We start from the raw sequence: 72,089 nt of genomic DNA on the forward strand, positions 1-72,089 counted from the left end.
CTATAAGTAGCCAAAGGATATCCCATATCTTCTCTACTGACTGCTAATGTAAATATCATAGAGTACTGACTTGCTGTCTTACACCATTTGGCCTTACTCCTCCAACTGATTACAAAAAAGAGTAGGGGGAAGCTGTGAACACCAGGATACATGAAGGAGACTGCACCACTGAATCTCACAGGTATTCTACCACAGAAGCTCACACCATAATCACAGGGAACAATAACAGATCAATTTAAGAAGCAGAGGCTAATAAGAAGAGTCTCACAAACAATGGGAAGACAAAGAAACAATCCCCAAATGAAGGGAAAGGAGGAAGCCTCAGAAAACAAGCTAAATGAAATAGATGCAACTCAACTATCAGATATTGAGTTCAAAACAATGATTATCAGGTAGCTCAATGAACTCACAATGAGATACCAGAAACTACAGGGAAGCTACAATGATCTCACTGAAAACTATATAAACAAGAAAAAGAAAATAGAAACTATCAACAAGGGCCAAGAGGAAATGAAGAATGCAATTTCTGAACTGAAGAACATAGTAGAAGAAATGAAAAGCAGGACTGATGAAGCAGAAGACTGGATTAGTGAATTGGAGGACAAAGTAGAAAAGAAAACCCAGAAAGAGCAAGAAAAGAAAAAGAGGTTCAGAAAGAATGAAGAGTGATTAAGAGAAATGCAAGACAATATAAAACGTAATGATATCCATATAACAAGGATACCAGAAGGAGAAGAAGAAGAGCAAGAGATAGAAAACCTATTGAGAAAAAGTAATCATGGAAAACATCCCTAATTTGATGAGAGAAAAAGTCACACAAATCCAGGAAACACAGAGAGTCCCAATCAAGAGGAACCCAAAGAGGCCCACCTCAAGACACATCATAATTAAAATGGCAAAATTTCAAGACAAAGAGAGAAACTTAAAGGCAGCAAAGGAAAAACAGGAAATAACATACAAGGGAGCCCCAATACGGCTAACAGCTGACTTCTAAATGGATACACTGCAAGCCAGAAGTGAATGGCAAGAAATATTCCAAGTAATGAGAACCAGAGGTCTGCAACCAAGGCTACTTTACCCAGCAAGGCTGTAATCAACATAGAAGGCCAAATAAGAAGCTTCCCAGATAAAAGAAGTCTAAAAGAATACGCCTCCACCAAACCGGCTCTGCACGAGCTTCTAAAGGGACTGCTTTAAGGAAGGGAAGGAGAGACAGAGAGAGAGGAACACACGTACATAAAAGGCAGTGAATAAATACCTATCAATAATAGTATTAAACATAAATGGATTAAATGCTCCAATCAAAAGACATAGAATAGCTGAATGGATAAGAAAACATGACCCACATATATGCCACGTACAAGAAACCCAACTCAGGATAAAAGACCTGCACAGACTGAAAGTGAAGGGCTGGAAACACATTTTCCAAGCAAATGGACAGGAAAAAAAAAAGCCAGGGTAGCAAACTCATATCTGACAAAACAGACTTCCAAAAAAGGTCCATAAAGAGAGACCCAGAGGGTCACTTCATAATACTCAAGGGAAGAATCCACCAAGAACACATAAATATTGTAAATATATTTGCAGCCAACATAGGAGCACCCAAATACATAAAGAAATTCTTAGAGGACTTCAAGAAAGATATTGACAGCAACACAATTATAGTGGGGGATTTTAACACCCCACTGTCAAAAATGGACAGATCTTCCAAACACAATATCAACAAAGATATTGTGGCACTGAACAATGCCCTAGATGAAATGGACTTAACTGATATATACAGAGCCCTCCATCCCAAAGAAGCTAAATACACCTTCTTTTCAAATGTACACGGAACATTTTGAGAGATAGACCACATGATAGGACACAAAACAAGCCTCAACAATGTCAAGAAAATTGAAATCATACCAAGCATTTTCTTGGATCACAAGGGACTGAAGGTAGAAACCAACCACAAGGAAAAAAAACAAAACACTCAAAATTATGAAGATTAAATAGCACACTATTAAATAATGAATGGGTCAAGAATGAAATTAGGGAAGAAATCAAAAGATTTCTGGAAACAAATGAAAACGAACTCACAATAACCCAAAACTTATGGGACACAGCCAAGGCAGTCCTGAGAGGGAAGTTCATAGCAATACAGGACCACCTAAAAAAGTTAGAAACATTTCAAACAAACAACCTAACCCTATGTCTCCAAGAACTAGAGGAACAATAACAAAGACAGCCCAGAGCAAGCAGAAGGAAAGAAATAACCAAGATCAGAGCAGAATTAAATGGCATAGAGACTAAAAGCACAATTCTAAGGATCAATGAATCCAAGAGCTGGTTCTTTGAAAAGATAAACAAAATCGACAAGCCTTTAAGCAGACTCATCAAGAAAAAAAGAGAGAAAACCCAAATAAACACAATCAGAAATGAAAGAGGAGAGATTACAATGGATACATACCACACAAATACAAAGGATCACAAGAAATGACTAGGGAAACTATATGCCAAGAAATTTGAAAACCTAGGTGAAATGGACAAATTTCTAGAAAAATATAATCTTCCAAAACTCAATGGAAAAGAAGAAGAAAGCCTGAACAAACCAATAACAGCAAAAGAGATTAAAGCAGTAATCATAAAACTCCCAACACACAAAAGCCCTGGACCAGATGGTTACACAGGAGAATTTCACAAAGCATTTAAGGAAGAGCTAACCCCCATCCTTCACAGACTATTCCAAAAAATCCAAAAAGATGGAAGACTCCCAAACTCTTTTTATAAGGCCGACATCATCCTAATTCCAAAACCAGATAAAGACACAAAAAAGAAAGAAAACTTCAGGCCAATATCACTGATGAACACTGCTGCTAAAATCCTTAACAAAATACTGGCAAACTGCATCCAACAATACATTAAAAAGATCATACACCATGACCAAGTGGGATTCATTCCAGGGATGCAAGGAATACTGATATGGTACCATATTCGCAAATCAGTAAATGTAATACTTCACATAAACAAAAGCAAAGACAAAAACCACATGATCACATCAATAGATGCAGAGAAAGCATTTGATAAGGTACAGCACCCATTTATGATAAAAACACTCAGCAAAATGGGAATAGAGGGAGCATTCCTCAACATAATAAAGGCCATATATGAGAGACCTACAGCCAACATCATACTCAATGGGCAAAAATGAAAATCTTTTCCACTAAGATCAGGAACAAGACAAGGCTGTCCACTTTCACCACTTCTATTCAATATAGTACTGGAAGTTTTAGCCACAGCAATCAGACAAGAAAAAGAAATAAAAGGCATCCAAATCAGAAAGGAGGAAATAAAACTGTCATTGTTTGCAGATGACATGATAGTGTACATAAAAATTCCTATAGACTCCACCAAAAATCTGCTTGACCTAAGAAATGAATTTGGCAAAACAGCAGGATACAAAGTCAATATCCAGAAATCAAAGGCATTTCTGTACACCAACAATGAAACAGCAAAGCAGAAATCAAGAAACAAATCCCATTTGAAATAGCAAAAAGAAAAATAAAATATCTAGGAATAAACCTAACCAAAGAGGTAAAAAACGTGTATTCAGAAAACTACATAACACTGAGGGAAGAAATCCAGGAAGACACAAATGGAAACATATACCATGTTCATGGATTTAAAGAATTAATATAATCAAAATGGCCATACTAACAAAAGCAAGTTACACATTCAATGCAATACCTATTAAAATACTAATGGAATATTTCACAGACATAGAACAAACACCTCAAAAATTTATATGGAACCATAAATGACCATGAATAGCTGCTGCAATTTTGAGAAAGAAGAGGAAAGTAGGACGGATCACAATACCTGACACTAAACTATACTATAAGGCCACTGTAATCAAAACAGCCTGGTACTGGCATAAAAACAGGCACATGGACCAATGGGCCAGAACGGAGAGCCCAGAAATAAATCCGAGTCTCTATGGTCAATTAATATTCAACAGGAGTGCAGCAACATAAAAATAGCCTCTTCAGCAAATGGTTTTGGGGGAGTAAAAATAGCCTCTTCAGCAAATGGTTTTGGGGGAACTGGACAGCTACATGCAAAAAAAATGAAACTCGAGCACCAACTTACACCTTATGCAAAAATAAATTCAAGGTGGATAAAAGACTTAAATATAAACCGTGACACCATTAAAGTCCTAGAGGAGAACGTAGGTAGGAAAATCTCAGATATTTCACGCAGAAACTTTTTTACTGACATGTCCCCTAGAGCAAGGGACATAAAGGAAAGAATAAACAAATGGGACCTCATCAAAATAAAAAACTTCTGCACAGCTAAAGAAAACTATTAAAATAAAAAGAGAACCAACTGTATGGGAAAACATATTTGCCAATGATACCTCAGACAAGGGTTTAATCTCAAAAAAATATAAAGAACTTACACGACTACACTCTAAGAAGACAAGTAACCCAATTAAAAAATGGGCAAAGGACTTGAACAGACACTTCTCCAAGGAGGACATACAGAAGATCCAAAGACACATGAAATGATGTTCAATATTGCTTGCTATCAGAGAGATGCAAATTAAAACCACAATGAGATACCACTTCACACCAGTCAGAATGGCCATCATAAACAAAACAACAAACAAGTGTTGGAGAGGTTGTGGAGAAAGGGGGTCCCTAGTGCACTGTTGGTGAGACTGCAGACTGGTACAACCACTATGGAAAGCAGTATGGAACTTCCTCAGAAAACTAAAAATGGATCTGCATTTTGACCCAGCAATTCTACTTCTGGGACTATATCCTGAGAACACTAAAACACCAATACAAAAGAACCTTTGCACCCCAATGTTCATAGCAGCACAATTTACAATAGGTAGGTGCTAGAAGCAACCTTGATGCCCATCAGTAAATGAATGGATCAAAAAACTATGGTACATTTACACAATGGAATTCTACACAGCAGAAAGATAATAGGAGCTCCTACCCTTTGCAACAGCTTGGATGGAGCTGGAAAGCATTATGCTAAGCTAAATATGTCAGGCGGTGAAAGACAAATACCATATGATCTCTCCTTTAACAGGAACCTAAACAACAAAACAAAGAAACAAGCAAAATATAACCAAAGACACTGAAATAGAGGACAGGCCAACAGTGACCAGAGGGGAGAGAAGATGGACTTTCAGGGGAGAATGGAAAGGGTTTACAGGAACAAATTTAAAGTACACATGAACAAAAACTAGAGGGAGGGTGGTAATGGGAGGGAAGTGGGGAGGGTTGGGTGGGTGGGCTGGATTGAGAGTAAAAGGGAGAAAACTGTACTTCAACAATGATTAGAATAAAAAAAAAGAAAAAAAAGAAAGCATAAACAGATAGGAAGTTGAAAGTTCAATCTATGGTTCTCCCCAGAATGCAGAGTACTTGAGAGGCCTCTCTCAACAAAGAGCCCCTAGACTCTAGTTTTGAATTTAGGCTCAGTTAACCACAGGAAGTTCTAGTTCAATAGATAAATTTTTTCTTGGGGTTTATACATGAATAATAGTCTTTTCTCATTTGCCTCATGTTTTCCTAAATTATCCATAAATCATGAAGTTTCTGTTTCAGTGATAACCAAGGGCCCTAACTGTGGTATTGCCATAAGATGCATGTGCCCTGACTCCCCTTCAGTGTGGCTGAGAATAATAAAATAATAGCACTATGCCATGGAAAGGTGATCTCCATAATGACCTGCCCAGTTCCCTGTCACTACAATCCTTCAGTACAGCCACTGCCAGATGAAGACACTTCATTCCCATGGGGTGACTCTTCTAGTGCATACTCTTGGACTATCCAGTTTCTGGTCATGGGGACTTCTAGAACTAGAAACCAGCAACTCAGCAGTTCAGCATCCAGTCAGCAAGCCACTGTCTCCTCTGAATCTTGTATTTTGGTAGCTATACTTGAGCCCTTGCCTTGTTGACATGTAACCAAGTTCTGCTTTACATTCCACTTTAGTGGTTTTAAACTGCAGGCAGTTTTTGTTCCCCAGGAAGATGTTTAGCAATGTCTAGACATGCTTTTGGCCATCACACTTGGGTAAGAGATTCCACTGACCAGGGAGTAGAAGCCAAGAAAGCTGCTAAACATCCTACAGAGAACATGACAGCCCTTCTCCCAACAAAAAGTTATCTGAGACAAAATGTCAAAAGTACAGTGGTTAATATGCTTTGAATTAATTCCAGTAATTGAGTTCCTATACTATGTCATTCTCAGTACCTCTATTCATGTTGCCAGACCTCTGTAATACCAACCATGTGCCTCATAGACTTCTGCATGTATTCACATTCTCTAGATACGGTGTTCCATCTAGGTATTGAGAAATCTCTGTCTTATCTACTACTAGTACATCTGGGCTGCTTCTGATGTCAGCTGCCCATCATTCCACTTGATCACCTTGAGGCCATATCACATGCTTGTTAACAACCCAAGGTCTAGATCCAAACTGCTTGGATTTAAGTCCTGGGTCCTCCACTTGGTAGTTGTGTAACCTTAGACAAGTTACTTTACCTTTCTGAGCCTCAGTTTTCTTATGTATAAAATACAAATAGTGGCATTCCTACATCGTAAGTGAAATAAAACATACCAAGTGTTTAGGAAACACATTTTACACAGGTTTCAGCACATTTTTAAATATAGAAGGTCCTCAAAAAATGTCCTTTTGTTCAATGTTGTTCTGTTATAATGTTAATGAGAAATGTGGCTAGTGGTTATCGTGATGCACAGAGTTTTCAAACTTAATATTCCACCAAAAGTAAAATTCCAATAAACTCTCCTGAGGAAAGTTTATCCTAATCCCCCTCCTTCCAGACATTAAAAGGTATTGTCCTAGTGAGCTCTTGTACTGACAGGGCTGTGTTGCAACAATCAGGTGGATTACAACAGAATAAAAGCCTTAGGCTGCATGACTAATTCTGTCTAGTTCTGCCTCTCTGTTTCAGTCAGCTCGCTGCAAAACAAGCCTCATATTCTACAGCAGTGGTTTCCATCTGGGGCAATTTTGCCCTTGGGGGACAACTAGCAATTTCTGGAGATATTTTTGGTTGTGAAAACTGGGGGAATAGGAAAGCTGATATTGGCAATTTAGTGGATAGATACAGGAGTCCTACAATATACAAGACTCCCTCACAACAAAGAATTATGTGGCCCTGAATGTTTTCTTTTGTTTTTGTTTTTATATATTTTTAAATTGTTGTTCAAGTTGTCTGCCTTTTCCCCCCACCACTTCCCCCAACCCCAACCATCCCCACCTCCCCCACTGATTCCACCCCTCCTTGGTTTTGTCTATGTGTCCTTTATACTTGTTCCTGAAAACCTTTCCTCCTTCACCCCCATTATCCCCTCCCACCTCCCTTCTGGTTACTGTCAGTTGGTTTTTAATTTCAATGTCTCTGATTATAGTTTGCTTGTTTGTTTGGTTGGTTGATTAGGTTCCACTTAAAAGGGGGATCATATGGTATTTTATCTTTTACCGCCTGACTTATTTCACTTAGCATATTGCTCTCCAGTTCCATCTATGCTGTTGCAAAGCATAGGAGCTCTTTCTTTCTTTCTGCTGTGTGGTACTCCATCATGTAAATGTACCATAGTTTTTTGATCCACTCATTTGTTGGTGGACACTTAGGTTGCTCCCAGCACTTGGCTATTGTAAATTGTGCTGCTATGAACATTGGGGTGCATAGGTTCTTTTGGATTGGTGTTTCAGGGTTTTTAGGATATAATCTCAGCAGTGGAATTACCAGTCTGACCCTGAGTGTTGAGAAACTCTGCCCTGGAGGGAATCCTTAAACAATCTTAGACAGGGAAGCATATATTCTGCTCTTAAAAACCTCCAAAGATAAGGGGTCTTCTAACCTTCCTGAAAAATTCAGTATAATGTTTACACTACTCCAAGTTTACTCCCTTCAGATTACCTAGAAGGAAACTGTTTCTTTCCATATTAGGGGCAGAGTTTTAAAAAACAATTGTTAGATGTGGAAAAATTAAAAGAAGAGAAATCTTTAAGATGATGAAGGCTATAGAGAAGGCTATAGAGAGGAGGCTATAGAGAATTGGGTCTAATTCACCAATTGCTAAGATATCAGAAGGAAGAGAGTCTTTGAGCTTGCCAAAGTTTTATGATGAATGACAAATTATGATTTCCTCAGTGTGCAATAAAATGGCTGACTTTATTAACCCCCAAAGGTGATACCATGTAAAATGATAAATGGTATCATTTGTATTCTCAAAGGGATTGGATTTAGATATTAAAGCTGTAAACATCATTTACAGCTTCTAAAACTGTAAGGGATTATTTAGAGGAGCAAGAAATATTAGGTCCATATTTCTTTGACATTGATAGCATGGCAAGAATTCCTACTCTCCCTGGGCACCTCCTCCTTTCCCTCACAGACAGAAGTCTGGGTTGCAAGGCCCGTGGGCCTCAGTCATTGGACTAGATCGTACTTCTCCTAAATTTCTCCATGTTGCAATTTAGGTACATTTTCACATGTGTTTTCTTCAATGGAAAAGTTGAAAGCTATTATGTTCACTCCAGAATACCAAACTGGGTATTTCAGATCATAAACCCATTTTTACCTAACTCTGAGCATGGGGACTCTCTAAACTATCCTATCTAACAGCCCCCAACTTTTCACTATACTTTGTTCCCCAAATGCTTCTCTGTAACAGCAGTCAGCAGGGCCAGATATGCACAATTCAACTCTTCAGATGTTTTACCAATACCTGGAGATTTGGAAAATGGAAGATAGTTGATGATCTCATAATATTTCATTTGCTGAAAAGGTAAAAGATAACCTTGTAAAAAGAAATTAACTCCCTCTCCAACCCCAGCGAATGTGGCCACATTTAAAGTAGTTATTAAGTTGTATTCTACCTTTGAATAATAGTGCCAGCTGTCAGACTTGCCTAAAATGTGAATAACTGACACAAGCAGGAATGTGGGGCTCAATAATTGCGTGAAAAATGTGACACAATCTCCTTTTCCAAGCCTTTTCCTCCAGTCATGTAACCTTTAATCCAATGTCTGCAAATGTACTGCACAACTTTAAAACAAAACATCATTTGGCATGTGTATAAAGCATAGAATGAAAATCATGACCAGCAAAGGGTGTACTCTTGACAATTTCACATGAATTTTGCTTCTAGATTTCTGGTCTGGTTTGCTTTATATGTTTTAAAAAGGTTTCTTACCTACCACAAAGCAGCTTAAAGGTTATTTTCTTCATTCAGGTTTATCCTACACTGCTTTTGAGAGTAATAGTGAGAATTACCCATTAAACTTTTCTTTTACACTCTGAGAATTAACTGAGCTTAATTTTTATTGCTGAAGCTCTTCTAGGTGAACACTGGAACTTCAATAATACCTACCAATTTTTCATGTATGGCAATAAACATACATTTCAATTGTATGGCTATGAACGACTTCAAACAAAATAGGGGGTCTTGGCTCCTCTTTTTGCATGAAAGACCCTCTTTTTTTACACTCTGATTTTTGTTTTGCTGGCAACTGTGCTTCTATCAAGATCAATGTCCACCACAAAAATTAGAAAGTTATAAATGGTTATATGTATCGAATCCTACCATATAATTGATATCAATCTGGTTATCCTGGCCCTCACATGGTCCCATACCCTGGTTGATCACCAAGGTTTCTGCATCTGAATTCTGAGCCTTGTCCACAAAACTTTATATGCTATATTAACTCACATCAGTCACATGATAAGCAGTGATATGGAGAACTAAATCATCTTGGCAGCATCCTCTTCGCAGTAAAGCAATATACAAAAGAAATTTAATTTAAAAAAGTACATGGTGACTGATAAAAATGAACCAACAATGGCTTCCATAAAGAGATATTTGTATCAAGCACCACAATAGGGCTACCTGCAAAGCAAACTACACTCACATTGGCAGGTCAGTGCTCTACTCCTCTGTGCAGCACTAGACATAATGACCAGAACTTCACTTTTGACATTTTTTCCACATCCACAATAACCCACACCTTCTGATTTACTGATTTTTTTTTTACTTATTGCATCATTTTTACAATTTTCTAAGAAATACCATATCTTCACTGCCTAGAGGATGGCTTCACAGAGGGTTGGCTCCCTGAAGACCATGCACAGTGTATCCCTGTCCTGCCTTGGCTTCCCCTACCTCTTCCTTTGTTTCTAATATCCATCCTAAAGCTCACCCTGGGGAGTTCATGGCCCTTATCATTCGTTGTAACCCATATTTTGCAAAGGAAGACTTATAGAATGGTTCATTTAACCCTTTGTGACCATCTATATTTGAGAAAAATGCCTTTCTGGGCTTCCTTGACTAGAACCATGAAGTTATAAACTCTCACAACCTATGGTGTTAGCCATGTATTATTTTCACACAGACTTAACTCCTGTCTCTTGAAAAATTAAAAGCCCCTACCTGATAAGAAATCAAGATTGGTCCTGTGGGCTTCCAAATCTTGAGTAACGCTATGTCATGTTTATCTGGGTTTCAGGTAGAATATTAGCTGATGAGTTTAATTATTACTCAACGATACCTGAAATATATAACTATGATATGTATGCACATTCAATGTTATGATTGTATATTTGTTTATTAATATAATTAATCAAATTGTTGGTCTTATACTAGTTGGGAGTGAAGCAGCATACAGGTTAACAGTACAGTCTTTGGAGCCAAACTGCCTGGGTTCAAGTTCTGGCCACTCTACATCCTAGATATGTGACCTTGGAAAAGACACTTAGCATCTCTATGAATGAGTTCACTCAGGTGTAAGGTGGGGATAATTATTATGTTTATATTGTAGAACCAAGGTGAGAATTAAATGAGATACCCTAGTATGGTGCCTGGCATATGGAAAGTTCATAACTAGTAGCCATTGGTGTTATTTTTATCTTTGTTACAAAGGGTAATGTTGACAGTTGTTATATACATTATTGATTTTTACATATTAATATTGAATCTTTAAAAAACACCAGTTGTGTTTTGTGACATTATCCTCAGATAAGTTTTGTCCATTTTAGTCTTCCAATCTTTGAAATCAGCTCAGGTGATCCACCAAATCTTAATTCAGATGGTTCTGTTTTTACCAGAGTCTGGGAAACATTATTTATCATCTGATGGCAATGGCTGTTCCAAAGTAAGCTTCTGTTATCACCACTACTAGCTAACTGATCTATAGGTAAGGCAGAGTGGCAGCTAGTAATGTGCTGTGATTAGATGCAGGTGTTCTTCATTTCTCAGTACCACAGAAAAATGAAATTTTCTTATTAACAGTTCCTTAAACTGATAAAAAGATTGAGTATTCATTTTATCTGGAAGGTTAAGGTGGGAAGGAGGAGGCCCAGGATGTGGAAAAAAATGGTATTTCAATTTCACTAAATCCAGGAACAAAATGGGAGATTTATTTCAAACATGATAATGCTAGGCCAGTTGTGTGAGGAAGTACCAATTAGACAGGTTAGCCTATGATCAGATGGCATTGCTTGAATGAATGAGGTAGCTCCTGATAAGAGTCTGCCCATTAGTTACAAATGGGAGGTTTAATTTCAGAAGCCTGTGATAAACTCCAGCAAGGATGCCTGCCTAAGGCTGTTAACAATAGGGTTCAGAAAAATTCCAATTAGCATATTATGTCCATTGATGAAGTTAATGTAAATGAATGTATCATTTGGGCCTTTGAGAACAATAACCTAGTAAAAGCTCCAGTCAGTCCTGAGAGTGGGCAAAGTGGAACATTATCTATTCCTCTGTTGTGTCCTCTGGCAATGGAATTTATCCAAAAATATGAAGAACTGACTTGAGCTCTCTCTGTTCACTGTACTGAAAATGTTTTATATGATGAGCTCTGAGCCCAGTGACTCTGTCCTGTGCTCATTAATACAGAATGATCTTAGAATATAATGGTAGCTTTTTAATAGGAAGGCATAGGGCTGATGCAGGAGCAAACTCATTAAGGTCTGAATGCAAAACCCCAGGGTGACACAGGCAATGCATTTTTTAGTGGTCATGGCCCAGCCCATATCATTGCAAAATTGAAAGTTCAATCAAGTAGGTTCGTGCACCAGAATTCCTTATAAGTATAGTTGTAGATAATATGACCCAAATTTAATTTCTTGGTGTGTTGATTTGCTTCCCTTTCTCCACCACCTACCACACTTTTTTTCCTTTTAAAAAAACATGATATTAAATGGGAAGCCCAAGGTCACTCAGTATAATTTTGGAGTTCAAAGAGAAAGGAAAACTTGATAAGAAAAGAATAAAATTGAATTTTCCACCTGACCTCATTCTAAACCCAAATGATTGTTAAAGGATCATTTTTAAAAGGTTAAGTCATGATCTTCATGGAAATTCAATTGAACCATGTCAAAAATTTTGTTTCACATCAGAAGCAGAAATCAAGAAAAAAATCCCATTTGATATAGCAACAAGAAAAATAAAATACCTCAGAATAAACCTAGCCAAGGAGGTAAAAGACCTATACTCAGAAAACTACACAACAATGAAGAAAGAAATCAAAGAAGACACAAATAAATAGAAACATATATTGTGTTCATGGATCAGAGGAATTAACATCATCAAAGTGTCCATACTACCCAAAGCAATTACAAATTCAATGCAATGCCTATTAAAGTACCAATGGCATATTTCACAGACATAGAACAAACACTTCAAAAACTTATATGAAACCATCAGTGACCCGAATAGCTGCTGCAATTTTGAGGAAGAAGAGCAAAGCAGGATGGATCACAATACCTGATACCAAACTGTATTACAAGGCCACTGTAATCAAAACAGACTGATACTGGCATAAAAACTGGCACATGGAGCAGTGGAACAGAACAGAGAGCCCAGAAATAAACCCAAGTATCTATGGTCAGTTAATATTTGACAAAGGAGACAGCAACATAAAATGGAGTAAAAACAGCCTCTTCAACAAATGGTGTTGGGATATCTGGACAGCTACTTGCAAAAAAAATGAAACTTGAGCACCAACTTACACCATACACAAAAATAAATTCAAGGTGCATAAAAGATTTAAATATAAGTCATGACACCATTAAAGTCCTAGAGGAGAACATAGGCAGGAAAATCTCAGATATTTCACGCAGCAATATTTTCACTGACATGTCCCCTAGAGCAAGGGACATAAAGAAAAAAATAAACAAATGGGATTTCATCAAATTAAAAAGCTTCTGCACAGCTAAAGAAAACAGTATTAAAATAAAAAGAGAACCAACTGTATGGGAAAACATATTTGCCCATACCTCAGACAAGGGTTTAATCTCAAAAATGTATAAAGAACTCACATGACTGACTCTAGGAAGACAAGCAACCCAATTAAAAAATGAGCAAAAGACTTGAACAGACACTTCTCCAAGGAGGACATACAGAAAATCCAAAGACACATGAAGCGATGCTCAATATCGCTAGCTATCAGAGAGGTGCAAATTAAAGCCACAATGAGATACCACTTTACACCAGTCAGAATGGCCATCATAAACAAAGCAACAAACAACAAGTGTTGGAGAGGTTGTGGAGAAAAGGGGACCCTAGTGCACTGCTGGTGGGATTTCAGACTGGTACAACCACTATGGAAAACAGTATGGAATTTTCTCAGAAAACTGAAAATGGATCTGCTTTTGCCCCAGCAATTCCACTGCTAGGATTATATCCTGAGAACCCTGAAACACCAATCCAAAAGAAACTATGCACCCCAGTGTTCATAGCAGCACAATTTACAATAACCAAGTGCTGGAAGCAACCTAGGTGCCCATCAGTAAATGAATGGATCAAAAAACTATGGTATATTTACACAATGAAATACTATGCAGCAGAAAGAAAGAAGGAGCTCCTACCCTCTGCTACAGCATGGATAGAACTGGAAAGCATTATGCTAAGTGAAATAAGCCAGGTGGTGAGTGACAAATACCATACAATCTCACCTTTAACAGGAACCTAAACAACAAAAGAAACAAACAAAATATAACCAAAGACACTGAAATAGAGAACAGGCTGACAGTGACCAGAGGGGATAGGGGAGGGACTTTCAGGGGAAAAGGGGAAGGGTTTGCAAGAACAAGTATAAAGGATACATGGACAATAACAAGGGGGTGGAAATGGGAGGGAGGTGGGGAGGACTGGGGGCTGGGCTGGGATGGGAGTAAAAGGCATAAAACTGTACTTGAACAACAATTAAAATTAAAACAAATAAAATAAATTTTTGTTTCATTAGTGAGGGAATCAGGAGGCCAGAGGTTTGCAACTTATGACCTAAAAGTCAAATCCAGCCTGTCTCCTCTTTTGTAAATAAAATGTTATGGAGTACAGCCATACCCATTCCTTTACATATTGCCTATGGCTGTTTTTCCGCTACAATGGCCGAGTTATGTTTTCCACAGAGCATAACACATTTACTATCATAACTTTTACCAAAAAAAAAAAAGTTTGCTGGACCAATATAGGCCATCAGGCATACTGAAAAAAATTTACAAATAGATATAAAGAAATTTACAAATAGAAGACAATGGTTGAATTCTGCCATACAAGAAATATGTGCATTATAATTTACAGTTATAAAATAACTCAAAGATAATCAAAGGCACAGATAATCCAGAAACTGTACTAAGTCTGGGATATTAAGCCCATTGCATAAACAGAAATTCAGACTAGGGATCTAAGGAGAAATCTTCCTTTACAAACTACGACTGAGCGAGGCAAGAAGCTGGGATTCAGAAACTAACAGAACAAGGATAGTACCATAATGAAATTCCCACTGATTGGAATTTGAAATGGAGGAGGCTGAGGTGGACCACTTGAGTACTTCCTGCTTTGATCTTTGATTCCTCTGGAAACTGGGACAGTGCTGCGTCCTTGGGGAAGATCAACAGGCCCAAATATGGGGAAGCTGGGGCAGGTAGAGGCTGATCTCATACATACTTTGGGTTTCAACCATTGTAGGCTGAAGACTCTCACCTACATTTTCAGCCCTGAACTTTCCTTCAAAAGTCATGCAAGATTTATACAATGTCTTGCTGCTGTCCAATAGGTACATCAAACTCAACGTGTTCAAAATTGAACTTTAAAAAACCTTATCTCAATTGGTGGCATCACAATCAATCAGATATGCAATCCAGAAAGCTGACTTCATTGATTTACTTCACCTTCCAGTATTACCTAACACATTCAATGAATGTCTTAAATCTGTTTTTTTTTAATTTTGAATTTTTTTTGTTTTAATTGTTATTCAAGTACAGGTTTCTGCCTTTTACTCCCATCCCAGCCCATGCCCCCACCAGCCCTCACCACCTCCCTCCTGTTTCCACCCCCCCTAGTTTTTGTCCATGTGTTCTTTATACTTGTTCCTGTAAACCCTTCCCCTTTTCCCCTGAAATTCCCTCCCCTCTCCCTTCTGGTCACTGTCAGCCTGTTCTCTATTTCGGTTTCTTTGGTTATATTTTGATTCTTTGTTTGTTTGTTTTCCTGTCTATCTCTAGAATCACTGTTTAATTTAAGATCTCACCATCTCTTCACCTAGATAAGTGATATATTTTAACTAGCCCTATCTTTCTGAAACTCATCTGATGGTGTGCTGGAGCTGGCTTACACAAGCTGGTGAGAAGTGACTGTGTGCATCTCTTCCCAACTCTGTGTTCCATGTTGTCATATTGGTAACTTGAAATTGGCCATAGTGGCAATATTTATACCAAACAAATTGGCTAACACTATAAATCAAGATTTCTGTGGAAAGTTGCTTATTAAACATTAGCAACACAATTACCACTGCCAATTCACCACACTTTAGCCAAACTGATCTTGTAAAATACTTGTTGAACTATAATCCTGTCCTGATTAAAACTCTTCAGCGGCTCCTTATGGACAAAAGAGACCATTAAGTTCCTTAACATGGCAAACAAAGCCTTTTATTATCTAGCTCCTGCCTAAATGTCCAGCTTCCTCTCCTACCCCTTATTAGTTCCACAACTTACCTACTTCTGCTTTCTCTTGAAAAATTGCAACACTAGGCCCTTGTTTGTCCTTATAATAAGAAGCTGAAGAGCAGATGCCTCACTTGAGAAGGTATGTGCTCTACAGTTCACCACTTCCTACCATTTATTAGTATGAATTGTACCTGTGCACTGAAACCTAGTCTTAATTTCTGTTATCTATTAACTATTGGTCCTTGATGTCAACCATATCATAATGTCCTGATTATTATCAGAATCATCTGATCCTCACTGTGGAATCTCTGTTTACCATGGCTGTCATCATAGTCCATGGTACCTGCATAGTCTAGAAAGGGAATAGCAGCAGGACAGAGAGAGGCAGAAGAATAGAGTAAAAGAAGAGTAGAAATCTATAGTCTTTGGGTCAGAATCTCCATTTTGAAGCAATAGAATAGTGAAAATGACAGGCAGGAAGTGTCTCCAGCTTTATGACTTCAAGATATTCCCTAATGAACCTGTCTATTAACACTCTTTAAAGTCTTGGAGTGTCTACCTTCTCCACTAGACATGGGAAGGAAAGGCCCAAGGAAACTAGCTCACATTGACTTGAATTGTAGGAGCCATTTTTATAAACAAGAGTCAATGTCTTAATTTGAGATTTGGAAACTTCATTCTTTTTTGCTGAGTGCCTGCTGTGTGTCCAGTTGTGTGCTAGATGCTGTGGGGGAAACAACAGCAGACTAAGACAGCTTTGTCTTCAAAGAGCTCACAACCTTATTGGAGAGGCAAAAAAAGGTACATATGAAATAATAAGATAACTATATATGTAAGTTTGAGCAAAGTGAAGTCTTGGCTGTAACCTAGTGCCACAACATCTGGGTGATCAGTATGAAGTGGTGAAATCAAGTTAAGACAGGGAGCTATTGAAGAAGCCAGGACTTATAATAACCCTTTGTTGGCAGAGAAATGGGGTGGACAATTCCACACAGGAATCCCACAAGGATATACACACAGAGCAATGAATGAGTTAGGTGTGGCAATCTGTGAATGATAAGACTGATTGAAGGAAAAAAGGCAGTCTGGGTAGAAAGACATGGCTGATCATCACAGACCAGCTTTTTGCTTTTTTTAAAGATGTCATTTCTGGTGTTGCACACCCAGAAAGCTAAATGGAGGGTGAAAGGCTCTTTGTCCAATATTAAGTCAAAGACAACAGAATCAGATGGTTCCAAAGAAACTACTTAAAGCTGTGTAATTTTGGTATGTTTTTAAACTCTGTGTGCCTCAGCTTCTTCATTTGAGGGGAATATTTACTTCACAAAGTTATTGTGCAAATTAAGTGAGTAAATACGTATAAAGCACTTGAGCAGTGCTTGGCATACAATAAGCACTTCACAAAAAGCTATTATGGTAAGGAGGAGAATTGGCAAAGGCATGGTTACTCCAGTTTCCAAATTACTGACATTTGATGGACCCTGTGCTCCCCCTTTCTCCAAGCCTTAATCCTGCCCTCTTAGGCTTTTTGTTTTGTTTTACCTAGGTCCCCACTCTGATGATGGACACCCAGTTCTCTGAGTTCACACCAGACATCACTCCCATTATGCTGGCTGCCCACACCAACAACTATGAAATCATCAAATTACTTGTCCAAAAACGAGTCACTATTCCACGGCCTCACCAGATCCGCTGCAACTGTGTGGAGTGTGTGTCCAGTTCAGAGGTAGACAGCCTGCATCACTCTCGCTCCCGGCTGAACATCTATAAAGCTCTGGCAAGCCCCTCACTCATTGCCTTATCAAGCGAGGACCCCATCCTAACTGCTTTCCGCCTGGGCTGGGAGCTCAAGGAGCTCAGCAAGGTAGAAAATGAGTTTAAGGCTGAGTATGAGGAGCTCTCCCAACAGTGCAAACTCTTTGCCAAAGACCTGCTGGACCAAGCTCAGAGCTCCCGGGAACTGGAAATCATCCTCAACCATCGAGATGACCATAGTGAAGAACTTGACCCTCAGAAGTACCATGACTTGGCCAAGCTCAAGGTAGCAATCAAATATCACCAGAAAGAGGTAAGCTGAGTCCTTCTTTCCTGTCAGGGAAGCTTAAGCCCTCCAGTATAGAGCAGCAGAGCAGAGTCAACATTTTTCTAGCACTTAGCCCTTTAAGAAACAAATGGTTAGATAGGCCTCAAAAACATACCCACTTATCCAAGGCACATACAGTCTCTGCATATTTTCTGGTGGCCAGATAAGTAAGGAAAAATACTGACCACCTAGCTCTTTGATGGGAAAGCACTCATTAATTCAACAAATGCTTATTTAGCATTGTTCTAGGTGTTTGGAATGCAGAAACTAGACACCTTGTCCTCATGGAGCTTACAAGTTCATGGTAGACATTAAGTAAATAATAACACTAGTGAATATATAATTACAAAATATCCTTAAGTGTTCTGAAAGAGAACTTCTATTAGAACACATAACAAAGACCCTGCCCTATGTACTGGGACATGGTGGGTAGTGATTATGGATGGTTCACTGTCTGGATGGTCGTACTTGTTGATAGAACTAAGTCCTCAGAAGCTCCTCAGCAAGAAGGCTGAGGCATACGTTTAAAAGATAGAGTCATACTCAGGGTGTAGTGTTATAGAAGGTTAGAGTAATATCTGCTATGGTATGACCTCCGAACTGTTAGGATTTACCTCTTTGAGGGAACTCAGTTCAAGCAGAATGCAGAATGAGAGGCTTGTTTTCCACTTTGGCTACATTTACACTCTAGCCAGTGTAGTCCTATGCCATTGACTCAAACAATTTTAGGGAGACTCCTAGCAAGCCCAGAAGCTTAATTTAAGTCTTTAAATAGGCAGATGGTACAGTAGAAAGAGAATGAACTTTAGACCCAAGGCAACTGAAGGTGGAATTCCAACTCACCAGCTATATGACCTGAAGAAAGGCACTCAAATTTTCAGGACATTACTTTTTTATTTTTTTAATTATAAAATGGAGATGATAATAGTTCCTCCACTTCATAGGTTTATTACAGAAAATAACTGAGAATGTGCTAGTGTGGCACAGGAAGTACTTTAATGTCCATTCTGATGTCTCTTCCAATGCTACCAGGAGACAGATTTAAACAGGTTGAACCAAGAGTTGCTTGCCATCTGAAGGGCAACTGGCAGTGCCACTCTTCATGGGTCCACCAAGCCCTGAGACAAATTGCATTGTGTGTTTACCTAGTCCATTTATCTAAAACAAGAAAAAATTATATGCCTTTGAAATTTGGCAAAAATGAGTACCAGGGAAAACCTTAGAGGAGGTGCAACATGACAAAAGGAACATGAAATTTGAAAGGACTGTACTGGGACAGATAGTAAATGGATAGGCCCACCAAAGTCTCCTTATCCTGTTGTGGGGTTTTTTGCCACTAATTGCTTTGTTATTTCACTAAGTCTGAAGATATTTAAGCTCAATTTTCTCTTCTGAAAATGGGGATAATAACACTTACCCTCCTGAATAAATATAAAGTTTACATAAGATAAAACATATTTCTGCAAAGTACAATATTCGGCATACATTAGGCATTCAATAAATATTAGCTGCTATTATTATTTATTTCATTTTCATTATTACACATGGTACCCATGGTAATAGATATAGTAATTACCCATCCCCTCCCTTACACCTCTCTCCCTCCCCCATCACCCTATTCTTGATATATAGTATAGGTTGTTTTAAGTAGTCTGCTGTAAGGGCTAATGGACTTTTCTTCACTTTGATATATATGTACATTTCCATTAATTATGTATATTATACTTTCAGTGTATTTTTAACTTTACATATTTTATAATTCTGTGAGGAAGAAAAAACAGGTATTTTTAGAACATGAATTGTTTCCAGGTGACAAAATGGTTAATGGGAATACAACTGTAAAAAAACAGATATTGAGAATATAACTCAAGTTCACATTCCTTACCTCACTAAATAGTAGATAAACTTCATAATTTTAGGTCCCCATCCCCCTGAATATTGACAGGGCATTTATTTTCAAACAATTTCACTACAATATTTCATTAATTTTGTATTAATAGATAATTTCCCAGCTACTTTATCACTTGACCCTTTCTGCTCATATAAGCTTCATTTGCCAATTTTAGTTACTTCTTCATTTGAAAAACATTGTGATGACTTCCTTACTCACATGGGGATTGGCTTGGCTTATGACCATGGGTTCACCCTTGGATTCTTCTACATTCACTGCCCTCCAACCTTCATTTTTTTAGTCCTTTACTTTCCTAAAGCCTTGTTTTCTATGTCCCTTATTTCATAAATTACTGTTATTACAGATTATTTCTATGCTACTATATGTTCATAAAATTTATTTCTCAGCTACCATTATACCAACTTAAATGTGACAAGGAGTTACAGCATATTGTTTTTTGCTCACTTAATTATGTACTAGAGATTCCAGAATTGTTTTCAGGGTCCATTTGCTATGCACATTCAAGTGGGAAAGGTCATTTGTTTTATTGTAGTAAAATATAATAATATGGAATTCATCATTTTAACCATTTTGAAGTTCACAGTTCAATGGCATTAAGTACATTCATGTTGTTGGGCAACCATCACCACTAGGAGTCATTTTTTGAAGATGCATAAGTATTGGTGTGTCTACTTTTCTTCAAACTGTGAGCCCATACAATCACAGTTTCATAGTTTACAGACATTACTTTTAATCCATAATACTGGCAAAGTAGCACCTTTTAACTACTCAAAATTATTGATATTCAGCAGTAATACAAAAGTAATCCAAAAGCACTGTATTTATGCAAAAATCAATAATTTTAGGCCTGGTGGTATTCACTCATCATCGTGAATCAAATCAGTGAGAACTCTGGAATTTAATACACCAAACTGGTTTAGTCAGAGCACATCAAACTCCAATTCTAGGCTTGCAGCAATTAGAGGAAATATACTGAGTAACTCTCAACTCCAATGTCAATAATTTCATGAAAAAGAATACACTCTCACATAAACTCAAAAATGGTCCAAAGTTTAACCCAAAGGCCAGAGACATCAGATTTCAATATTTATATATTTAGCTCCAAATTTTCCAAGATAAATTACCTTAACAATGGCTATAGATAAATTTTAGTTTAGTTTCTCTTCAAACCAGGCCATAATGATTAGCAGGGCAAGCTTGAAAATTCAGATGTATTCTAAGGTTTGCTAGAATTATGTAGCACTCCAAAGACACTGCTTTCAGAATGTAAAACTTGATTTATACTCATCAATATCTGTAAATCTCTTGTGAACTGTGAACTGTGACTTTGTTTCCACTAAAGAACTCCATAATGATTGTCAATCTCTGAAATAGTTATTTTTAAAATCCGTGGTTCCAATGAGTCTCAAATGAGTATACAATTAACTCTTAAACAACGTAGAGGTTAGGAGCATCGACCCCACACACATTGAAAATCCATCTATAACTTTTCATTCCCCCAAAACTTAACTACTAATAAACTAATACTGACCAGAAGCCTTTCTGATAACATAAATTTCTATTAACATATATTTTGTATGTTATATGTATTGTATACTGCATTATTATAATAAAGTAAGTTAGAGAAAAGAAACTTCTACAGTGATCCCTCACCTACCATGGGAGTTATGTTCCAGAGATCCCCATGACAGGTGAAAATCTGCAAAGTAGCGGCATTATATTTATTTTATTATTTATATACATTTTAAGGCTTTACAAACCCTTCCCACACTCCTATAAACTTTTCCCACCCTCTTATTAACCTTTCCACACTCTTATAAACACTTTCATATGCTCTTAAACACTTGCTACACTCTTAAACCTACGTAATTTTAACAACATATAAAATTCTATATGGGTACTCACCAGTGAAGTATAGTACAACTTGAATGATGAAGATCATGAATTATGTAGCTTTGCAGTACTGTGGCGATGAAGGTGATGACGACGAGATGAATATACTGCACAGCCAAGAAGACCGTTACAGCTCTTCTGAAGGCACTACTTCATCAGGCGCTTCATCAGGTGGTGCAGTAACTTCGCCCTGGGCCATAACTTCTATTTCCGCTAAAGGCATAGGCATAACTGATCTCTTCATCCGAGTGATGAACATAGTAATGGGGAGTTGCTGGCACTGCTTTTTATCTGCAGAGGCAGCTTCTCCATGGAGAGAAACGCTCTTGAGTCCAAAGCGTATCTAAAATTTGTCAAACCAGCCCTTGCTTGAACTGAATGGGGTTGGTCTGGTGGGAGAAGCACTCGATGGTCCTGCTTCTGCATCGTTGTCCTCATCTTCATCCTCATCACCATCGTGAACATCTGTGCTTTCCACAAAACTAACATAAAGTTCCTTGGCCTTTGTCCGGATGGTGTTGGTATCCAGCAAGATATTTTTCTTCTTACAGTCATTTATCCACAGAGCCAATGCAGACTCCATCCTCACAATGGCCTTATTGCAGGAAGTGACCACCCTCTTTGTGGTCTTGTTAAAAGTCATTGTTGCCATACACCTAATATTCTTCTCATCTTTCTTTATGTAGTGAACAGTAGACTCGTTGATCCTGTAATGGCGGCCTACAGCCACGTAGCTTTTGCCTTCCTTTAACATGTTCAGAAGTTCCACCTTTTCTTTGATGGTAAGCATATTTCTCTGGCACTTGGGTTCACTGCCAGAAGCCTTAGAAGGCACAGAACATTTGGGTGGCACTGTAGGGCTTGAAATAAATTCAAACTTTTACGAAAATTTCACAAAAACACAACACCGCAGAACAACACTACACGCAGTGATCAGACACCGATGTGAAGTAGACAAGGAGAGATGCTGAACATGTGGGCACAGTGTGGGAGAGCAAACATACCGATTCTACGGTCACTGAGCCAATCAGCACCCAGGATACAGAACACAATGCTGTGGTTGGTCGCCTTCCATTCCATCAGCCAATAGTGTGCTGTGTACAGTCTCATGTTGGCAAACTCGCACAAGCAGTAGTGGCGTACTGCATTTCCATTGTGTACAGTATGTATTCATCCACTGATGAAATACATAACGTATTTTATTTTGATTTAATATTCTTTTAATATGTTTGAATTAACATTTTTATATTTTATGTTGTTTTAAAATTTTTAGGCAAAAATAATTAAAATAATAAATATTATATAAATACCTATATACTGCAAAATCCCATGATATAGCGAAAATGACACCATACAGAATTAGATATATATATTTTTAAAAAACTCATGATGCAGTGAAGCTGCAGTAAGTGAACCGTGATATAGTGAGGGATGACTGTATTTAAAAATCATAAAGAGGAAAAAATAGGTTTTCAGTTTTGTTGAAAAAAATCCAGGCCCTGGCCAGGTAGCTCAGTTGCTTAAGAGCAGTGTCCCAATACACCAAGATTGCAGTTCGATCCCCAGTCAGGGCACATACAAGAAGCAATAATGAAGGCACAAATTAGTGGAACAACAGATCAACATTTCTCTCTCTACAATCAATCAACAAAATTAAATTAAATTAAAAAAAACCTTTCATCAAAAAAAAAGAAAAAAATCCACAGATAACTGGACTTGGAAAGTTCAAACCTGTTATTCAAGAGTCAACTATAGTCTCTAATTGCTCTCTATTCAATCCACATGTCTAATTTAAGACTGAATACTCTCACCTTGAACAAATCAGCATCATCCTTTTTGGGGGTTTGTTTGTAATTTCAAGTTTAGTGTGTTTGGATAAGAAACACAATCTTGTGAGCTACTGGGGTTCTAATAATTTAAGTGCTTGCCAGCACCTCATTCTCAAAAGTCCTTCATCTGAGGAAGCAGACTAAGTCTGTTTAATAAATACCCACAATCTAGTCTTTTAGAAAGTGAAGCATTCAAACAATGCTTAAGGCCACAAGCATAAAAAGAGTTGCAATCTCGATAATTCATTTTATCATATTACGCAATACACTTGAGCACCAATTTTCACAGTACAAACTCTCCTTATACAGATGTGATATAACTAGGCAAACAAACCTTTTCATTGGATGCAAATAAATACATGAAAACTAACTTTATCCTTCTATTATATATAGGGCAAATGAATTCAGCTCTTCTGTTAGATAGAATTCCTCAGTTTTCTTGGAGGAATATAGTTTAAGTGTGCTTACTCATAGAAGAAAAATAGTTCACACCTTAAGTGAGTTACATCCCAGGTCTGATGGAACACATTTAGTTTGAGAGTTGCATGTGTGGAGTACAAAAACAAGTTGGAGACATCTCTTTAACAGCAAGCTTTTCCAAATGGCATTCAGGTCCTAAGGAAGACTGGAAAAGAATTATCTTCTAGGACCAGAATTATTGAAAGGAGGAACAATTCTAAATAAGAATGGGACAATTTAACTAAAAGAGAAAAATTGTTTTCACACCTGATTCCATGCCTAATTCCAATTGGTCCATGAGGTTCTATCTTGAAGGACAGGCTGGTTACTTTCTTAGTGTCTATACTCAAAACAGGAAAGAGCAGATGTACCATTCCTCAACTCTCTTGTGTCATTCCTGCTGACTCCTTGTTTAATCTTCTTTTAAAGCATTCTGTAATTTCAACCAGGAAGAAATATCCAATACAAAAAGATACTTTTTCAACAAGTGGAGGTATTGTAAGAGAGGAGCACCAGAGACTCCTGCACTAGGGAAAAGTACCCAAAGATTAGCCCGCCCACATCTAAAAGTGTCAAAACAAACAGCATGCCTCTTTGTCACTTAAACCTTGAGCTGAAAAGCTGTATTCCACAAAAACAAGCAAACAAGAAAATCCATACAATATTTTCTCTGTAAAATGAGCAGCAACACAACCTATTTTCCAAAACTGGAAGTTAGGGAATTGCCAACATTAAAAATTTAGAAAATACAGTTTCAAGAAAGGCCAGTACTTAAGAATAAAACTATTAAAATGATCAATATTGCTAGAATTTGTTTTAATTTAGAAGAAGCATGTGTGTTTATGCATTTTCAACAACAGAGTTTGTTAATGACATCTTTGGTTAAACAAATCTGGAGTACTAAAGTTGTATTTTCTAAATGTGGCTCCCTAGTCCACTTTACATAAATACTTGTGTTAATCTAAAAAGTACCTCTTGAGATCCTTTGAGCATTTCACTAGGGTCTTTAAGATGAAATTGTGACAAGGGGTAGAGTTCAGTGGTTTTCCTTACCTTGCTGAAATACATTTCCATTCTTCAAGGGTATAAGTGGAGATCACCTTCGAAGACTCTTTATTACACTGAAGAGATCTGACATGTGACACCAATATATAGCTGTATCTGTCAATACAAATAACTCCCAAATAACTTCAAAAGCTATGAGTTATTCTTAAGATTTTTGTTTGTTTGGTTGGTTGGTTGGTGAACTAAGCATATTATATTCAGAAGTAAACAAGTTTTAAATGTGGACTAAAGGGATAAGGTCCTTGAAAAAGAATTAAGTATACCCAAGAGGAAAAGAGTAAATACATCTGGTCTGTTAAGATAAGGTTTTCAATACAACAACACAATAGTTAGCTTTGATATAAAAAATAATTGTAAAAATCTAATTGGATAATAGCGAGTTAATGTTTGGAGTTACATAACCCTCAGGAACAAAATCTTAACCTTAAATGAAACATAATTCATTATTTCCTGAAAGGCTTTTTATTGTTGTTTTTCCTCATTGCTATTCCTACTAGAACTCACATGGACTCCAAAAAAGAATTTAATTTGGTTAGAAAAATAACAAGCTCAGAAGAATGAAACAAAAACTGAGTCTAAACTATAACTTTGACATAGAGTAAAATAAGAAAGTGATAATCTCTAATAAAACTATTGGATAATCTTTACATATCACAGAGACTTGCAGGTATCATCATATAGACATTTTTCAGATATTTCTAAAAAGCCATTATTTCACATATTCTGTCCCATTGGTATGATATATCATGCCAAGGCCATTGAAAAGTGTATCATTTTTTTTGCTCCTTATTACCATTGAAAGTAGACAGAAAAATTACTTTAACTCTTGTTTTACAAATAAGAAAAGACTATATTTCAGAGATTTGTCCAGGATTATGTGTCAAAGCCAGAAGTAGAACTTTAGACTCCTGGTTCAGTATTCTCTGAGTATATTCCACTTCCTGTTGCTTGTTCAGTAGCCTCTAAACTTACCACCAAGTAATTAAAATGACCACAAGTTCTTTGATTTTCAAATGGAAGTTTATTAGATAAAATCTGTTAAAACATATAACAATAAAATTGTATGATTAAGCTAATAAGGATTATATTCGATTATATTCTATTAACTAGCAGTAATCATCACACATAAGAATGCAGCTGTGTAATCACACACATGAGGAAGATTTATGCTTCCTAATTCTTTGCCATCTACCAGCTTATCTCCCTTGGTTTCACACCTTTAAGTTTGTCTCAGAATGATGAGCCTATCTCAAGAAGATCCAGAATTGAAGGAAACTTGCCTTGGGTTAGTGAACACACAGTACAATATACAGATGATATATTATAGAATTGTACACCTGAAACCTATGTGATTTTATTAATAAATGTCACCCCAATAAGTTCAATAAAAATTTCAATAAAATTCCAGGAAAGAGCTAATTTGGATCTCTTTGGCTGACCATTAGATAAAAGATCAGCCACTCTGTTCATTCTCCTGGAGAAGATTGGCAGGATTCTAATCAAAGGCATCCAATCAGTAGACTGCCAAGTTAGTTAATATATCTCCATCTAATCATGCTTCTAAATGCATGATTTGTATCAATTGCCACCCAGTTATTTCTATCAGAATCAACAACTTAGGGTTGGCTAATTTGCATATTATAAAAACAAGGCTAGATTCATAAACCTGCTTAGGAACTAACTCCATGGCTTTCCACCATGAACAGCTGCATAACTATTGGCAACTTATTACATTTCTTCTCTCTCCTTAAAATATGTTCCCACTAGCTCTACTTCTGAAGTATTTTGTTATTTCTTACACCTATTTCTTATTACTATTGATTCTGTTTCTAACTGTTCCAAAGAACAAGTACAAATATCATTCCTTGGAGTAAGGTTACATTTTAACAGTTGTTAAAAACATAAGCACATAATCAAAGCAAACATTGCAATATATTTCATCTATTCTTGAGGTGTCATTATAGTACAATCTTTCCAGGTGGCCCACCTAGCCAAGCAGCTAGACAGCTCCACATATTACAAGGCTGTAGCATTTTCCTGCTTTGATACTGGACCACATTGACCATTTGTTGTTTTATGGGCTAGTTCAAGTTTTATCTTGTTTCAAGGTCTGGAATAATTGCACAGATTCCTCTTGGTTTATTTGATGACTTGCTTGAGTTAGCTTGGTTGCTTGTGTTCCCTCATTAATACTAACAATTTTAACAAGCTCACACTAATCTGTTATAGAATTGTATAAAGTCCATATTCCAGAATTCTAGTAGGCTTAATAGATACATTTCAGTATCTATATTTGAGAAGCACCAGATTTGTCCATTTACAGTTAAATTGCTCATCAAATATAATTTGTAGCAGACTTATATGGGCTGTCATTGTATATGTTTCCTGACCTTGTCCAAGTATTTATGCTTTGAGTTTTATTTTGACACAAATTAATAGGACAATTTCCCAAAGTCCAAAATCCCACTGCAGAGTTTACATCTTCCCTTGCTGTTTCCAAACCTTTAATTACAACATAGAGGGTATTATGCTAAATGAAATAAGTCAGACAAAGACAAATGCCACATGATTTTACTTATATATGGAATCTTTAAAAAATGAGTAAAGAAAACAAAACAAAGACAGACTCATAGAAACAGAGAACAAACTGATGGTTGCCAGAGGAGATAGCAGAGGCATGGAAAAAAAAAGGTGAAGGGGATTTAAGAGTTACAGACTTCCAGTTAACAAGTAAATAATCCATGGAAATGTGGTAGTATACAACATAGGAATCTAGTCAATGATATAATAACTTAGCATGGTGACAGATGGTTACTAGACTTAGTGTGGTGATTATATCATAGGATATGTAATATATATAAACTTTAGTATATAAATATTGAATCAGTATGCTCTACACTTGAAATTAATATACTATTGTATGCCAATATCTGTATGCAGACCTCAATATTAGATGCAGCATCTGTCATGTTGTTTAGCTCTAATGTTATCTGAATTAAATGTTTTTTAATCCCTTTGACTACAGTATGCTTTAGCACTCTATATGAATTTGTATAGTCAGGTTTCTACCAGTATGGATTGACTTCTACATGTCATTTCACAATTTTCATATAGCACTTTGTCTAATGGTACACTTTAATGTGCACCTAGTCATTGCCCATGTCATGGGATACAAAGGCCATTCTCTAGAAAGGATGACCATAGTGCCTATAGGCTTGTCTGAAGGGTAGGTATTATTCCATATGGAAGTAAGGATATTGTAATGGCATGGAATTAGTATTATCAGTGAATTTCCCACATATTTATTTGGCCCCTCTCTGTTTTGACATAGGAGGTCCTCTAACTATTGCTTTTTCCCCTTCTGGTATCTGTAGAATTATTGTGGCTAAATACCAGTCCAGACTTTGTTTAAATTCATGTTGTTTCCATCTCTCAATAGTTAAAATTTCTATGTGAAGGCTGCAACAGGTTCACTATCACAAGTCTACAAGCTATTGTTTATAAGTTTAACTATACCCAAGAAGGTACACTTTATCGACTACTACTTGTGGATCACAATATCTAAGTCTATACCCTAAGTATTTTACTTTCCTTTAGTGAATAATCCTTGCAGGGTTTTATCTAGCCCTTCTAGTACTAGTACTTCTCTCTTGTTATTTGATGTAATTTGCCACTTCCATTTAGGGAACAATATTGCAGAGTGGATACAATCTGCATCAACATTTAAGGAAATAGTCCTGCATTGCAACCTCTTGGCCTCAGCTTTTTCAAAGTCTTCTCACTTGCACAAGTTATCTGAAAACCTTTCTGCAGTTTTATTATCTGGTAGATGTTGCTTTTTCAGAATCATTTCTACTAGTCTGCTATAGAATCCACTGGTTGACACACTTTACTAAAGGCCTAGTATGGAGGCTTTTTAAAGTAAGAAGTTATATCTTCTTAAGTGAAAGTATTCCATAGTTTTTTGATTCACTCATTTAGTGATGGGCACTTAGTTTGTTTCCAGCACTTGGCTATTGTAAATTGTGCTGCTATGAACATTGGGGTGCATAGGTTCTTTTGGATTGGTGTTTCAGGACTTTTAGGCTAATGAACATAGTCAACAAAAGAAAAGAGCAATCAAAATATAACCAGAGTCATTGAAATTAAGAACAATCTAACAATAGCCACAGGGGAATGGGGAGGGGACATTGGAGAGAAAGGTTTTCAGGAACTACTATAAAGGACACAGGACAAAACCAAGGGGGAGGGTGGAAGCAAGGGAGGGAGATGAGTTTGGAGGGGGTGGGAGGGAGGGGTGGGGTGAAAATACAGACAACTGTAATTGAACAATAATAAAATAATTTAAATAATAAAAAATAAAGAAAAAGTGTTCCAATTTGTCCTGTTAATTTGAATATATTCACTATGATGCCATCCTGGGGATTATTCCTCTTTCAACTTCCATTCATTGTAGAATAATGAAATTGGGTGTCAAGCTGTGATAGAGTTCATCAGGTCTTCACTCCATTGTTAGGTGAGGAGTTGATTTTATTTGTTACTGTTTGTGCATATTATCAGAAATCCTAGCAGGAGAACAGATACAGGTAAAGAAAGAGCTATATGGCTAAAGTCAGAGCTTCTTAAATAAGTACAATGAAGAAACAAAATCAGCCTCTGCTGGAATTAACCAAATATTATTTGTTCTATATGGTATTATTCAGGAAAATGTGCAGAACTAGGAGAAACTTCATATTGCTAATATTCAGAAAAATTTAAAAAAATATTTTAAAAAAGAAAAAATATTTGAAAGAGAAATACAGTAAATTCTTACATGCTGGCAGGGTCTCATCCACTTCTTAAGTCATCATTTATACTGGAGAGTACATCTCCATAGAAGTTTTCTACATCTAACATAGCTTGATCTATATCAAACATTAGCTCTTCTTCTCTTGGTGTAAGTATTAATTCTAACTCTGGGAGATTAGCAAGGTCTGGTAGTGAAGCAAGGTCTGGTAGTGCAGCTTCCTCAGAAGGAGCTGAGTCTGCTTCTATCTGTTCTGCTCCATCACTTTGCTCTACACAAGGAACTTGTTCTTGTGACATTACTTGTAGAATCTCTTCAGCTATTATTATTAACTGGGCTAAACAGTCAACAAGTCCACCAACTAGCACAGGGATTGGTGCAGGCTCCATGCCTCAGTGCTCTCCTCAGAAGATAAAATAATCCTAAAAACTGTAGAAAATCAGCTCTTGGCTACAATGAATCCTGTGGGACTGGCAATGGTTCTGCGTTTGTTGGGTCCAGGAATTACACTGTTGATATGATTATGATGATCAAGCACTGAATGAGGCCAGTGGTCCTATAACAATTTTTTATATAGTTGGTGAACTTCCCACAAAATTACTTGTGGTACTCTTGTTGGTACTGGTAGTGAAGTGCTATTATAATGACCGTATGGCAGATTGTCACAGCCAAGAGAAAACAGCAAAGCAGGCCTAATAATAAAAAAGAGAAATATAAAGATTAGTATCCTTGAGCCTTTATCCATCTTACAGGTTCTGGATATAGGGTAAGGTTGAAAGGGTATCCCTAGCTATTGCTCCTCTTTTTTGATGACCTTATAACAATATACTAGTCATATTCTCCTTTAAACCTTTCCTGATCTTTATCTCTTCTTAGGGGATTTGAGAACAAATGAACATAGATAGTTTGTCTATCTTTCTTCAACATCTCTATTGAGGAAGATACATTCACTCAGAGTCTTTCATTTAACTCTGTCTTTATTAGCATGTTTGCCTCACTGCCATTTATATCTGGTGCTGCTGAATTCTTTCTGTGATTTTAATAATCCATTCATCAAAGTTTCCAAATGCCTTTTCAACCTAGGAGATGTATAGGAAATGAAACTCCCACGTTTTCTGTCTTCTGCAAATTTTGGACAACTTCTGTTAGAATAAGTTCCTTGGTCATTTCCTATTATGGCCAATATTCCATATCTAGCATATAGTTCCTCTAACTTTGTCTAAAAGCCATAGTTATACTATTCTCATCTGCATAGTCTAGAGTGCTTTGCATACCTTCTTTCTGAGTGTTTATGCTTCTGAAAGTCATATTCTTGGCTTAAAAATCTAGGAATTGGCCCAATATTATCTACCTGTCACATCTGTCTGGTTTACCACCTCCATTTCCCTTAAAAATGAGTCTTGTATAAAAAATAAATGTCATAGAGATATAATATCTGTAGAAATAGCATAGGAAAAGTAGTGAATATTATAATAAATTTGTATGGTGACAGATGGTTATCACACTTATTATGGTGATCACATGATAAAGAATATAGATTTCAAATCACTGTGTTGTATACCTGAAGCCAATATAACATTGCATGTCAAATATTCTTTAGTAAAAAAAAGTTTGTTGGAGATTCAAGTTTTTAGTAATTTGACATATCTCATATTGCTTACTTGCTTGCTTGTTTAATTCATAATTTGTTTTCTTCATTCTTTCTCCTCTGCTTACCTAGGACATTTAGCCCACATGTCCTGAGGTTTCATGTGCCAATTCTGAAACCTTAAATTGAACTGACAAGAGGACTGAGTCAGGACTTGGGGTACCCAAGACTACAGAGTCTACATTAGTTTTGTGATATCTAATTGTCTCTTCTTAAATAGATTATTCTGTCCTTCCATTCTGATGAGCTGGTATGTATCCCACATGAACTGCTAAATAAATTCCTTTCATTGTTTCACTTTCATATCTCCCTTTACAGAGCTGCTCTTCCTGCTATAGTACAGTCAATAATTTTGCATTACAGCATATATCTTTAGTTCATAGTTGATCAGTGTAGCTATATACTTTTGACTAACTGTTTTCTTGGGCAAGTATATACATCAAATTTCTAGCAACCATCCTGTAAATTAGGCCATTTTTTTTTTCTATCCAGCCTCAGTTAAGCTTCTTCTAATGAAGAGTATTAGGAAGCAGCCATCCATCTCACTCCTTCAGGATAATGCCCAATCTGTTATTGTCCTGTCCCAGCAGTTGGGACCAGAGTGATGTTCAGCTAGTTGCAGTCCTTAGACCTGTACTAGATGGAGTACAGCAAGTCATCACCAGATGGTTTGTGATTTTTTCACATGGAACTTGCTGGTCTCCACAGTGCCTGGTTAGACCCACTGAGTTATAAACCACCTGCATTTAGCATAAGTCCTGTCAGAACCACACTTTTTTAGTCCAAAATACTGATAGTAGAAATGGGATTAGCCCTATAATCATGATCAAAACCATGATGATCAGAAGGTATGATTTTGGTTATAGGCAACTTTCTATCTGAGTATAAGAGTGGGTACTAGAGGCATAGTAGTTTGTCTTCTTCAAAGATCTCTGATTTTTGATTAAATGAAAAAAAAACAGTCTAATAGAAGAAAATAATGAAAAGAAATCATGCAAGGAATTCAGCATTAATGTAGAATTGAAACAGCTCATCGGAAGGGAAACACAGAAGAAAAGTATGTGTTAAATTTTACTAGAGAGCACCATCACATTTTTCAAAGGAAACAATAACATACTATGGTGCCCATAGGCCAAGAGCATGAGAGGATGATAGGAACACACTCACACAAAACCCATTTCACTTCTGGCTTCCTTTTCACCCAGTTTTTTCTCAGCTTTTCCATCTCCCTCTAGGACAGTTTCATCCCTCCTCTTGGTTGATATACTGGTATTTCTGAACCTGTTTTTCATTCTATTTCACTTCCTCTCTGTCTCTACCTTCCATTATCCCTTCCCATCATCTTTTCTTCCATCTCTTTCTAAACTAGGAAAAATTAAGAAATAAATTATATTCCATTTATCAAACTGATATTTTATTTATAGACTCACATTATACAATTCAAACATAAAAAGCAGTAGAACATTTTATATTTTATTATCTAATAAAAGCAAATATAGTTGCTTATTACTTATGCAACCCTTGATTTACTTTGTCTATCACTTGGTCACCTTTGATGGAAAAAATTTCCTGACCTAGCCTTAACCCAGATGACCATTGTGTTAGCTAATCCATAATTCCTATCTTCAAAGCATCTTGGACCCTAGGAGCTCAGGGAAGTAGGGAGGGAAGGGAAGATGTTGAGAACCTGCTAAATACTGCAGTACCAAGAAAGAGTAACAGTATAGCAACAGTGTATTCCATTTATGATAATTTCCAAAGCAACCAATCCCTGACACTGTAGTTTACCTAAAGAGGTATTTTGTATAGTTTGTGCCTAGTACCAAGTCACCTTAAAGATATCACCTTTTTAAAAAAAATAATTTATTTTTAGAGAGAGGGAAAGGGAGGGAGAAAAACATCAATGTGTGGTTGCTTCTAGTGTGCCCCCAACTGAGGGTGGGGGGGTGGCTAGCCTGCAACCCAGGCATGTGCCCTGACTGGGAATTGAACCAACGACCCTTGGGTTCACAAGCCTGCACTCAATGCACTGATCTACACCTGCCAGAGTTTAAAGGCCTTTTTTATTGGTTGTTCTCTCTGCCTGAGATCCCTTTCCCCCAGTGGGGGAAAAAAGGCTATTTCTCATTCTGGTCTCAGCTTAAATATAATTTCTTCAGATTTTTTACCCTCTAACCTGAAAAAGCTCCCTAATCATCCTTTTCTCATTATACATACAATGCATTTTTGTATTATAGCAGCTATAATTATCTCATATTTTCTTGTTTATTTGTTTGTTTTTCTGTCTCCCACCCCACCACCATACACATATAGACTAAAATGTAAGTGCCATGAGATTAGGAAGCTTGTCTGTTTTGCTCTTTGATGTATCCTCAAAAGCACAGGAGAGAGGCTGCCACATAGTAGGTAATCAGTAAGTGCTACTTAATAAAGGTGGGAAGAATGAACAAATTTTAGCTCTATTATTCAGTAAATATTATCACTTCAACCATACATGGGAATAGCAGGAGGTACAAAGATAAACCAACTTATCAAAACACATGGTAAACAAAATGAGCAGGCCATCCACAGATTGAAATAAAATATTCACAAAACATAGATCTGACAAAGAAGTTGTACCCAGTATGTATAAAGAGCTCCTGCAACTCAAAAACAAACAAACAAACAAACAAACAAACAAACCAGTGTTTAAAATGGCCAAATGATTGAACAAATATTTCAAAAAGGGAGAAAAATAAATGCAGACATACCTTGTTTTATTGTGTTTCACTGTATTATGCTTCACAAATAGTATTTTTACAGATTGAAAGTTTGTGGGAACCCTGGATTGAGTAAGTATATTGATGCCATTTTCCCAACAGCATTTTTTCACTTTGTATATCTATGTTGTAGTCCAAATTTTTTCATTATTATTAAATTTTATGGTGACCTGTGATCAGCGATATTTGAGAAATCATTTGTGAAAGGAAGAGTAAAATCAAGTTGGCTGTGGCAAACTTTTAACTGGTGAGGCAAACATCACTGTTGTCTTATTTTAAGAAATTGCCACAGCCACCCCAACCTTCAGAAACCACCGTCTTGATCAGTGAGCAGCCAACAACATCAATATAAGACCCTCCATAAGGAAAAACAAATACAGCTTGCTGTAAGCTCAGATAATGGTTAGCATTTTTAGCAATAAAGTATTTTTAATTAAGGTGTGTACACTGTCGTTTAGACATAATGGTATTGCACACTTAATAGGCCATAGTATAGTGTAACATAACTTTTGTGTGCACTGAAAAAAAAAATAATGTGTGAATTGCTTTATTGTGATATTTGCTTGATCATGGTGGTCTGGAACTGAACCTGTAATATCTCCAAGGTGTGCCTGTAACTAATAAGCACATGAAAATATATACAACACCATTAATATCATGGAAATGCAAATTAACATCACAATAAGCTACCACAACATACTCAGTAGACTGTCTAAAATTAAAGACTGATAACATCATGTTGACAAAAGTTGTTGAGCAACCAGAATTCTCATATATCGCTGGTGCTGAAGTGTAAAATGGTACAACATCTGGCAGTTTTTTGTAAAACTAAGCAAGAACTGATGTAGTCCCAGCAATTCTATTCCAAGATACTTTTATTACCCAAGAAATGAAAGTTTACAAGGAGGGTCATAGCAGCCATATGCATAATAAATAACTCCCACTCCCCAAAAGTGGAAAGAACCCAGGTGTCAATCAAAAGGAGAATAGATAAATAAAATGGTATATTCATACAATGTGATACTAATATGCAACAAAAAAGAAAGCCATTACTGATAGGGACAACAACATGGACAATATAAAAAACATTATACTTAATGAAAAAAACAGATACAAAAGAATACATACTATACAATTCCATTCATATGCAATTCTATTGGGTTGGCCAAAAAGTCTGTTTAATTTATTCCATAAAATAAAGACACATTTTTTCATTTTCACCAATAACTTTATTGATTTGAACATTTTCAGTATGTTGGCTATCTCCCACTATTGGCTTCTAGTGGGTAGAGGCCAGGGGTGCTGCTAAACACCTTCCAATGCATAAGACAGCCCCACAGCAAAGAATCATTTGGCCAAAGTGTCAACAGTACAAGAAACTTCACAAAAAACTTTGGACATGTTTGATCAGTCACAGCACCTTCTCCATACACTGCAAAAATCTTTTCTTTTGCACTTCATTTGCATTTTTACCTTTCTTGAAATAATAAAACATAATCTACCAAAAATGTTGCATACTTTCTTCCATCTCCAATATTAGAACCGCTGCACAAAAATTCACCAACTTTGAGAAGTTTTTTTCAATGCACACTGATATGATATCTGTCACAATGCAATGTAACAAAATTGTTTTGAATGAAGTTAAAGACAACTAAACATTACTAGAGCCATCATACAAAAAAGTAAACAGACATTTTGGCCAACCCAATAGAAAATGCAAAATGACCTGTGGTAGAAAAAAATCAGAATAGTGGTTATATCCAGGGGAATGGGAACTGACTGGGAAGAGGTGTAAGAGAACTTTTATGGGGTGATGGTGATGGATCATGTCTTAGAGTTTTGGGTTACATAAGAGTATGCATTTCTCAAAACTCATAGAGTGGTACTCTTAAGATTTGTGTATCTCACTATATGTACATTTTACTCCTCCTCAAAGTAACCAAGCATAATCCCTAGCCTCAAGAACTATATGTCAGCCCTGACTGGTGTAGTTCAGTGGACTGAGCGCCAGCCTGTGAACCCAAAGGTCACCAGTTAAATGCCCAGTCAGGGCACATGCCTGAGTTGCGGGCCAGGTCCCTGATTGGGAGTGTGTGAGAGGCAACTGGTCAATGTATCTCTACATATCGATGTTTCTATCCCTACCTCCCTGTTTCTAAAAAAAAAAAAAAAAAGAAAAAAGCACTATATATCAGATTAGAGGACATGCTCATAAATAATTATTATAATAAATGTTCATGTTTATGGAAGACTTACTATGTTTTAAGTACTGTGCAACCCACTTTTCTTATATTTGTACATTTAATCTTCATAATAATACTATGAAATTACAGATGGAAAGCTTGAGGATCAGAGAAAATAAGTAGCTTGCGTATAGTCACATGGTAAGTTAGGTTTCAGAACTGGAAATCAGTCCAGGTCTGACTCCTAAAGCCTTTTTGCCAGAGGCAGATATTCAAGTTCCTACAAGAGCAGAATGTTCCTTATTTGCATCAAAGATGACATGTCATTCTAGGAAGAATAGAACTGAGACTGTTAATCTAATTTGCCAGCCTTGGAAACTGGCTGAATTCCAAGTTCACAGGACAGTGAGTCCTAAGGCAGAGGAATAGACAGAGCCTGATCAACCCCCTCAGGGATCCACATAATTTGTTACAGGAGTGTGTGTCCATTTTAACTGCCCTTCCACTGACATACCGAATTGGCACAAACACTCATAAACTACTCACCTGTGATAGACCCAAGATGGATGAGAGGGTCAAGGTGCTCTCCGGTAAATGTTTTTCGGGCTTTGCTTTCAAATGAAATAAATGTATGTACGTCACAACTGAAAAACAACAACAAGAAAGGATAAACAGCAAATTTGATAAGTTTAAAGATATCCATGATCATTGGAAACAATGACAAACTGAACTAAAATTTCAGAGAAATAAGAGCCCTTCCTAAGTGAGCTGGTGATCATGAGGCAATTGCTGATTTGAGTTGAAGATGAGATCTGGCCCCAAGGCAGAGCAACCCTACTAAGGAAAAGGAGAAACAGGCATAAAGTTTAAGACTAGTATAATATATTGAAAATTTCAGAAGCCTGAAATACAAGAATAGTTTTCTTACCTGAAGATAGCTGGGTTCTAGGCTGGCATCTAACAGTGAGAGGCTCAGTGAAATGTACTACAGTCTCGTGGTATTTAAGAGATAACTTCTCAGTAGTGGGAGGGGAACTACCGTAAATACACTGTCACTCCTGCCTCAAAATGTTACCTGGGTTTTGAAGGTGGGAGGACCTGAGATGGCTAATAAGTTAATAAGCTCAAAATCACCCTTAAAGGGCACTTTGGACAAAGTGATTCTAAAACTCATAAAGATATATAAAGGACTTAGTATAGCCAAAACATCTTGAAGAAGAAGAAAACTGGAGGACATTAACTATCATATATCAAGGCTAGCTATACAACTACAGTAATTATGACAACATGGCATTGGCACAAGGACAAGCAGACAAATCAATGGAACCATGACATTTCACAACAGACACCAAAGTAGTAGTAGCAGTAGTAGTAGTAGTAAGTTGAAATGGGTCATAAACCTAAATGTGAAAGATAAAGAATTAAATCTTCTAGAATAAACCATAGGCAAATATCTTCATTATTTTTTGAAAGGGAAAAATTTCTTATTTGATACAAAAAGCATTAGCTATGAAAGAAGATTAGAAAATTGGATTTCATTAAAATTGAGAACTTCCATTTATCAAAAGAGGCTGAAAGTCTCACAGACTGGCAAAAAGTATTCACAATACATACATCCAACATAGGATGTGTATCCAGTATATCAATATATTTTTAAATTCCTCAAATCAACAGGAACAAAACAGACTATTCAATTTTTTTAAAGTAGAAAAAAATTAAATGGCACTTCACAGAAGAGAACATCTAAGAGTCCTACCAGCATATGAATAGGTTTTCACTATTATTACTTATGAGTAAAATGCAAGTTAACACTACAATGACACACGTCAAAGCCCACCAGAATAGCTAAAATTGAAAAAACTAACAATACAAAGCAATGAGCAGATCATGGAACAACTGGAACACTTAGATATGGTTGGTGAAAATGTTAACTAGTACAACTACTTTGGAAAACTGGTTCACAGTATCTACTCAAACTAAACATACCATTAATGTATGACCCTGCAATTCTACTCCTAAGTATATAACCAAAATAAGAGTACAAATGTTCACAAAAGTACATGTACAAGAATGTTAAAAGAAATCAAATACATACAGAAAATCCAAAGACACATGAAGCGATGTTCAATATCGCTAGCCATCAGAGAGATGCAGATTAAAACCACAATGAGATACCACTTCACACCAGTCAGAATGGCCATCATAAACAAAGCAACAAACAACAAGTGTTGGAGAGGATGTGGAGAAACGGGGTCCCTAGTGCACTGTTGGTGGGACTGCAGACTGGTACAACCATTATGGAAAGCAGTTTGGAACTTCCTCAGAAAACTAAAAATGGATCTGCCTTTTGACCCAGCAATTCCATTGCTGGGACTCTATCCTAAGAACACTAAAACACCAATACAAAAGAACCTTTGCACCCCGATGTTCATAGCAGCACAATTTACAATAGCTAGGTGCTGGAAGCAACCTAGATGCCCATCAGTAAATGAATGGATCAAAAAACTATGGTACATTTACACAATGGAATTCTATGCAGCAGAAAGAAAGAAGGAGCTCATACCCTTTGCAACAGCATGGATGGAGCTGGAAAGCATTATGCTAAGTGAAACAAGCCAGGCAGTGAAAGACAAATACCACATGATATCACCTTTAACAGGAATCTAAACAACAAAACAAAACAAAACAAAAAACTAGCAAAATATAACCAAAGACACTGAAATAGGGGATAGTCTGACAGTGGCCAGAGGGGAGAGAAGAGGGAATTTCAGGGGGGAATGGGTATGGATTACAGGAACAAATTTGGAGGACACATGGACAAAAACTAGGGGTGGGGGGTAATGGGGAGAATGGGGGAGGGTTGGGTGAAGGGGCTGGAACGGGAGTAGGGGGGAGAAAACTGTACTTGAACAATGATTGAAATTAAAAAAAAAGAAATCAAATACAACAGTGTGTATTATATAATTTGACTTGTATGAGTAAGATTTAAGAATAGGAAAAATCAATCTGTAGAACAGAAGCAAAAGCTGTGGTTACCACTATGTGGGGGTTGCTAGAAACGTTCTGTGTCTTGATTGATTACATATATTTCAAAAAGCATTCAACTGTACTCATAATTTGAACACTTCACCATACATGGTATACCTCAAAAAATTATTTTATTTTTAATTTTGTGTCTCCTTTCTATAAAACCACCATGGACAATGCAACTGTAATAAAAAGTCTTTCCAGGGCTGGGCAAGCTACTCATCACAGGCAATGAAAATGGAATGAAGTCTGAAGGTACAGAGAAATGTCCCTTTGGCCCCTGTGGCTCAATGCTTCTTGGTAGTGCTAAGTAAAGCAAGAGGCCCTTATAGCTAGATAGAGTTTTAAATTGAGGCAAGATGAGATAAACTCACACCTTATAAGTAGTTCAGAAAAATAACTGGGACAGAGGCCACACTCTCCATCTGGTAACTAAAATTTTTAACCCCATAGATTTTTATTAATCTCATTCTTATGACATTTTTTAGCACAATTAATAAAAAACCACCATTTTTCTTTTACCTGACTAAGGGTTCAGCCTTGTGAAGCTTATACTCCCTTTGCTGCAATTGTAATGCACCATCTGTTTCTTTTCTTAACTGCCAATTGCACATTATGGCCAAAAGCTGTAGATACATTTCTTGCACTTGCGAAGGCTTACTTCCATATTGGTTACAAAAGATACGTGTCCTAGAAGGAGTTATACAGGGCCGCGGCTTCTGCTTCTTCTTCTTTCTTCTTTCTTCTTTCTTCTTTCTTCTTTCTTCTTCTTTCTTCCTTCTTCTTTCCCTCCCCCTCCTCCTCCTCCTCTCTTCTTCTGAACCTTAAACAACAGAAATATATTCCCTCAAAGTTCTGGAAGCCATAAGTCCAAAGTCAAGGTACTGGCAAATTTGACTCCTTCTGGAGGAAGCTCTGAGGAAGAATCCATTCCATGCTTCTTTCCAGCTTCTGATGGCTGCCAGCAATCCTTGGCATTCTTTGGTTTCTAGACGCATTGCTTCAATCTCTTTCTGAGTCTTCATATCATTTTGCCTTGTGTGTATTTCTTCTCTTTTTAATTTCTTTAAAATTTTTTGTTTCAAATACAGTTTACATTCAACACCATTTTGTATTAGTTTCAGGTGTACAACACAGTGATTAGACAATCATATACTTTACAAAGTGATCCCCCTGATATTGCCAGTACCTCTATAGCACCATACCTAGTTATTACAATATTATTCATTATATTCCCTATGCTGTACTTTACATCCACATGACTATTTTTGTAACTACCAATCTGTACTTCTCAATCCTTCACCTTTTTCAACCAGCCCCAATGTCCCTCCCCTCTGGCAACTGTCAGTCTGCTGTATGTATATATGAGCCCATTCCTGTTTTCTTTGTTGATTTATATTATTCTTTATATTCCATATAAGTGAAGTGGTACTTGTCTTTCTCCAACCGACTCATTCCACTTAGCATAATACCATCTAGGTCTATCCATGCTGTTGCAAATGGTAAGATTTTGTTCTTTTTATGGTCAAGTAATGATTCTATTGTATATATGTACCACTTATTTTTTATTGAATTTATTGAGATGACATTGGTTAATTAAATTATACAGGTTTCAGGTATACAATTCAATAAAACATCATCTGTATATTGTATTGTCTGTTCAGCACCCCAAGTCAAGTCCCCTCCTATCACCTTTTATTCTCCCCTTTACTTTCGTCTACCACTTCCTAATTCATTTCACTCTGGTAGTCATCATACTGTTGTCTGCCTGTGAAGGTTTTTTTTGTTGTTGTTCTTAATTGCTTGACCTTTAGCATCCAGCTCTCCAATAGCCCTCCCCTTTAACAGCTACCAGTTTGTTTTCTGTATCTATGAGTCTGTTTTCATTTTTTGGTGTATTTTGTTCATTAATTCCACAAGTAAGTGAGATCATGTAGTATTTGTGTTTCTCTCACTAGCTTATTTCACTTAGCATAATAGTTTCTAGGTCCATCCATGCTGTCACAAAAGGTAAAATTTCCCTCTTTCTTTACAGCTGCATAATATTCCACTCTGTGAAGGTACCACTGCTTTTTCAAAATCCACTCATCTACTAATGGGAACTTGGGCTGCTTCCAAATCTTAGCTATTGTAAGCAATGCTACAATGAACATAGGAGTGCCTATATTCTGTTGAATAAGTGTTTGGGGTTTCTTTGGATATATTCCCAGAAGTAGAATCACTGGGTCGTAAGGCAGTTCCATTTTTAATTTTTTTTTAGGAAACTCCATATTGTTTACCCCACTGAATGCACCAATCTGCATTCCTATCCATTGTGCATGAGATTTTCCTTTTCTCCACATCCTCGCCAGTTCTTGTTGTTTGTTGATTTATTGTTAGTTGATTTCTTGATGATAGCCTCACTGATAGGTGTGAGGTGATCTCACTGTGGTTTTAAATTCCATTTCTTTGATGATTAGTGACACTGAGTATCTTTTAATATGTCTATTGGCCATTGTATATCCTCTTTGGAAAAGTATCTGTTCAGGTCCTTTGCCCATTTTTGAGTTGGATTGTTTGTTTTCTTGGTGTTGTGTTGTCTAAGTTCTTTATAAATTTTGGATATTAACCCCTTCTCAGATGTATTGGTAAATATGTTCTCCCATTCAGTGGGTTGTCTTTTCATTTTGTTGATGGTTTTCTTTGCTGGGCTAAAATCTCTTAGTCTGATGTATCCCATTTGTTTATTTTTTTTTTCATTTGTTTCCTTTGCTGAAGGAGACATATTAGAAAAAAAAAATATTGCTAAGAGAAACATCTGAAACATCAAATCACCCAGGTGACTCACTCCCCTACAGCCTAGATCTGGAGCCCTGTGATTTCTGGCTTTTCCCCAAACTAAAGTCACCTTTGAGGAGGAAGGGAGATGGTGGAGTGAATGGAAATCACACTGACCTCCCCCCAGGACCAATCTGGAATTACAACTCAATGCTGGGGAAACCACCCAGAACAATCAACTGAGCAATAGCCAGACAGAAGCATGTAAATTTAGACATACAGAAACAGCTTCGGCACAACCGGGTCTGGTAAGGAGTGTGGTAGAGAATCGAGAGGGCTGGCTGGGCACCCACAGGTGGCAGAGCTGGCAGGATAATTAAGCAGCTGGTTGGATCCCCCGAAGAAGACTGGGGTCTAAACCTTAAGCTAGGATTCCCAGCCCAGAACACCAGAGCCCCCCCCCCACAAAAAAAAAGAAAAAAAAAACAGATAACAACCGGTGGAAAAAGCAGCAGGGTTGCTCTCTGCCACAGATGGACAATTGGAGACACAAGGACCATTTGAAGAGCAACACACAAATTTTCATTTTCAGTCACTTACCCGGGGCTCAGGCAAAGGCAGGGGCAGAGTGGGCTGGAGATGCTTGAGGAGAAACTGGGGACGGAAACCTTGGAGAGGGCTCTGAGAAAGTATCTGCTGGGATCCTGGTGCTGAGTCATCCCCCAGACGGCAGCAGCCTTTGTGCTCAGGCAGATTATCCCCTCTGAGCCATAGTAGTCTGAGAGGAAGCAATAGCCCTGACCCCAGGAGGGTCTCTGCCCTGGCCTTTTTGTGCTTAAGCCTGACTGGTGAACCCTAGTGACCAAATTAACAACCAAAGGAGAGCCAGAGACAATAGATCACTGGCAAAGGAGAGGCAGAGTGGACTAGAGAAACTTGAGGAGAGACTGGGGACTGAGGCTTTGGGGAAAGAACTGAGAAAGTAGCTGCCAGGAACTCATGCTGAGCCAACCCCCAAATGTAGTAATCATCCTGCTCAGGCAGACTACTCCCTTCCAAGCAGTAGCTAACTGAAAGGAAACAATGGTCCCCACCACAGGAGGGATTCAGCCCTACCTTATGGTGCTTAAACCTGACTGCTGAGTGCAGAGGCACCATATTAACAGTTGAGGGAGACAGACAGTGATAGCAGATCACTGGATGTAATGAACAGGCTGCATAAGGTCAGACAGGGTCAACATCTGACATCACCAGAGGCAGATCAAGAAAGAAAAAAAAAACAGTGGTAAATACAAGAGGTTACCAATACGAAAGCCACTGTGGTCTCCTTCATGATTTTCAATATTTTCCTTACTACATAGCTTTATAACATTCATTTCTTGTCCAGCAAATTTGTATATAATAATGCACTAGATTTTATACTATAGTGTATTTCAGTTCACATATTTTGCCCCTCCCTTCTCTTTGCCCATCTTACCTCCCTTATCTTTGCCTCTCCCTTCTCCTTGCCCCTCCCTTCTCTTTGCCCATCTTTCCGTGCAATATTCTCATTGAAAATTTGGTTTTCTCTCTAGGTACAACTTGTTTCCATTCCATACTCTTACTATTTCTCCCCTGTCCAGACACTCAAAACAAATTCTCTTGTCAAGGGTCTTTCACATTCTTTTGCCCAGCTATTCAAATACCTGTGTTCTCTCTACACCTGTAACAAACATTGCTAGTTGGTTGTGAGTAGGGTAGCTGTTGTTGCATTGTTTTTTCAAGATTATCTCTAGAGCTTCACTAATTCTGTATCTCAAATAACAAATTTTCCTGAACCCCTCTCCTAGTATTTTTATTTTTTGACTCAAATTTAATTATGCTGCCTTAGCCTGTTTTTTCTTTTTCTTTTTTGTCTTCTATTTCTGTTTTGTCCTGCCCTTTTATTTTTCTTTATTCTCCTTTTTTCTTTTCCTTTACATCCCAAATTTTAATTTTTTCTCTCATAGTCTAGTTTTTGTTCCTAACTCTTAGTATTCCCTCTCCTTCTATCATTACAAAACCATGTCCCATTATCTCTAACCATCTCTTAGACTTTTCTTTCTTTTTTCCCTCTTATTTCCATACCACCTATATTAATTTTAGCTCCTTTGTTATTAATAGTACTGTGGTGGATCTTTCTCTCCAATTTGCCTCCTGTAATTTTTACTAATTATTTAATACTTTTCCTTCATTTTTCTTTCTCACTTTATTTTCTTTTATCCCATTTTAATTTTTACTTAAACCTAATATTATATGCTTCCCTTCTCATATCCCACATGCTTCCCTTCTCTATCCCACACTCTTCATTCCCTTTCTTTATGCATGAAGTAAACTTTACCTTCTCTCCTTCCATTGCTCCAACTCCCAACTCTTATTAATGCACCTCCCTCTACCCTCTTAAAATCATTTCTCTTTCACTAGGTCATCTCATATCCAGCCTCTTTTCTTATAATAATTTTAATCTAATTACACCCTGATTAATACTTGTTCATATCCCATTAATAGTTGGACTGTGGGAGGAGTTATATTTGCTGGTGTGGGTTTGTTTCTTGGGCTCTGTGGTTTTGTTCAGGTAGCACCTGCACAAAAACACACAAGACATGGTGGGCGAAGTGACCCTCAATCAAGCAGGGAAGGACCTATGAAAGACTGACCCAACAACAATCAAAATGCAATTATATCCAGAAAACCAGCATAAAAGGAATAAAGGGCATCCCAAGAACATCAAGTTAAGGTGGTCAAGAAGACTGCACCACTGTATCTCACAAGCTTTCTAACATAGAAGTTCACACCAGAAAGTCGGGTAATCAAAACAGATCAATTTAAGAAACAAAGCAAACAAGAAGAGTCCCACAAACAATGGGAAGACAAGGAAACAACCCCCAATCTAAGGTGAAGGAGAAATCCTCAGAAAGAATGATAAATGAAATAGATGCAACTCAACCATCAGATATTTGTTCAAAATAATGGTTATAAGGAAGCTCAATGAACTCCATGCAAACTACCAAAAACTATAGGGAAATTAGGAGGAACTTAACTGCAAACTATATCACCATAAAAAAGGACATAGAAACAATCAGTGACAGCCAAGAATGAAATGAAGAATACAATTTCTGAATTAAAGAACATACGAGAAAGAATCAAAAGCAGGCTTGATGAAGCAGAGTACTGAATCAGTAAGCTGGAGGGCAAAGTAGAAAAAACGCCCAAAAATAGCAATAAAAAGAAAAAGAGACGGAAAAAGAGGGGAGGGGGGTTAGGGGAACTCCAGGACGACATGAAAGAGAATAATATCCATATAATAGGGATACCAGAAACACAAGAAGAGCAAGGGATAGAAAACCTGTTTGAAAAAGTAATGATGGAAAACTTCCCTAATTTGATGAGAGAAGAAGTCACATAAGTCCAGGAAGCAGAGAGATCCCAATCAAGAGGAACCCAAAGAGGCCCACTGTAAGACACATCATAATTAAAATGGCAAAATTCCAAGACAAAGAGAGAATCTTAAAGGCAGTAAGGAAGAAACAGGAAGTAAGTTACAAGTGAACCCTGATAAGGCTAGCAGCTGACTTCTCAACAGAAACATTACAAGCCAGAAGGGATTGTCAAGAAATGCACAAAAGAAGACTAAAAGAATACACCTCCACCAACCAACACTGCAAGATATGCTAAAGGGGCTGCTTTAAGAAGAAGAAGAAAAACAGCAAGAGAGAAAGGGAAAAAAGATACAAAGGGCAGAAAATGAAAATGAGTAAGTACCTACGAATAATAACCTTAAATGTTAATGGATTAAATGCTTCAATCAAAAGACATAGGGTAGCTGAATTGGTAAGAAAACATGACCCACATATATGCAACACACAAGAGGCCTACCTCAGAACAAAAGACCTACACAGAATGAAAGTGAAGGGCTGAAAAAAATATTCAATTCAAATGGATGGGGGAAAAAAGCCAGGGTAGCAATAGTCACATCTGACAAAATTGACTTTAAAACAAAGGCCATAAAAGAGACCCCGAAGGACACTTCATAATACTCCAGAGAAGAAACCATCAAGAATACATAAACATTATAAACATATATGCACCCACATAGGAGCACTAAATGCATAAGGAAAATTATGGAAAACTTCAAGAAAGATGTACACAATGACACATTTATCCTAGGGGATTTTAACATCCAACCATCAAAAATAGATTTTCAAAAGAAATATATAAACAAGAATATTGTGGCACTGAACAATGGCCCAGATCAAATGGATTTAACTGATATATATAAAAACTTTCATTCAGCACGGGCTGGGAACCAAAGTGTCGCAGGTTCGATTCCCAGTCAGGGCACATACCTGGGTTGCAGGCCACGGCCCCCAGCAACCATGCATTGATATTTCTCTCTCTCTCTCTCTTTCTCCCCCCTTCCCTCTCTAAAAAATAAATAAATAAAATCTTTAAAAAAAAAAAACTTTCATCCAAAAGAAGCAAAGTACACAGTCTTTTCAAGTGCAAATGGAACATTTTCAAAGATAGACCACATGATAGGACACAGGACAAGCTTCAGTAAATTCCAGAAAATTGAAATAATACAAAGTGTCTTCTCAGACCACAAGGGCCCAAAACTAGAAATCAACCCCAAGGAAAAAACTAAAAAATACTCGAACTCATGAAGATTGAATAGCATGCTATTAAACAATGAATGGGTTAAGAATGAGATCAAGGAAGAAATCAAAATGTTTCTGGAAACAAATGAAAATGAACTCACAATAGTCCAAAACTTGTGGGACACAGTGAAGGCAGTCCTGAGAGGGAATTTCACGGTGATACAGGCCTACCAAAAAAAGATGGAAAAATTTCAAATGAACAACCTACCCCTACATCTACAAGCACTAGAGGAACAACAAAAAAGACAGCCCAGAGCAGGTAGAAGAAAGGAAATAACCAAGATCAGAGCAGAATTAACACAGAGACTAAAGAAACAATTCCAAGGATCAATAAATCCAGGAGCTGGCTCTTTGAAAAAATAAAATCAACAAACCTTTAAGCAGACTCATCAAGAAAAAAGAGAGAGGACTTACACAAACACAATCAGAAATGAAAGGGGAGAAATGACAACTGACACCACAGAAAAGCAAAGGTTGTAAAAAATGACTGTGAACTGTATGCCTAGAAATTTGAAAACCTAGGTGAAATGGACACATTTCTAGAAAAACATAATCTTCCAAAACTGACTGAAGAAGCAGAAAGTCTGAACAGACCAATAATAGCTGAAGAAATCGAAGCAGTAATCAAAGCCATGGACTGGACAGTTTCACAGGAGAATTTTACAAAACATTTAAAGAAGAGCTAACCCCAATCCTTCCCAAACTTCTCCAAAAAAATCCAAGAAGAAGGAAGACTCTCAAACTTTTTTGTGAAGCCAGCATCATCCTAATCTTAAAACCAGATAAAGACACAACAAACAAAGTAAACTTCAGGCCAATATTGCAGATGAATTTAGACATTAAAATCATCAACAAAATATTGGTCAAGTGCATCCAACAATACCTTAAAAAGATTGTACATCGTGATCAAGTGGGATTCAGGGACAAGGATGCAAGGATGGTACAATGTTCACAAATCAATAAATGTAATACATCACATAAGCAAAAGGAAAGACTAAAATTAAATGATCATATCAATAGATGCAGAAAAAGCATTTGATAAGGTACAGCACCCATTTATGATAAAAACACTCAGCAAAGTAGGAATAGAGGGAGCATTCCTCAACATAATAAAGCCCTTATATAAGAGACCTACAGCCAACATCATACTCAATGGGCAAAAACTAAAATCTTTCCCACTAAGATCAGGAACAAGACAAGAATGTCCACTTTCACCACTTCTATTCAACATAGTATTGGAAGTCCTAGCCACAGTTATCAGACAAGAAGAAATAAAAGGCATCCAAATTGGAAAGGAGGAGGTAAAACTGTCATTGTTTGCAGGTGACATGATAGTGTACATAGAAAACCCTACAAACTCCACCAAAAAGCTACTAGAGCTAATAAGTGAATTTGCAAAATGGAGGAATACAAAGTCAATATTCAGACATCAAAGGCATTTTTGTACACCCACATGAAATATCAGTTACAGATATCAGGAAAAAATCCCATTTGCTATAGGAACAAGAAAAATAAAATTCCTCATAATAAATCTAACCAAGGAGGTAAAAGACCTGTACTCAGAAAACTACACAACACTGAAGAAAGAAACTAAGAAAAACACAAATAAATGGAAGCATGTACCATGTTCATGGATTTGGAAGAATTAACATCATCAAAATGTCCACACTACCCAAAGCAATTTATAGATTCAACACAATCCTTATAAAAATACCAATGACATATTTCACAGATATAGAACAAACACTTCAACTATTTATATGGAACCATAAACTACCCTGAATAGCTGCAGCAATTTTGAAAAAGAACAAAGTAGGGAGGATAACCATACCTCACATCAAACTATATTACACGGCCACAGTCATCTGGCATAAGAACAGACACATGGATCAATGGAACAGAATAGAGAGCCCAAAGATAAACCCAAGTCTCTATGGTCAATTAATATGTGACAAAGGGTACAGAAGCATAAAACGGAGTAAAAATAGCCTCTTCAACAAATGGTGTTGGGACATCTGGACAGCTACATGAAAAGAAGTGAAACTCGACTACCAACTTACATCATACACAAAATTACACTCAAGATGGATAAAAGACTTCAATATAACTTGTGAGGCCATAAAAGTCCTAGAGGAGAAGATAGGCAGGAAACTCTCAGATATTCCATGCAGCAAAATTTCCCTGATATGACCCCTACAGCATGGGACATAAAGGAAAGAATAAACAAATGGGACCTCATCAAAATAAAGAGCTTCTGCATTGCTAAAGAAAATATAGCAAAATGAAAAGGGAACCAACTGTATGGGAATACATATTTGCCCATGATACCTTGGGCAGGGGTTTCATCTCCAAAATATGTAAAGAACTCACATGACTCCACACCAGGAAGGCAAACAATCCAATTAAAAAATGGGCAAAGGAACTGAACAGAGACTTCTCCAAGGAGGACCTACAGAGGGCCCAGAGACATATGAAAGGGTGGTCAGCATCACTAGCCATAAGAGAGACGTGAACTAAAACCACAATGAGATACCAGTTCACAGAGGTCAGATTGGCCATCATAAGCAAGTCGGCAAACAATATGTGCTGGCAGGGTTGTGGAGAAAAGGTTACTCTAGTGCACTGTTGTTGGGAATGCAAACTGGTGCAATCTGTGTGAAAACAGTATAGAATTTCCCCAAGAAACTATAAAGGTAATTGCATTTTGACCCAGCAATTTCACTGCTGGGTTTACACCTTAAGAATAGTGAAACTAATTTAAAAGAACATATTCACCCCAATGTTCATAGCAGCACAATTTACAATATCCAAGTGTTGGAAGCAGCCCAGGTGTTCATCATTAAATGAGTGGATAAATAAACTATGATAGATGTACACAATGGATTACTATACAGAAGAAAGAAAGGAGCTCCTACCCTTCCTGACAACATGAATGGTACTGGGAAATATTATGCTAGCAAAGTAAGCCAAGTAGTGGAAGACTAATACCATATGATCTCACCTATAAGTGGAACCTAATGAACAAAACAAACTGGTAAGTAAAATATAGCCAGAGTCATTGAAATCGACAACAAACTGACAGTAACCAGTGGTGAGGGCAGAGGGAAATAATGTGGCAAAGAAGGGAAAGGGACATAAATGAACATGTATGAGGGACCAATGGATATAGCCAACGGGAAGTGGGATTGAGGGTGGGACATGGGTATGGGGTAGGGCAGGGGAAAGTGGTGGTGGGAAAATGGAGACAACTGTATCTGAACATCAATAAAAAGTAAAAAAAACAGTAAAAAAATAAAATCATCTTTGAAAGTAATGATATTTCAGACTGTCCATGAAATTCTGGGAAATATGATGTGTTATTGGTGGTGATTGAGATAACCGTGTGAGGTCCCAAGGTCCCTACTTTGAAGGGAACTGAGGTGTCATTGTCCTATGTACAATGGTTCTGGTATCTTGTATCTTCTTCAATAAATGTCTATATTTTTCATATTATATGCCTGGATACCTTCTGGACAGACCTCATGTGTTTTGTCAGATCCCAGTTAGGTCCTAAATTTGATTATGTTTCAGTCAGAAACTATTTGAGGTAATCAAAAGGCCAAGCTTATTAAATCTTAGTCAGATCCCAATTAGGTACTAACCATAGTCTTGTTAAGATGTATACAAGACTAAGCCTACTTAAAAGCTAGCTAACATGGTTAAGATCTCACCAGATAATGATAAGTTCTATCCATGACCAAAGCCTACTTGGTCTTTAGTCATAGCCCACTTAGGACCTAAGTCTACTTAAGTTTTAGTCAGAAAGTAGTTGAGGTAGATCCATGACCTAAGCTTATTAAACTTTAATCAGAGCCTAGTTAGGGCCCAGTTAGAGGCATGTAAAGTTATAGCCAGGATTAAGTCTAGATAAGCGGTAACTAACATGGTTAAGATCTCACCAGAGGATGGTAAGTAGCATGGCCAAAATCTAGTTTATGTTTAGTCAGCGCCCCATTAGGGTCTTTGTCTACTTGTGTTTTATTAAGAAACTAGTTGAGGTAGATCCAGGGCCCAAGCTTTGTAAGTCCTACTCAGGGACTTCCAGTCAAGATGGAGGCATAGGTAGATACACTTTACCTCCTCACACAACCAAAAAGACAACAACAAAGTTAACAAAAAACAACCAGAACTGCCAGAAAATCAAACTGTATGGAAGTCTAACACTGAAGGAGTTAAAGAAGAAACATTCATCCAGAGCAGTAGGAGGGGTGGAGATGGGCAGGTGGGGCAAAGAGGACACATGGCAAGGTAGTGGCTGGAGGACCAGGCAAGTGAGGTGGCAGCTGTCAGCCCCATGTTTGTGTTCAGATAAACCAGGAGGAACAACTGGGGGCAAGACAGACCATGCAACCCAGGGTTCCAGCATGGGCAAAGAAAGCATCAAAACCTCTAACTGTAAAAACCTTTGGGGGTTGTGGCAGTGGAAGAAACACCCAGCCTTACAGAAGAGTTCATTGGAGAGACCCACGGGGTCTTAGAATGTACACAAACCAACCAACCCAGTAATCAGCACCAGAAGGACCCAGATTGCTTGTGGGTAACAGGGGAAGTGACTGAAAGCCAAGGAGAGCTGAGCAAGGGACATTGTTCTCTCTCTGACCCCTCCCCCACATACAGCACCACAACACAGTGACATGGGTTGCCCTGCCCTGGTGAATACCTAAGGCTCCAAGCCTTACAACATAACACATGCACACAGACAAAGAAATATGGCCCAAATGAAAGAATAGATCAAAACTCCAGAAAAAGAGCTAAATGACAAAGAGATAGTCAATGTGGCAGATGCAGAGTTCAAAACACTGGTAATCAGGATGCTCACAGGAATGGTTGAGTATGGTCTCAAAATAGAGGAAAAAAGTGAAGGCTATAAAAAGTGAAATAAAGAAAAATATACAGTGAACCAACAGTGAAGGGAAGGAAACTGGGATTCAATGATTTGGAATAGAAGGAAGAAATAAAATTCAACCAGAACAGAATAAAGAAACATGAATTCAAAAAAATGAAGAGAGGTTTAGGAACCTCTAGGACACCTTTAAATGATCCAACATCTGAATCATAGGGATGCCAGAAGGAAAAGAGGAATAGAAAGGAATTAAAAACTTATTTGAAAAAATAATGAAGGAGAACTTCCCCAGTCTGGCAAAGGAAATAGACTTCCTGGAAGGCCAGTAAGCTCAGAGAGTCCCAAAGAAGTTGGACTCAAGGAAGCACACACCAAAGTACATCATAATTACATTAGTCAAGATTAAAGATAAGGAGAGAATCTTAAAATCTGCAAGAGAAAAGGAGACATTTACTGACAAGGGAGTTCCCATAAGGCTATCATCTGATTTCTCATAAGAAATCTTACAGGCAAGAAGAGGCTGGAAAGAAGCATTCCAAGTTATGAAAGGCAAGGACCTACATCCAAGATTACTCTATCCAGCAAAGCTATCCTTTAGAATGGAAGGGCAGATAAAGTACTTCCCAGATAAGGTCAAGTTAAAGGAGTTCAACATTACCAAGCCTTTATTATATCAAATGTTAAAGGGACATATAAGGAAAAGGAAGAAGATTCAAACTATGAACAGTAAAATGGCAACAAACACACAAAACAACTGAACCTAAAAAACAAAAATTTAACCTAAGCAAACAACTAGAACAGGAACAGAATCACAGAAATGGAGATCACATGAAGTGTTATCAGCAGGGAGGGGGGATTCAAGAAAAAGGTAGAGGGAATTAGAAGCATAAATGATAGGTACAAAATAGACAGGGTGAGGTTAAGAATAGTATAGCAAATGGAAATGACAAAGAACTTATATGTATGACCCATGGGCATGAACTATAAGAGGGGAATGTTGGTGGGAGTAATGGTTCAGGGTGGAGCAGAATAAAGTGGAGAAAAAAAAATGGGACACCTGTAAGAGCATAACTAATAAAATGTACTTTTAAAAAAGCCTAGTCTGAATGTAGTTAAGGCCCAGTCAGAGGCTTTTTAAGGTATAGGTAGAGCTTAAGCATCATTAAAAGCTAACCAACATGGTTAAGATATCAGCAGAGAATGTTAAAGGACTATCTATGGATGATGTCTAGTGTATGTTTAGTTACAACCCAGTAGGTCCTGAAGTGTTTATGTTTTATAAAGAAACTACTTAAGATAGATCCAGGGCCTAAGCTTATCAAAGCCTGGTCGGAACAAAGGTGAGGCCTAGCCAGAGTCTTTTTAGGGTATAGCCAAGACATAAACCTCGTTAAAATCTCACCAAGTTGGTTAAGATCTTGGCAGAGCATATAAGAGCTACTATGACCTAATCCTCATTTATGTTTAGTCATAACACAGTTAGGGCCTAAATCTACTTACATTTTAGTTAGACAGCAGTTTAGGTAAATCCAAGGGCTATGCTTTTTGAAGCCTATTCAAAGCCTAGTTAAGGCCTAGTTAGAGTCATCTTAAGGTACATCCAGAGCCTAAGTCTATTTAAAAGCTAGTTAGCCTAGTTTATTCCTAGTCTGAGCCCAGTTAAAGTTTAAGAATGGATTAATCCTGGTGAAGGTATAGGAAGGACATATGAGTGAGTATAAAGTATACCAATAGCCTAAGTCTAGTTAAGGACTAATTAGTGCATTTAGGGCCTAGTTAGTCTATTTATAGCACAGGTAGCAAACACAAGGCCTGTAGGCCAAATCTGTCCCTCCACCTTGTTTTATCTGGCCCAACACATTGTTTCTACCCAGTGGCAGTGCTGAGCTCCTTGCCTCTAGTTACAGAGTCATTACATTTATACAAGTCCTAAAACTACAGTCAGCCCTTTGAAGGCAGCAATGAGGCTGATGTGTCCCCCAGTGAAAATGGGTTTGATACCCCTGATTTACAGCCAAGTCAGGGCTAAAGCCCAGTTAAGGCCTTACTAGCCAAGTTAAGGTCTAGTCAGGGCTCAGTTTTGGCTTAGTCAGGGTTCAGTTCACTTTTAATAAAAATCTGAGCTAGCTTAAAGCCTAGTCAGCCCAGTTAAAGCTTATGTAGAACCTAAATATTCTTTAGCCCTAGCTAGAATCTATTTAAGCTCTAGCCAGTGCCAAAGCTTATTTAAGTTCTAGTCAGTGTATAGTTAAGATCTAGCTGGGACCTAAATCTAGAGAAGGCATCGTCAGAGTCTAGTTTAGGGATTTCTAGGTCTAAACCTAGTGAAGAGTTAGCTCAGTTAAGGCCTAGGCAGGGCTTACATATAGGGACGGCCTCCTCAGCGTCTAATTAAAGCCTAGCCAGTGACTAAATCTAGTCAAGTCCTAGTGATAAATGAGTTAAGGTGAAGTCAAAGGAGAAATCTAATTAAGGCCTTGCCATCTCAGTTAAGGGGTAGCCAGTCCCTAGTTAAGACTTAGCCAAGTTAAGGCCTACTCAGCCCAGGTAAGGCGTAGTTAGGGACAAATCTGAGTTAAGTCTTAATCAGCCAGTTGAGGTCTAGCCAGGGCCTAATTCTAGTTAAGATCTATTTGAATCCCAGTTAAGGTCTAGCCATGGACTAAGCCTATTTAAAACCTAGCCAAAGCATAGTTAAGACTTAACTAAGGTCTAAGTATAGAGAAGGCCTAGTCAGAGTTTAGTGAAAGGACTGCCTGGGCCTAAGCCTAATTAATGCCTAGTCATTGTATAGTTAAGGTGAAGTCAGGGCCTAAGTCTAATTAAGGCCTACCCATCCCATTTAAGACTTATTCAGGCCCCTGACTTTGTTAAGGAATAGTAAAGACTTGTTAAGGACTAATCAAGACTAGAGTAATGACATCACTCCAATTTGCCTAAGACTTTCCATATTTAGCACTGAAAGTTCTAGAACTTGGAAAATCCCTTGATCCCTGGCAAATGAGATTGGTTGGCCACTTTACTCAAGGGCTTTAAAACAACTTTTCTTTCTCTTGGAATTTATAGTTTACAAATGCATTTTCAACATTATTTTATTTGATTATTATAGCAACTATTTGAGATAGGTCTCATCATCATCCTCAATATACAGGTGAGTAAACTCAGGTTTAGAGAAAGATGCCATACAGTTAATGCATCAGAGGCAGAGTTTAAATCTATGTTTAAACTCAAAAGCCATGCTCTTGTTTTTTTTTAATCTAAATGGGCATTTCCTCACAAAAAATTATATGAATCACAAAAGTAGTACTTGCTCAAGGTATAATCATCATCCTATTTTCAGATCAAGAAAGTGAGTCACAGCAAGCTTAAGCTACCTGCCCAGAGCAACAAAACTTTTAGTCTTGAACCCAGATTTCTCTGCCTCCAAACTCTCCCCTTAAGAATAATTTCTTTCCTCTATCCTTCCCCAGTATCAAAAACTTTAGTATATGACTGTGTGGCTGAGGTTGTTGTATATGTCTTCATGTTTCAGTGATGTTTGTGTCCATGCATTATCTGGAGTTCATCAAGCATTTGCTAGAATGCACTTGAATTGATGCATGATCTTTCATTAAGGGATATTTGCTGAGCGTGGCAAAGCTGACTTGGTAGCAGAGTCAAGGCTCAACCACTTGATTTGCTGTGATCAAAGTCAAGGGCACTGAAGACAAACCTGGTCTACATAGTAATTCTTGGGAGAGTTACTGGATACATACATCCTGTTGTAATGACATTCTGAGGAGCAGGGAAAGAGATCAGGCCACCCTCTCTGATGCTGTGTATTCAGCTGCCAGAAGGGACTGAAGACTTGGCTTGCGTTTTCCTGGCTGTGCAATTTCTGTTGCCTCCTGTGAGCTTATCAGGGGTGACAAGTCTCTCTGTTAAAAAGCCTGTATGTAAATATAGCTGTAACTTCCACTATGTTATTCTGAGGACAAAATCATTGCCGCCTCTGCAGAATGTAGCAGATTCTGGATTGGATGCCAATGGTAGCAGTATGCCAAGCATAAAGTATTCTGTTTCCCCCTGCCAAGTGGTACATTCCTCTCCAGTGGTATGTTTAAAGAGACAGTCTCCACTCTTCTTGTGTGGTAGTGCCAGTGGAGGAAAGCTTTGAATATGGCCAGTCAGTGACTTAGATTGTGGCACAGTGAAAGAGGCCACTAAAATGCACTTTAGGTAGCAGATGCCTTCCTGGACAGTAATTTCCCCCTCCATTCTGTTAAGTGGTTTTAGACAACTGTTTGATTTGATATATAATAAAAGAGACAGGCAGAGCTGGTTAGGCAGAAACATATGGTTTATTCTACTGAGCAGCTGGTGTATTAAAATGTTGCTTTCTTTCTGGGAAAGAGCACCATTTGGAAATGGCATCATTTTCTCTGACATTCACATGGTGATTATCCCACACAAACTCAGGTCTTTAGATGACTTTATGTGTATATATTTCCATAATCTGGAAAATTCACACATTCAGCTTTAAGGCACTGGGTTAATGGCATAAGCAGGGCATGTGTCTGTTCTAACAAAATATCTGGAATGCCTTTCCTTAAGGACTAGGAGCTTTGCAGTATAATGTTGGAGGTTATGAGAAGAGAGCACAGAACTGGGTTTCTGGTTCAACTACATTCCAGCTATGTGACTGGGTAGATCATTTTGCCTTTCTGGATGTCAATTTTCCTAAATGTAAAATGGACATAATAAACTCTGTGTTACCCTACCCAAGTTATACGGTAATTGGGAAGATCAAACGAAATGTGATGTGAAAACACTAGAAAAAGTATAAAACACTATAAAAATGTCAATAATTATCAGTCCTATTATTCAATCAAGAAACATTTATTGAGTACTCACTGCATGCCTGACACTGTTCTTGTACTTGAACAAAATAGAGATCACTGCTTTCATGAAGCTTACATTCTAGAGAGAGGAGCCATAAGATAAAGAATATCATAGTAATTCCACTTCTGGGTATATGTATCCAAAGAAACCCAAAACACTAATTTGAAAGAATATATGTACCCCCATGTTCATTGCAGCATTATTTACAATGGCCATAATATGGAAACAACCCAAATGCTCATCAATAGGCAAGTGGATAAAAGTGTTGTAAGACATATATACAATGAATTACTACTACTATACCATTAAAAAATAATGAAATCTTACCATTTGCAACAGCATGGATGGCCCTAGAGGGTATTATGCTAAGTGAAACAACTCAGACAGAGAAAGACAAATACCATGTGATTTCACTTGTATGTGGAATATAAAGAGCAAAATAAATGAACAAACAAAACAGAAACAGATTCATAGACACAGAGAGCAGACTGGTGGTTACTAGAGGGGACAGGTTTGGAGGGAATGGGTAAAAAAGGTGAAGGAATTTAGAAGCACAGATTGGTGGTTACAAAATACTCATGTGGATGTAAAGTACAACAAAGAACATAGTCAATAATATTGTAATAACTATGTATGGTGTCAGATGGGTACTAGAAATATTGGGGGGACATTTATAAAGTATATGATTGTCTAACCACTATGCTGCACACCTGAAACTAACAGGAAATAATATTGAATATAAACTATAATTGAAAAATGAAAAAATAATTAAAAAATAAAAAACTATAATCATAATAATAGGTAAAGCATACAATATATAGAAGGTATTCAGTTCTAAGAAAATTTAAAAAGGAGAGCAGAATAAGAAAGACTCAGAAGTACTGGGTTGGGAGGGGGATGTTAAATTTTTTAAAGGGTGATAAGTATAGCTCTCATTGAGAAAGTGAAATATAGAAGCATGTGAGGGATTTAGCCATTCAGATAACTGAGTAAAAACCATTTCAGGAAGAAGGAAAAACCAGTGCAAAATGCCTAAGGAGGAAGTGTGTTTGGTGAGTTTGGAGAAAGAGGCCAACATGCCTGGAACAGAGGGAAGAGAAAAGAAATAGAAGATGAAGTTACAAATTATGTCATGGAGGGCCATGTAGGTCATTAAAAGGATCTGGGTTTTACTCTGAAGGAAATGCAGAGCCATTAGAAGACTAGTGACATGATCTGACTTACATTTTAATGGGCTCAATCTGACTGTTGTATTGAGAAGAGACTGGAGTGAGGCAAAGGGAATCCTGTTAGGAGACCACTGAAATAATTAAGTTGAGAGGTGAATGGTGGTGGCTCACAATGACTATGTGTCATTAGATTCTGGATATATTTTGAAGGCAGAGCCAACAGAATATTCTGGTGAATTGTGGGAAAAAGAAAACCTTCAAAGATAAACTCAAAAATTTTTATCCTGAGTAGTTATAAGGATAGAGTTCCCATCTACTGAGATGGAGAAGGCTATATACAGGTGGAGTAGGTTTTGGAGGGAAGGCCAAAGATCCAGTTTTGGATATATAAAGTTTTAGATATTAGAAATCAATGTGAAGACAATTATATATACAAGTATGGGATTCTGGAGAAAGGTCTGGGCTAGCTAAATAAATTTAAGAATCATCTGTATATAGGTGTTATTTACAGCCTATACGAGATAACCAAGGAAGTGACTATTGAACAAGAAGAGGACTTGGCGAGTGATGAACAATGTCAAATGCTGCTTATAGCACAAGTAAGATGAGGACTGGGAATTGACTATTGGATTTAGGAATGTGTAAGTTACTGGTGACATTGACAAGGGTAGTTAGGTGGAGTGGCCATTTTGTTTAATTAAAAGTATATTTTGGAATGAAAATACTTTTCCAGGTAATGAGTCACAAGAGATAAGAGAGTTAGTTTGTTCTTGTTGAGCAAACCTGCCTTGAGATTCCCCCACCTCAAAGCTAGTGCTTAAAAAAGAAAGCCTGTAAGGAATCCTGTAAGGACAACTCCATCTAGCCTTTTACTTGAGCAGCATGCTGGTCTGGTATTGGGAGAGCTCTTGCCAAAGGAGAGGGCTGTATGGCCCCGGTGTGCTTTTCTGCATGTTAAGCAAATAGGGAATGGAATTTGCTCATTATTTATGTTTAAATGCTAAACTTTGACCCCTTTTATGAACCCTGAGAGTCAGAGGAATAAAACCTTCAGAGGGAAAGGAAATGAATTCATGCTCAAGGGAAAAATATTTTTTTCTTTTTAAGAGATTATGAAAGATCTGCCTTACTTCCTTGAATTTATTCTGAGAAGTTAGAAAACAGGAGACCACATACTGTTGTTTTATTTTTATATTCATAGATTAGCATATGATCTTAGGTGATTTTAATGTTCAGTTAGGTTTTTGGTGTTTTTCCTTTTTCTAGAGCATTCTGACTGCAGGCACATACTGTAACAATAGTATGTTTGGATGAGTACAATGGAATGGTTATCCTCAAGGGACTTGTGACCTATGATCTGTTTAGTAAGCCATCCACCATGGTTATATTGTATTCTTGTTAACTTCTTAATACTGCTCCCCACTCTGCTGGTGATTTGAAGCTTCCCAGTGAATCGCTAGGCAGACCACAGTGTAAGCAACAGCACAAGAGGGCTGAGAGATGAAAGAATCAGGTTCTTACTCTTGCTCTGCTACTAAGCACCTGTGTAATCTCAGCAAGTCACTTATCCTCTTTGGGTCTTCATTTCCTCATTGTAAAATAGGGGTAATTCTTGCTGCACAGGAATGTTATAAGAATTAAATAAGTTAATGTATGTAAAAGTACTTGAGGGTATAATTAACAGACAAAAAAACCTGTAAAACATTGGAATAAGCTACCAAGAGAGGTTATGGAATCTTATTTTGAGATCATTAGAAACAGAAGCTTATCCTTTGGCAGGTAAGCAGTAAGCACTTTTGCAGGCAAAAGGAAGAAACATAGGACCTCTGATCTTCTTTCACAAAAGAAGATCATACTAGACACAGGATAATGGCTTTCATTATCTTGCCTCAATGACTTCACCAGTGACTTTTCAAGTAGATGTTTCCAAGGCATAATCAGTTCATGCTTTGAAAGCTTCATTGCCATAATACCAGTGGAAGGCTTTGTCTATGCACTTGGCAGTGTTCTGAAGGAATAGTCAATGAGTAGTCAAAAGTATAATCAGCTTTGCCTGCCAGAGCTCAGAGCCAGAGAGAGCAAGTGCTTCAAAAGCAAGAGGGAGTTAGGCTAGGAAGATCCACTAATCCTCAACTGTGCTGTTCCCTCACATCTGTGTCCAAGTTCAAAGTCATGTTGTATTTCTGGTGCTTCCTTCCAGTTTTTGCTATGTCTGCAGCTATCTCCCCTCCTACCTTCCAGAGATCACTAGTCAGTACTTGGGATGCACCATACCCTGGTCCCTTGCTTCTGGGATTTCTCCAGAACAACTATATTAATTAGCATTTATTAAGAGCTTACTATATACTGAGCACCATTCTAAACTTGTTCATGCATTAATTCATGTAATTTTCATAAATGTTATTGTCTTCATTTTATAGATGAGAACACTTAGGCAAATAGTTTAGCAAACTTCCAGTTAGTAAGTAGAAAAGCTGAAATTCAAATATAGGTCTGTTTGATACAGATCCTACCCATACAACCACTAGCATTTTACTGTCTCCTCCAAATAAGTACAAATATTTTTTTTTGAGGAAAGACTTTGGAATAAAATTCCTTTTCTTGTTATCTCCAAGTTCTCTTTTTATTTCCCTTATTTTATACCCTGTCCTCTGCACTGGTAATATTTAAAAGCCAAGAATCTTTTCATAAGAATTACAATTTTTTTCAGGTTCTCTGGGGGCCTGTGGTCTTCTTGCAACAGCCAAGATTCAGGGACAATCTGCTGCAGGGTTCTACCAAGTCAAGATGGTGTGGCTGTCCTTATGTTTGGATAATGTTTTGAGAAAACTATGTGTCTGTCTAGGAAAATAACCAACAGTTACATTGTCAAAAGTGATTGTTTTTCTCCAGTGACCAGGCTGTTTTTCTGAAGGGTAAGCAAGAATCTGTGATTCTCTCTGAAACATTGAACAAATTTGGAGGAGGAAGAAATAATTTCAAAAGAATTTGGTTAAAATTGACCATAAGGATATTTCCTACTCACCTGTTTTTTTCAGTTTTTGCTTTGAATTTTTCATATATTTTTAAGAAAAGGCCATATTTAGCTCCTCAGCCACACAATTCTTTTCTTTCTTGATAAATTAAAAATGGTTCATGGGGATTTAAAATGTCAGATTCTTTAACAGCCAAATCCCTTATTGCACCAACTTTTTTGTTAAGGCAAGGTTTTACGGCTTTAAAAAGTGACTTTAAAGGGTAAATACTATTTGTTTGGTTCATTGTGGCCACCCAGAGAACTTTTGTTATGTCAAAATTATAAAATTTGTCCTTTGGGAACAAGAACCTCTTGATGTTTTCTTCAATAGTGGGGAGGGCAAGGAGGAGTAGTTTCTGGGGGTGTTTTTAAAAATCTATATTGAATGCATGTATCCAAATGGTACTGCAGCACTAGAGAATGAAGAATTATGAAAAAAATCCTATTTATAAATAGGAAACTGGCACCTACACTTACCAAAGGCATATTTTAATTTCTCTCCCATAACTATCTCTGTTCTCTTTGGATGTGAACTACCATATTTTGTGGTGTATAATGTGCACATTTTTGCCCAAATTTTTTAGGGAAAAATAAGGATGTGCATTATACATGGGTAGTTCCTGAAATACCTTGTATCTGTTCTTGTGTTTTGTAACTATTTGTTACAAAATTTTCTTGTACCATTATGTGTTCAAAAGTAAATGCTAAAATTCCTTTATAACACAAAGCACAAGTATCTAAATACAAATAAATAAAAATTGAATTAAATATTAAAACAAAAGAGTTTTTTTCCCCCAAAAGTTTGGGCAAAACATGGGTGTGCATTATACATGTAAAAATTGGTAATTTTACCTTGCCTGATGCAGAGTGTATCAACTGTAAACACAGGATGAGAGGATTTGGATTCCTTGGCTGCCTTTCCATCCTACTATTAGACAATTATTACCAGTTTGCAACTTATGGACATTATAAAATAGCAGGGTAGGACTGCATTTGGGAACACTGTGAACTCTCCATGGTTATTTTATCAGGTCTAATGTGAAAAAGTATCCTGTGTGAATGCAGTTCATAGCATGAACAATGAATCCCTGTTTAATGGTTTCGTCAGTGCCCTAGTAATGAAAAATTGGCAATTGATTCCAAAACCCTACTATATTACTATATAAAATATACTCCCGCCTTGGCTGGTGTAGCTCAGTGGATTGAGCGCGGGCTGGGAACCAAACTGTCCCAGGTTTGAATCCCAGCCAGGGTACATGCCTGGGTTGCAGGCCATAACCCCCAGCAACCGCACATTGATGTTTCTCTCTCTCTCTCTCTATCTCCCTCCCTTCCCTCTCTAAAAATAAATAAAATCTTTAAAAAATATACTCCCAAACCAATACAGTCATGCATGGCTTAATGACAGGGATACATTCTAAGAAATGCAACATTAGGCAGTTTTGACATTGTGCAAACATCATACAGTACACCTTCACAAATCTGGATGGTATAGACCACTACTTACCTAGGCTGTGTGGCATAGTGTATTGCTCCTAAGCTACAAGGCTTAGGATGTTATTGTACAAACAACATGAGATTAAATCAAGCGCAAGAGAAAATGATGCAATCAAGAGACACCATAAACACTGGATGTACAAGGCTGCTGCTGGCATAATGACATACTGTTTTACAACAAACTTTTTTTATAATTAGAAATAGTATATGCTAAAACAATGACTAAAAGCATAGTAAATACAGAAACCAGTAACATAGTCACTTATTTCAGTATCAAGTATGATACACTATGCACAACTGTACTGCTGTATTTTTATATGACTGGCAGCACAGGTTTGTCTACACCAGCATGACCACAAACATCTGAGTAATGCATTGCACTATGACATTAGGACAGCTATAACATTAGTAGGATACTGAAAAATTTCAGCTCCATTATAATCATATGGTACCATTTTATATGTAGCTCATCATTGACTGAAACTTTGTTATGTGGCACATGACTATATGTTCACTTTTTAGTAAAATACATTTGATTCATTTCTCACTGAGAGTTCGCTTAGGCTCAGCTAATCATTTTTGTCATTCTTATCAAATTCCAAGTTAAACTTAAATAGGCTTATATACTCATTTTATCCCTTTCAAGTACAGGGTAACTCAGTATCAGCCCTGAATGAATTAACTGAAACTTGTAGATACTGTCTAGGACACAGTTGATAACTGTTCCTGTTCACATAGGATAATGCCTGAACAGGGTCTGTTGCAGTAGGATGTAACCACTCCTTACATTAGGTTGTGTGTGGCAGTAGGTCAAAGTGACTAATCCAGGCACCAGGATCAGGGAGTCTGTGTATTCATTCATCCCACAAATACTTATTAATCACTTAACTATGTGCCAGAAATGGTCCTAGGGACTGGGAATACGATGACTCAAATAACTACAACCCTTGTCCTTATGGAGTTTTCATTTTACAAACAATACTGAGGAAGGGTCTGCACAGTCACTAGTGCAGCCTAGCATAAAACAATCTACACCTTCTGGATATCACAGGTGAAAGTCAAATAGGATGGAAAAGCTCAAAATGACAGAATAGCTGTAGAAATTGGGGTAAAAACCTGCCAAATGGCCATGTGGTCATAAAAAACAGACAGCAGTAACAAATGAATATTATCCTCACTTTACAAATACAGAGACAGAGAGTTGCTGAAGATCACCTGGCTAGTAAGCAGCAGAGATAGGATTCCAACCCAGAACTGACTCCAGAGTCCACATGCTATCCAGTGCCACCACACTACAGGACGGACGTGTGGCCCTAGAAATCTCAGGAAATGAAGTAAAAAGCTTTAAGCATCCTCACATTTCTTCACTAAAGCTGCTAATCACAACCTTAGTAATTCTTCCTTAGTTCTACCTATTTCTAGATGATGGGGCATGGATATGGTTTTGATGGAAAGGTAGGAATGAAAATCTGCTGACCAGCCTCCAGAAATATGGCCTAAAGAGATGGCTACAATTGTATAAAACTTCTGGGTTATGACAAATTTAGTGAGATAACAGAGAAACAAATACAGGCTATTTTCACTTGGGTTCTTTTGTAGTAATTTATTGAGAGGGAGTGAAAGTAATGAGATTTGTGACTGGTGCAACAAAATTATCTGAAGATTTACAGTAATCCCTGGGGTTATAAGGAGTGATAATACTTAATCACCTACATCTTGCCAACAAAATGGCTAATTATTGTAAATATATGCACTGTCTACATCAAGCAAAAAATAAAACTTAGTCTCTTGGAAGCAAGAGATTAGCTCCACCCCTCTGATTTATTCACCTTGATCCAATCACAGGAGGGAGTTTATTTCACAGGAGCATATCAGGAGATTCCAGCTGACAATAGGAAACCAAACTGCTTTAAGCTCAAGGAATTTCCAATGTTATTTAGCACTTCCAACCATCACTCAGTTAAATCTTGGAAGATGCTAATTTGTCCTGCAATCTCTCCTCCATCCCCCTCCTCAGTGTGACTCAGAAGCAATTTAGTAATGCTCTGGCAAACCTCTGTGTTTATGGCACCTAGATTCTCTAGCTCAGTTCCTTGGTCCAAGCATGTAGTATATTCTTCAGTTTCCTCAATTCCCCTGGAAGATCCTACAGGGACAAAACGTACTCTTCACTCAAGGTCTGCTGGCAAGCTAAATATAGCTAATGACCTCCAGCATCAACTGGGAACAAAAATGGTTCCATCATTTGCCACAGAGTTCAGAAATTCAGTATCACACAATTGATGACAGACTACCTTATCTAGTTCTCTATTTCCAAGAATGAGAGGTATGTTACCTTTTTTAAGATTTTATTTATTTATTTTTAGAGAGATGGGAAAGGATGGAGAAAGAGAGAGGGAGACATTGACCAGTTGCCTTCTCTCATGCCCCTGAATGGGGACCTGGCCCATAACACAGGAATGTGCTCTGACCGGGAATCGAACCAGCAACCTTTCAGTTTACAAGCTGAAGTTCAATTCACTAAGCAACACCAGCTAGGGAAGAGGTGTGCTATCTTTTGAACTAGAAAGAATGGGGTAGGTAGAAAAAGTGTACACAGTATACAAAAGAAAATGTTTTGTAGTGTTTCCTTTTGCTTCTCCCCATACCATCATTACCACTGTCACAACATCATCCTGGCCAAGTCATTTTTACTTTCCGATCCTCAGTTCTTCAATAAAATGGAATAGTTTACCCATTTGAAAAAAATAAAAGTAGACTAGACAAATGTATCATATCAGCATGGTAGGTAGAAGCACAGACTTTGGAATTATATATAGAGATCAGAGATTGAATCACAACTCTGTCACCTTGTAGCTATATGACCTTGGCACATTATTTAGCCTCGCTGAGCCTCACATTTCCTTTTCTGTAAAAAGAGAATGAAAACAAATAATACATAACCCACAGATTTACTGTAGGGCCAAAATCTAAGAACACATGGATTAATGTATTATAATACATTAGTTCAATAAATTGACATGCTCCATTAAGAACCAGGAAGCATAGGCTATGCCTTTTACAACCTCACTGCTTTTATTCACATCAATTTTTGGTGTCTTAAGAGTATTTAGAAGGTGCTCGTCAAAAATATACTGACTAGTATATTGGACTTCCCCATAGAGGAGTGGGATGATTCATAGGACAATACCATGGAACCTCATAAGCCTGGGAAATAGTGATAGAACAGGACAAGATATCATAATTTTTCCTTATCTTCACCCCTGTCCAGCTCAATCTACATCCATTGATTCCTTGTGACCATAATAAAGAAATGCCGGGACTTCCAGCCAAGATGGAGGTATAGGTAGACACTCTGTGCCTCCTCACACAACCAAGATAAGGACAACAACAATTTAGAAACAGAATAAAAACCAGAACCTACAGGAAATTGATCTGAATGGAAGTCGGACAACCAAGAAGTTAAAATAGACCCATTCATCCAGACTGGTAGGAGGGGCGGAGTCAGGCAGCCGGGCTCGGGCCATGACACAGAGAGCAGAGAGTGAGAGTGTTGGGACTGGGTGTGAAAGGCATCCTGGGCATGCAAGACCACAGTGGGTGGACCCTGAGCATGCAAGTGGCAGCTGGCAGACCCCGGCTGAGGGGTGGCAACTGCAGACCCAGAGAGGTAGCGATAGTGAAGCAAGGCACTTCACGCAACCCAGGATCACAGCACTGGGAAATGGAACCTCAGGGCACTGATTGAAAACACCTGTGGGAGTTGAGGCACAGGGAAAGACTCCCAGCCTCACAGGAGAGGTCCTTGGAAAGTCCCACAGGGTGCACAAGCCCACCCACATGGGAATTGGCACCAGAAGGTCCCAGTTTGCTTGGGGAAGTGGCGGAAGGGATTGAGATTGAACAGAGAGCGGAGCAAGCACCATTGTTCCCTTTCGGACCCCGCCCCCACATACAATATCACAACGAAGTAACTGGGGTGCCCCGCCTTGGTGAACACCTAAGGCTCCACCCCTCATACATAACAGGCGCAACCAGACCAAAGGGAAAAAAAAAAGGTGGCTCAAACGGAATTGAAAGCTCCACAACCAGTACTTTTAAGCAACCAAGTGCCAGCTTATCAGATGCACAGTTCAAAGCACTGGTGATCAGGATGCTCACAAAATTGGTTGATTTTGGTCACAAATTAGATGAACAAATTCATGCTACAATAAGAGAAATGAAGAAAATGCACAGGGAACCAATAGTGATGGGAAGGAAGCTGAAACTCAAAACAATAGAGTGGATCAGAAGGAAGAAAGAAACAACTAAAAAGAAAAGAATGGAAAAATAAGAATTCAAAAAAATGAGGAGAGGCTTAGGAACCTCCAAGACATTGTTAAATGTTCCAACATCCAAATTATAGGGGTACCAGAAGGGAAAGAGGAAGAGCAACAAGTGGAAAGTTATTTGAACAAATAATAAAGGAGAACTTCCCCAATCTGGCTAAGGAAATAGACTTCCAGGAAGTGCAGGAAGCTCAGAGAGCCCCAAAGAAGTTGGACCCAAGGAAGAACATACCAAGGCACATCATAATTACATTAGCCAAGGTAAAAATGAAGGAGAGAATCCTAGAAGCAGCAAGAGATAAGGGGACAGTAACCTACAAAGGAGTTCCCATCAGACTGTCAGCTGATTTCTCAAAAGAGATCTTACAGGCAAGAAGGGGCTGGAAAGAAGTATTCCAAGTCATGAAAGGCAAGGACCTACATCCCAGATTGCTCTATCCATCAAAGCTTTCATTTAGAATGGAAAGGCAGATAAAGTGCTTCCAAGATAAGGTCAACTTAAAGGAGTTCATCATCACCAAGCCCTTATTTTATGAAATGTTAAAGGGACTTATCTAAGAAAAAGATGATAAAAAATGTATAATAAAATGACAGCAAACTCACAATTATTAACAATCACACCTAAAACAAAAACAAAAAGAAACTTAGCAAACAACTAGAACAGGAACAGACCCACAGAAATGGAGAACACATGGAGGGTTAGCAACACGGTACTGGGAGGAGGAGAGAGGGGGAAAGGTAGGGAGAATAAGTAGCACAGATGGTAGGTAGAAAATAAACGGGGAGGGCAAGAATAGTATGGGAAATGTAGAAGCTCAAGAACTCATGACACATGGGCATGAACTAAAGGGAGGGAATGTAGGTGGGAGAGGGTGTACAGGGTGGAGGGGAATGAAGGGGGAAAATGGGATAACTGTAACAGCATAATCAATAAAATATATTAAAAAAAAAAACTAATGTCTTCCTGGAACCACAGATCCCATTGGGATGCTATATGAAAGTGTCAAGAACACACTCTAGGTTTAACCTGAAAAATGAGAACCAAGGACTCCTGGGTTCTCTACTCTGCCTGAGCACCAAAACCTTCTGTACCTTTAATTTCCCAAACCTCTGGTCAATCTGTGAAGAGACTACAGGCCTACAGTTACATTATAATATTTGAAAGATAACTTCATCATTAACTACTAGTTGCAGTTTGTGAACAAAGTAACAACTGTTTCTTTACAGTTTCAGAAACATTACAAATCACTGCTATAATTAGATGTCTCCCGGGCTTTGCTTTGATATTCAGGTTCATAAGGGAAATGTGTTGGCATCATTTTAGTACTTTGTGTTTAAGTTCAAGTAATGAGACTTTTACTCACTCTAGGGAGAGGCAGAGAAAGGAATGGGTTTAAGGATCTCAGAACTTAAGTAACCTAGAGAGGTTATACATATCCTTCTGGAGCCCATGAACTGAACACCAATGTTTTACAGTGGGAGATGTGCTGAAGAGCGATGGATAAACAAGCCGGTCCAGCTCACTTAGAGCAGTAGGTTTCGACTCAGTTGATCATTCCCCCACAGGAGACATTTGCTGATGTCTGGAAACCATTTTAGTTGTCATCATTGTGGGAGGTGGAGAGGGAGGTGCCACTGACAATTAGTAAGTAGAGGCCAGGAATACTACTAAACATCCTATAATGCACAGGACAGTCTCCAAGAACAAAGACTTTTTCCAGCCCAAAAGGTCAAACTTTCAAGGTTGTAAAAATCTGACCTAGAGAATATTTCGGTCCTTCCCATCTTAACAACTATAAAATATAATTGAAGATCTATTTTGTGGGCACAGTGAAAGATATAAGCTATGGTCTCTTCCATAAAGAACCTTAGAGTCTAATAGGGATGGATACCAACCAAGCACACAGAAGCTACCAGAAAATAAAGTGTAACACATTGGGTTTTTTTTTTGTTGTTGTTGTTGTTTTTTACATAGTATAGTATACCCTCTGGGTGCTACAGAACTTTCAGAAGTGACATAGCAGCCATGACAATCATTCAGAAAAACTTAAGAAGAGATGGATATTGAGCTGGTATCTGAAGGAGAAAACTACACTTTCTCATCTCCTCATTGTTGAGAAAAAGATGAATCTATGCTCACTGCTCATATTTCCCTTCTTCCTTCTTCTTGTTCCTTATTTAATCAACATCTTATAATATGATTTTAGGATTCCACAGAATATGACAAGAAACTCACAACTGTCAACAACTGGATCTAAAAACAAACAAACAAACAAACAAACAAACAAACTAAGCAAACAACTAGAACAGGAACAGTATCACAGAAATGGAGAGTTATTAGTGGGGAGGAGGAAGGAGAAAATGGGGGAAAGGTACAGGGAATAAGAGGCATAATTGGTAGGCACAAAATAGACAGAGGGTGATTTAGAATAGTTGAGGAAATGGAGAAGCCAAAGAACTTATATGCACGACCCATGGATGTGAACTAAGGAGTGGGGTATGCTAGAGGGCAGGGGGTGCTAGGTGGAGAGGATCAAAGGGGAAAAATTAGAAAAACTGTAATAGAAAAATCAATAAAATATACTTTAAAAAAGAAAATATTCTTATGTAGGTAAACAGTGACTTTAATCACCAGGGCCAATCACCTCTCCTCGGTATTAATCTTCCTCAGCTCCACCTTTTTGAAATTCTCTTTCTCCTTGGCTTTTATGACATCATCATCTATCCTGGTTCTTTTTAGATTTCTTGGGGCTCAGTGTCAGGTTTCTTTCCACAGCTATCCTATACAAATGTGCCTCAGGGTCTAGTCTGAGGCCTTTTTCTCACCCACCTTCTTCTCTTTATTAATTATTTTATTCATTCATTTAATTCCACTAGTATACATAATTCTACAAGGGTTTTGAAGTAGTTACAATTTCCTGCTATGTATTCTCTCTTAGTTATCACACCCATTCATGTGGTTTTACCTACTATCTCTGTATACGGAACCCCCCAAACTGTACCTCTGCCTCTGATATCTTTTCTACACACCACTCGTACCTGCCCAACCACTTGCTGGTGACTGCAGACACCTCAAATCCAACATATCCTAAAATTAGAATGGACAACCAATAGTTTTCCTGGGAATTTCCCAGTTTTAGCACTGAAAATTCATTGTCTTTGGAATCCCCTTAATGGCAAACAAATTGGAACAGTAAGTCACCATACCTAAAATGAACCCAGTCCTCCTTTTTATCTCCTGATTCCCCTATACCATTTAATAGTAAAGAGAGCCTCAACTCCTCTTTACATTACACCCCTTCAAGCAATTGATTGCCAAATATTGTCAATTCTCTTTCCAAAATAGTTCCATTATCCTCATGTCCTTTCAACCCCCACTGCTCTAATTCAGGCCCTTATTACTTCTCACCTGGAAATGTATAATACACTCCTAATCAGTCCCCCTGCCTCTAGTCCACCATAACCCCACTCCCATCCCCTTTGCTGATTAATCTTCCATGATCAAGATCAATCATTCTGAAAAACACACCTGATCATATATAGGTAGTCATCTCATCAATATGGAAGTCTTGTAGACTGAACCCTAAGAACAGTGTTAAATCAAGGCTCCCAGGTATTCGAGCATGGTGACTATACAATGTGATAACTAAGAAATATTGCTATGGCTGACTAAAATGCACGAGCAATAATGTGAGCCATAAGTGAAATGGAAAAAGCAAAACAAAACAAAAACAATCACCATACCTGTGAAAAGCCAGAAAATCTGAGTCTGTCACTTATTATATCTTCTCATTTCTTCAGAGAGGTATATGACAGTCATAGTTAAGGCAATGAAGTATTGCTAGGGCACTCTGGGTAGAACAAACCAGTTATGACCTTGACATTCTTCTGAAACAGAATCAACTGGAAGTTACATTATGCAGAAACTAAGATAGCTTGAGGGAGAATTCACATGCTTCCTTTGTTAGTTCTTATCTGTGGCTCTACTCCCAAATCACCCCTGTTGCAAGAGCCATAGGCATTCGACTGCAAACTGTCAAGGAAAAAAAGAAAAGATTTTGCTTGAATAATGTCTATATCAATGACAGCAAATATGTATTCCATTTGAATAATGGGGGCAGGGACTCAAAATATAGATTATGAGAAACGAAAACTGCCAAAGAAAGAAAGTGCTCTTCCTAAGGGAGAGCAAGCTCATCCCTTCTTCCCCCAGCAAAACATATTTATCTTCTGTCTGTTCTCAGACACTTGAAAATTGTGAATTGTTAATGAAGGAACTCACCTTGGGAGTGAAGGGCTAACCTTCACAGAGACTTTAGGAAAAGATGGCTATCAGAAATACCAGTGCTATAACCCAATGGTTTACCTCCCTAAAAGTAGGAATTTCCATTGTAGGTAACTTCCTCTTCCATCTGAGTAAATAAGAGATGTAGCTACCCAGCAGAAGGTTCCCACTGTGGGGGTCCTGCCTTTTTGACATGTTGGTTTTTCTGTCACTTAAGAGGACAATGAAATATTTCATTTATCTCCCAAAACTTTGCTCCTGAAATTTGTTTTCCCTTCTCTATCTGGGGCCTCCCCAATCAGGAACGCACACATATAAACACACACACACACACACACACACACACACACACACATTTATTGTTTAATAGCAGCAACATACCTCCTTCCCACTCAACCTGGGAAATAAAGGCCATGGTTTCTGCTCTACAGTTGTTTCGGCTTTAATCAGTGAGACCAAGCAAGCACAACTGAGAACAAAGTATACTACACAGTAATTTTTTCTATAGTTGCTATAAGAACATGGAGAACGGAGAGGTTACACACACAGGAATCCTTAAGAAAACTATAACATTTTCAAAGGATGGAATCACAGTTTATTCAAGGAATTTCTTCTATAGGGAGAAGGAATTTGAAGATACGTAAAAAAAAAAAAAAAAAAAAAAAACCTCACAGAATTGGGTGTGCTTATTCTCGCTCTCTCACTCATACATCTCACTTTGGTCTGATAATATGGTTTAGGCTTAAAGCATTAAGTAGCTTGTTCCACGGTAAATTATCTGTTGTTAACCACTTCCTTGACTAGAACCATTATGTTCACTGCTCTGTCCTGCTGATCCCCACACCTCTTCCTTCAGCACTAAACTTGTCTTTTCTTTAGTACTAGAAGGTCCTAGAGAAATCAGCAAGAATAAGAGAAATACAAATATTTGGTATTTAAGTGAAATTTCACTATATGCCAGACACAGAG

At 37.7% G+C, this 72,089-nt stretch overlaps 1 protein-coding gene across 1 annotated transcript; it reads right to left on the bottom strand.

Annotated features, from left to right (window-relative positions):
- Window positions 1-30,040: 30,040 nt before the first annotated feature.
- Window positions 30,041-30,696, bottom strand: TRPC5OS (TRPC5 opposite strand). Its single transcript, XM_028522675.2, has one exon. It carries the CDS (start codon window positions 30,399-30,401, stop codon window positions 30,054-30,056), a length of 348 nt encoding a protein of 115 aa, XP_028378476.1. The 5' UTR covers window positions 30,402-30,696; the 3' UTR covers window positions 30,041-30,053.
- Window positions 30,697-72,089: the final 41,393 nt, after the last annotated feature.

This window comes from Phyllostomus discolor, chromosome X (assembly GCF_004126475.2).
Source record: "Phyllostomus discolor isolate MPI-MPIP mPhyDis1 chromosome X, mPhyDis1.pri.v3, whole genome shotgun sequence".
In the NCBI taxonomy this organism is placed as follows: domain Eukaryota; kingdom Metazoa; phylum Chordata; class Mammalia; order Chiroptera; family Phyllostomidae; genus Phyllostomus; species Phyllostomus discolor.

Coding starts and splice junctions, on each gene's coding strand:
- TRPC5OS (XM_028522675.2), bottom strand. CDS start 30,401: ATGGAGCCTGCACCAATCCCTGTGCTAGTTGGTGGACTTGTTGACTGT.